The 71216-nt window shown below is 41.8% G+C and overlaps 3 protein-coding genes across 5 annotated transcripts; 1 reads left to right on the top strand and 2 right to left on the bottom strand.

Annotated features, from left to right (window-relative positions):
- Nucleotides 1-1933: 1933 nt before the first annotated feature.
- On the bottom strand, nt 1934-3410 carry SPMIP10 (sperm microtubule inner protein 10). The gene is made up of 3 exons (XM_061608412.1): nt 3331-3410; nt 2402-2510; nt 1934-2140 (listed from the first exon to the last, which is right to left on the bottom strand). Exons 1-3 carry the CDS (start codon nt 3408-3410, stop codon nt 1934-1936), a joined length of 396 nt encoding a protein of 131 aa, XP_061464396.1.
- A 6163-nt stretch (nt 3411-9573) lies between these two features.
- Nucleotides 9574-30088, bottom strand: PHAX (phosphorylated adaptor for RNA export). Of its 2 annotated transcripts, XM_061625197.1 has the most exons (6): nt 29839-30088; nt 17377-17990; nt 14496-14616; nt 14147-14230; nt 13298-13411; nt 12192-12278 (listed from the first exon to the last, which is right to left on the bottom strand). In XM_061625197.1, exons 1-5 carry the CDS (start codon nt 29941-29943, stop codon nt 13340-13342), a joined length of 996 nt encoding a protein of 331 aa, XP_061481181.1. In that variant the 5' UTR covers nt 29944-30088; the 3' UTR covers nt 12192-12278; nt 13298-13339. The 2 variants fall into 2 exon arrangements, with proteins under 2 accessions (XP_061481170.1, XP_061481181.1); XM_061625186.1 differs by lacking the exon at nt 13298-13411 and having other exon boundaries at nt 9574-12278; nt 29839-30084.
- A 10312-nt stretch (nt 30089-40400) lies between these two features.
- Nucleotides 40401-69651, top strand: ALDH7A1 (aldehyde dehydrogenase 7 family member A1). 2 transcript variants are annotated; one of them, XM_061625163.1, is made up of 18 exons: nt 40401-40682; nt 41022-41075; nt 42683-42748; nt 46155-46235; nt 47634-47757; nt 49125-49257; nt 50846-50890; nt 52005-52082; nt 53194-53291; nt 55136-55177; nt 56898-56992; nt 59938-60022; nt 61701-61807; nt 62975-63091; nt 64890-64987; nt 65111-65184; nt 66927-67002; nt 69197-69651. In XM_061625163.1, the coding sequence occupies exons 1-18, from the start codon at nt 40476-40478 to the stop codon at nt 69249-69251; spliced, it is 1635 nt and encodes a 544-aa protein (XP_061481147.1). In that variant the 5' UTR covers nt 40401-40475; the 3' UTR covers nt 69252-69651. The 2 variants fall into 2 exon arrangements, with proteins under 2 accessions (XP_061481147.1, XP_061481156.1); XM_061625172.1 differs by lacking the exon at nt 40401-40682 and adding an exon at nt 40792-40813.
- Nucleotides 69652-71216: the final 1565 nt, after the last annotated feature.

Genomic DNA, 71216 nt, shown 5'->3' with positions numbered 1-71216 from the left:
TGCTATCATATGGATGCACAGAGATGGGAACAGGCAGCGTGTCCTATGCTGAGGCCAGGAGCAGGGAGCTTGAGTTTATTTGTGTGCATCCTACTGGGCTCCAGGCACTAGTGTCTCTGTCCTATCTCGCCTACCCTTCACTTTGGCAAAGTATGCATATGTTGATGCAGTTAGCATTCATGTAGTTCTCAGCTAATATTACAAACTATTTCAAAGCAAATGAGAGCCCGTGTGATATAGTGGTTAAGGTTTTGGACTACAACCTGGGAGACCACGGTTCAAATCCCCACCTAGCCATGAAGCTCACTGGGTGACCTTGGGCCAGTCACTGCCTCTTAGCCTCATGAAAACCCTAATTCATAGGGTCGCCATAAGTCGGAATCTACTTGAAGGCAGTACATTTTTTTTATTTCAAAGCAAACATGGAGCAAGGATGTGCAGCAGGGGCTGTGTGAATTTAAAAAAACAGCAGAGTCAAGGTAGGCAGAGCTCACCATGAGCAGCTAATGGCCTCAATTCATCTCACATGAGCCCTCTTCCTTCCACTGTCTGCTGCCCCATCCCCTAAGGAGGAATGGACTCACCTAGTGTGTGAAACAGAAATGTATGAAAGTGTAGTAAAAGGCAAAAGGAGGGGAAATAACAAGGCAGGCAGCTGCCCCTGAGAAGTTCTGACTTGAGGGCAAAACTAGACATCATCCATCTTTGCATTTAACAAGTAGGCTTTTCAAAATGCAAATAGCATCAGCTTTATGGGGGCAGGGGCTAATAATTTTGGGACTGCAGCAGGTGTGGAGGGATAATGGCACTTGTTCGGTCCCTCTGCTGGTCCCGAGAAAAATCCCTCCTTGAAGCTGCTACTTGCATTGGGAAGAAATTCCCCCACTGGTGTCAAGCTTCAGCTTCAGAGAATGGATTTTCTTCAATATTGCAGTGAGGAGGAAAAGGGTTAAGCCTCCTTGCCCTGCCTATTGTATTTGGATAATTATCAGCTGATAGTATTTGCATTTTTTAAAAGGCAACAACTGCATGTTAAACACAAAGACACTTAACAGCTAATTTGACTCTGAGGTGCAATTTAAAGAGGATTGAGTGGCCTTGGCTCATAATAAATTGCGGAACATAGGAAGAGCCTGCTGGTTCAGGTCAATGGCTCATCTAGTCCAGCGTCCTGTTCCACAGTGGCCAACCAGTTGCCCGTGGGACACCTGCAAGCAGGACCTGAGTGCAAAGAGCACTCTCCCTTCCTGTAGTTTCCAGCAGCTGGTATTTGGAAGCATACTGTCTCTGCTTATGGAGACAGAGCATAGCTGTCATGGCTAGTAGCCACAGATAGCCTTTTCCTTTGTGAATTTCTCTAATCCTCTTTTAAATTTATTCAAGTTGATGGCCATCACTGCCTCTTGTGGGAGATAATTCCATAGTTTAACTATGCACTGTTCAAAGGAGTACTTTCTTTTGTCTGTCCTGAATCTTCCGACCTTCAGCTTAATTGGATATCCCCAAGTTCTAAAGTTATGAGAGAGGGACAAAAGCCTTTCTGTATCTGCTTTCTCCATGCCATGCATAATTATATACAATTCTATCTGACCTGGGGATAATTCGTTTCTAAATTTTCCCATTTCCAAAATTCCACTCCATCCCATCTCCACCCCAGGGCACTGACTCAAGAATGGAAAATTACATTTGACCGAGAGCCTTAGATACTCCACAGATACAATGCCAGCATAACAGCCCAAAACCTTGCCAGTGGCTGCTGATCAATTTTTTAATTAATCCAGACAGAACAAATCTCACATTATTAGTTTAACAGAACATCTTACAAACTTGAGGAACAGTTAGCCTAACTGGGAAAAGGGTAAATATCACATGGTGTTTTCATGCAGCATTGTTTAATTCATGGCTGATGCAACTCCAGCTAGAGAACAGTGCCTCAGAGTTTGATCCTGAAGCCGTAAGCCACCATGGACTTGTGATATCTAGACAGATGAGAATAAATGGGAATGTCCTCCACTGCCATTTGCTGTGGAACTTTCTGAAGAAGCTGCTTTCGGTCTTCTCCATGGCAGTGCCTCTCACATTTGTCCAAGAACAGAGTGTCTTCAGGGGCACCAGTATATAGCCCAACAAGGTCAGCATGCTAGGTAAAGGAATGCAAGCAATTACCAATAACATCATCACCATCAGTAATTATAAAAACATCCATGCTAAGAATTAGACAACTATGAACTAAGAAAAGTTACAGTGGAGGATACGATAGCATGATATATATATGTAAATGATAAATAGCTAACAGAGGAAACAAAATGCTCTCAAATTCCAATGAATTCAATGGGTACTTTCAAACCTAGGGTCCTTGCTACACTGCCCAAAGAAATAAATAAATACCCAGTTTCCCTACCTTTAAAGCCAATGCTCGATACTTCATATCTTGTTTCCAGGGCATCACATAGAGCTTTGGAATCATCCCATGTCTGTATGAAAATCTTGGCAAGTGGCAATGAATAAGCCTGGAATACAACAGAGGTGTTTTTGAAAACACCACCACCACAAGAATGTTGTTTGTCAACTTCTTTGTATTCAGAGAGAGAGATAAAAGAACAATAAAGACAAGAACAATTTCTGTTCTTCCCACTCCTGATTTGACAAACTGACTATCAATAAAGTACAATTTATATTATAAAAGAATTGGCATGTGGCTTAGGCTGCATTCACTCTGTACATTTATTTCACTATTATTCCACTTTAAACAGTCATGGCTTCCCTCAAAGAATCCTCGGAAGGGTCATTTGTGAAGGGTGCTGAGAGTTGTTAGGAGACCCCTATTCCCCTCACAGACCTGCAGTTCCCAGAGTTCCGTGAAAAGAGGGATTGATCATTTAACCACCCAAGGAACTGTAGCTATCTGAGGGGAATATAGGTCTCCTAACAATTCTCAGTACCCTTCACAAACTACACTTCCCGGGATTCTTTGGGGAAAGTCATGAGACTGTTTAAAGTGAAATAATAGTGGAATAAATGTATGGTGTGAATGTGGCCCTAGTCTTACAGCCAGTGCGGCGCAGTTATTAAGAGTGTCAAAGCAGGACAGAAAAGATGCAAGTTCATTGGATGACTTTTGGGCTGTCACATTCCCCTCAGCCTCTGAGAAAATGAGGAGGGGAGCTGTGTACACTTCCATAAGGTCTTTGGAAGAACAGTGGCATATAACTATGCTTGCTAACCCATTCGAAACAAAAATGAGCAATCAGGTTCCCCAAGGAACAGGAAGGCTGTCTGCTCCTGAATGGCCCTGCTGGAGAAGATAACATACTGAAGTCTCTCTCTTACCCTTTCAGGTCAGTACTGATCCCCTTTGAAACCAAATTGGGTTTTGAGCCCTGCCCGGGCACAGCATTTGGGTTGCTCATGCTGCTGCAGCTGCACAGGTCTGGGAGATCTGTCAAGAAACCTGGCACCTGTGCCTAGGTAGGGATTATGATGCATCAGCCATTGTCAGGCTGATGACACCAAAGCTACAACAGGAACATAAAAGAAATGTAGATCAAAAGGTACTAAAAAAGGATTACACCTGCTTGAAAGACATGGCTAAAAATGGCATAATTAAGATGGATTTAGTACTCAGTCGTGTGCTTAGAACTATGATTGCAGAAAGTTAGAATGAAAAGCATGGATTAGGCTGCAGTTTCCCTGGGAAGTCACAAACACTAAAATAAAAAGTAACTTGAATTAAACTGCTCCTGTGAATGTGAACCCTTGGCTACGCTTAATGACTAGACTAACTATGGAACCTATTGTTTGAGTAGCAATGGTGTGTGTAGAGGCAAAGTAGAGAACCTTTTTTTTCCTACCATAAGCGGACACCCCCCAAGTCATAATATACCTAAAGATATCTGAAAAATCATCTTACCCCTTATATACCCAGTCAATCACTGCGCTCTGCAGGTACCATCTTATTAGGAGGTGCATTCTGCACAACATAGGAAGTGGGCCTTTAGTGTTGTGGCATCTGCTCTTTCAAATTCCCTCCCCTTACACATTAGACAGGTGCCATCTCTGTTATCTTTTTGGCCTCTGCTGAAGACTTTCCTCTTTCAACAAGCCTTTTAAGGAGAGACCTTATCCCAGTCTGCATCTGTGTTGGAATAACTTTTAAAGTTGTTTTTATAACTGTTTTTTAAAAAAAGATGTTTTGTTTTAATATGTTTTTAATAAATAATAAAATAAATAAATAAATAATTATTTGAAATACAATTTACATAATGTTGTTATGTGCCTTCAAGTCAATTACGACTTATGGCAACCCTATGAATCAGCAACCTCCAAGAGCATCTGTCATGAACCACCCTGTTCAGATTTTGTATGTTCAGGTCTGTGGCTTTCTTTATGGAATCAATCGATCTCTTGTTTGGCCTTCCTCTTTTTCTACTCCCTGCCGTTTTCCCCAGCATTACTGTCTTTTCTAGTGACTCATGTCTTCTCATGATGTGTCCAAAGTATGACAACCTCAGTTTCATCATTTTGGCTTCTAGTGACAGTTCTGGTTTAATTTGTTCTAACACCCAATTATTTGTCTTTTTTGCAGTCCATGGTATGTGCAAAGCTCTCCTCCAGCACCACATTTCAAATGAGTTGATTTTTCTCTTATCCGCCTTTTTCACTGTCCAACTTTCACATCCATACATAGACATCAGGAATACCATGGTCTGAATGATCCTGACTTGGTGTTCAGTGATACATCTTTGCATTTGAGGACCTTTTCTAGTTCTCTCACAGCTGCACTACCCAGTCCTAGCCTTCTCCTGATTTCTTGACTATTGTCTCCATTTTGGTTAATGACTGTGCCGAGGTATTGATAATCCATGACAAGTTCAATGTCCTCATTGTCAACTGTAAAGTTACATAAATCTTCTGTTGTCATTACTTTAGTTTTCTTGACGTTCAGCTGTAGTCTTGCTTTTGTGGTTTCCTCTTTAACATTCATCACCATTCATTTCAAATTATTACTGGTTTCTGCTAAGAGTATGGTATTGTCTTCATATCTTAAATTATTGATGTTTCTCCCTCCAATTTTCACACCTCCTTCATCTTGGTCCAATCCCGCTTTCTGTATGATATGTTCTGCGTACAGATTAAACAAATAGGGTGATAAAATACAACCCTGTCTCACACTCTGTCCGATGGGAAACCAATCGGTTTCTCCATATTCTGTCCTTACAGTAGCCTCTTGTCCAGAGTATAGGTTGCGCATCAGGACAATCAGATGCTGTGGCACCCCCATGTCATAATACACACATATATAAATAAAGAAAAGTAAAGAGGTTGTGGTCAGATTCCAGGTACTGCAGAGACTAGAGATAGGTAGTGGTGTGTTGAAGTGCAAAGATAGTTCCAAGAAGTTTAATTAAAAAAATATGTATATATCTAAATCCTAACTCTGGTTGAATTCTAAGAACTGCTCACAGAAGGAAATTGGTAGAGGGAACTTTCCTGCCCTTCCTCATAGGAATAGCCTGCTGGATCAGGCCAGTGGCCCATCTAGTCCAACATCCCATTCTCACAATGGCCAAGCAGATACTTATGGGAAGCAGGCCCTAAGTACAATGACATTCTCCCCTCCTGCAATTCCCAGCAACTGGTGTTCAGAAGCATACTGCCTCCGACAGTGGAGGTGGAACATAGCTATCAAAGTTAGTTGCCACTGATAGTTTTATCTTCCATTAATGGCCTTATCCTTTTTCCCACCCCTGCACCCTCTAAAAAGCCCTTCCTGAGTCAGGGGAGTCATCCAAAACTGGGCAGAGGCACCTTCTGTGATTAGTGACACCCTCTTTCAAGTGCCAAATCCTCAAAAGGGGCTGGGGGGGTGGCGGTGGCAGAAAGAATAGCTAGCTCAGCCTTCACCAACCTGATGCCCTCCAGGTGCTTTGGTGTAGTACTTCCATCTGCCCCAAACAGCATATGCTGGCTGGGGCTGATGGGAGATGTAGTCCAAAAACAGCTGCAGGGCACCCACTTGGCAAAGGTTGAGCTAGGATATCCTTTTCCTGCAACTTTCTTCAGAGAGCAGTTCTTAGGATTTCAGTCTCTCCTTTTCATGTCATGTCAACCCAGTTACAGCACAAATATACTGTGGAACTCTGCCACAAGATGTGGTGATAGTCACTAGTTTAGATGGCTTTAAAAAGGGATTAGACAAAATTATGGAAATAAGGCCACCAATGGCAGCATACCTCCAAATAGCAGTTGATAGGGAACTGATAACGGTACATCCCCCCTCGATTTGGTTTGCCAGAATCAGCACCTTGGATCAGGCCCGATGTGACCCAGACCCAACACAAATCTGGGGCCTTACACAGCTTTTTAAATGCTAATTTATGGTTGGCGACAGGGAGTGGCGAGGATAGACAGTTTCTGTCTTCCCTTCTCTCTTCCTTTCCTCACTGCAGCCCACTGGTCTTCCCCTTTTGACAGCTGATTGCTCTGGATGGGATGAGCCAGGGTGATCTGGGGCTACATTGGCCCACTCCAGGCAAATCGTTCGGAAACTTCAGCTAGTGCAAAATGCGGCAGCCAGGTTGTTAACGAGGACCCGCTGGTCTGCGCATATAACACCTGTCCCGGCCCGCCTGCACTGGCTGCCTATTTGTTTCTGAGCCAGATTCAAGGTGCTGGTTTTGACCTATAAAGCCTTACACGGTGTGGGACCACAATACCTTGTGGAACGCCTCTCCCGCTATGAACCTACCCGTTCACTTCATTCAATATCCAAGGCCCTCCTCCGGGTACCAACTCATCAGGATGCCCGGAGGATTGTTATTAGATCTAGGGCCTTTTCTGTGGTGGCCCCTGAACTGTGGAACAGCCTACCTGTGGAGATACGCCTGGCGCCTTCGGTACTTTCTTTTAGGCGCCAGGTTAAGACCTGGCTATACTCCCAGGCATTTTAATGTTCAATGTGTTTCATTTAATTTTTTTTTTCCGTTTAACTTGTTACTGATTTTATTGTAATTTTATTGTAATATTGTATTTTAATCTTGTTTTGTTCACCGCCCAGAGAGCTATTCGCTATGGGCGGTTTAAAAATGAAATAAATGAAATGAAATGAAATGAAATCCTGGATCAGCCCAGGATCTGGGATTCATCCTAGTGCTCACATTTTGGTTCTAAGTTTCTCATAAGGATCTGAATGGCTGCTGTGGAAAACAGGATGCTGGATGGACTACAGTGGTGTAGAAACTCAACCTGACAGGATTAGGCCCATCAGGCTACATTTAGCCAAGCTGTCCATCACCTGATCTCAGGAACAGGACAGGTATAGCTGCAGCTGCAAACAGCAACAAATTCAAGTGGCAGCTGCAAATGACGGTTTCTTTTCAGCTATAGCTTTATTTATTATTTGATTTATACCCCACCCTTCCTCCCAGTAATGTTTGTTTATTTATTTATTTATTTTCATTTCTAGACCGCCCATAGCTAATAGCTCTCTGGGCGGTGTACAAAACGAGATTAAAATACAATATAGATTAAAATCAGTAACAGAAAGGAACACATTAAGCTAAAACATTAAACATAAAACATTGAACATTAAAATGCCTGGGAGTACAGCCAGGTCTTAACCTGGCGCCTAAAAGAAAGAACCGTAGGCGCCAGGCGTATTTCCTCCAGTAAGCTGTTCCATAATTCGGGGGCCACCACAGAAAAGGCCCTAGTTCTAGTAACAGTCCTCCGGGCATCCTGGTGAGTTGGTACCTGGAGGAGGCCCTTAGATACTGAACGAAGTGAGCGGGTAGGTTCATAGCGGGAGAGGCGTTCCACAAGGTATTGCGGTCCCACACCGTGTAAGGCTTTATAGGTCAACACCAGCACCTTGAATCTAGCTCGGAAACAAATGGGTAGCCAGTGCAAGCGAGCCAGGACAGGTGTTATATGTGCAGACCAATTGGTCCTTGTCAAAAGCCTGGCTGCCGCATTTTGCACTAGCTGAAGTTTCTGAACAGTCTTCAAGGGCAGCCCTACGTAGAACACATTACAGTAATCCAATCTAGAAGTTAGCAGAGCGTGGACAACAGAGGCGAGATCATGTTGGCTTTTATCTGTTTAAATCTGGTGCCTTATGCTGTCTCCCCACTTTCGGCAAGGACAGGGGACTCAAGATCTTCTGATCACACACACTGCCCTTAGTGTATTGGGTGTCTTCCAAAAGCAGTGTGACAGGGAAAGGAACCAAATGTGAACAGTGCCAAAGGCAAAGCTACAGCTACAAAGGAACAATTGGCAACTTTTATCTTTCCCACACTCAATGTCATGTCAAGCTGGCCACTTTCAGATCCAGCCTTCTGGCCAAGGTGGCTCCTCAGTCCTGCTGGACTAGATAAGCCTTTGGTTTTATCCAGCAGTGGCCTTCTTAAATATCAGTGTACCCCCTTTCCACAATTTATTTTAATGATCCTATACAAATCAAATGCATGGCCTGGTAGAGAAGTAGTAGAGGAATCTGGATAACAAAGTTATGAATATAAAAACTCATGCAATATCATTTTGTTCTCCCCTCCTGTCCCCATACTATCTCCTGCACAAATTTAACTCTGAGCCAAACTAGATCTGATGGTCATCACATGATCGGCCCTAGTATGCTTTTTTTCTTTACTAAGTAGCAACTGTATGTGCATGAGTGATCTGGATCAGGAGTGGGGGGGAGGTGGAGAGAGAGGAAGAGGCTTTAACACTTTGATGTACCAGGCCCCTCTATCCTGCTCACTGTATTAAATGTCTTACAGAACATTTCATGCTGAAGGGCTCACACTTCAGGAACTAAGTAGCAAGTACATGAAATGGGTGTGCTAAACTTGAGCACAGAAAGCAAATATCGATCAGTTCCGCAGACAAAGGCCTCTGTCACCTACTTTATCAACTTTTCTTCCCCCTTTTGACCACTAGAGCAATAGCTTAAAGAAAGATTAAAGGATTCCAAGGCAATATGATTCCCTTTGAAGTGCAATGGGAGTTTGTATTGTCAGCTTTTTGAGAACACCTGTCATAATGAAAGGAGTGCAAAGGCAATAAAGAGACTACAGGAGTTGGGGAAGATAACATTTTGCCAAAGGCAGTTAAGTGATCAAATGTTTTTTGGCACAACAGAGGATTGAAACATTTGTGCTCAGTGCATCTAGCCTTGCCTTGTAACAATTGTACAGGTCCAAGCTGAGTAGTCATTTGTACATACAAGCCATGACTTTAAATTTTTATATGGATTTATTCTGTGTTTATATATGTTGTAAACCACTTTGATTTTTTAAAAATGAACAGCAGTATAGAAATATTTTAATAAATGAATGTAAACTGCTTTGAGGTGTGCCTGGAAAGTGGTGTATAATGCCTTAAATAAATAAATATTGCCAAGTGAAGCATCCATATATTAACAATAAGCTAAGCATACAACACTGATCATTCTTAACTCAATAAGCTAAACTATGTCATTTTGCTTCCCAGTCTGTTTTTTTTTTTAAAAGGCACTTTGGAAATCCTTGGGATATTTTTCAAAAAAATAGTGTACAAGTTTTTGAAACTAACCATCTTTATTTTTTAACCTCTACAACTGAAAATTAAACCATGTGAGGAGCAACTCCATTTTGTCCTCTCAGTCAGCTTGTACAAATAGTTGCATGCCTATTATCATTTGGGCAAATGTGTTGCTAGTTTTTAACTGTTTAGTTCCTTTCTTTTAAAATAATTGGACTTAATAGGGATGGAAATATTGGGGAGGTTTTATAGGTAGCCCCCATGCTCAGTTTTATCAGTTAAAGTAAATTTTAGAATCTGAAGTAAAACAAAAACAAAATACTCTCAACAACTCAAGATGATAAAACAGTTTACGGTTATAGTGGTCTTAATTAAGAAACAAGCTTTATTTATCTTTTAAACTTGTTGCAGCCAGCTTAGGGTGTGGCATAGTAAGAGTTGTGTCACACAAATATCTGAAAACCATATCCTACCATCATTTTATTTATTTATTATTTGATTTAAATCCCGCTGTTCCTCCCAGTAGGAGCCCAGGGCGGCATTGCAATGTTTACACCAGTATCTCAGACAGATGTCTGGCTAATAGCCTGCTCCGATGCATATATACTCAAGAGGTCCCACCATATTCTCTAGGACTTCCTAGTAGAATAGCTGAGGAGTGTAAGTTGTTAGGATATTAAAGACTAGGCAGCAGTATTCAACTAAAAAATTGCATGAGCACGAGGATTTCTGCTTGTGCAATGGGACGTCCCCCCCTTGCCCCCACACCATAGGGGAACCCCCAGGACTGATGGCGGGTGTTCAGGAGGAGGAGAGGGTGGAACATTGAATTCATCCCTAGGGTTGCAGAATACCCAGTTAATAAATGGAAAACTATCTTACCAAAGTATTGCCAACTTTTACTATATGCTATAGCCATGTTTTCAATAAATTACAACTATCTTATATGTGAAGTTTTAATTATTTACAATATAGTTTTAGAGAGTGATCCTTTATTACCTGGAAAGAGCAGCCAGTTTCCACATTTGGAACAGCAGTTTTAATTTAACATTGTGGAAAGAAAACATTCTGTACACAGAATAACCCATATGTAGTAGCCTTTGAGGTCATCTTAGATATCACACTGTTCTAAGAGAAAAATTATATCCTAATAAGAGAATAGCAGCTACTATTGGTATCTTCAAATTTGTTGGTCTTTAATAATTTATTGATAGCTTAAGCTGGTATACTAATAAAACAATTAAGCCAGTATACTTAAGATTTAAGGCGATTTAGTGCCACTGACTTTCAGGATAAGTGATATGCATTAGATCCTCTGAAGTATACTGGGGGCCACAGCCTGAGCCTCAACAACATATTTGTGAAACCACTGGGTATTAACACCAAAATACAGAGGAGAATGAGCCTAAAGGGTCAGCCTTGAAATATGGGGCTTTTTTCACCTGATAAGTTATACTATGCCCATCCACAGCTCCTGCGTACAACTCAAAATTTGTATGTAGCTTCACTATGCAACTCACAACTCCCACCACCACCTGAGATAATGAAGCAACACATTGTACATTTAGAAAGAGCATTGGATAGTCATAAATGATAACCAGGAATCTTGAGTCTGGCTTAAGGGGTTGCAGGTCTGTACCCAGTTACAATGTATTCAACTCCAACTGATTTCAGTAATACTTAAGGACATGTAATTTGATGCAATATTGTAGCATTAGCACAAAACTCATTAACACAACTAAAGGTGTGGTACAAGGAATTTGTCTTACTTCCAATTTTTATGAAAAATGTTTTGGGTTTGTTGGTCCAGTATCAGAAAGTGGGTTCCCAGTTCTGTAAAGTTTTGCAACATGTAGTATTGCCACTTTAGATTTATATGAAAAACCCAGGTGCTTTGTTATCAAACAACAAAAGTCTTAAAACACTTTAGAAGGAGGACATCTCTACACTGTATTCCTTCCTATTCTTAACGGTCCATCTAAAGATAGCTATTCAGTAATTTGCAAGCATTTGGAATACCTTATCTGAATAAGTACCCAAAATTGTGTTCCCAAACTCAGCAACTAACACCATGTTCATGATAAATGCTTCCATGCCAGAGTATATTTCCAAGTGTGGTTTGTCACTTTGTTACATATTACCTTTAGTTAAATGAAGAAAACATTTCTATGCAGTTAACAGGCCTCGTATATGTCTAACTCTGGAATGAGATTATTCAGTTTCTCTTTTACCTGGAAATTAACTATGAGGTGAAAGAACATGACCTAACTAGGTACTGAGTATAGACAGAGACAGGGGATCTAAAAATTTTCATGATCTGAAGCAAACTGAAAACTCAAGTATTAACATTAAGTTAGAAATACAAAGGCCCTCTTCAGTATACGATTGACATTATACTACTGCCACTAATAAAAACCTGTAGTATTAACATAAAAACTTCAGTTTAATATCTCCCAAAGATTATGGTCTCTCAAATATCCAGTATGTTAAAAGAGGTCTAAATCATGAGAATGATCAATTTCAATAGCATCCTCTGGATCCAATTTCATTTCACTGTGTCCTTCCTGCAAGTCATCTAGAGAAGCCAGTGCCTCATTTGTGTCACTAGCAAAAGTCTCTCGAGAGGCATCATCGTATTCTTGAAGGTTGAGCCCTTTAATAGCTTTCTTCATCTTTTTCCCCAGGACTTGAATTCTTCTCTTCTTTGCAGCTTTCTTGTTCTCATACTCCTTTTGGTTTTCAGCATAGAAGATATCCTTCAAAGAGAATGTTAACACCCCATGAAGTGCCAAGGAATAATAGCTAAAATCACATTTCAGAAACCTTTAAAGTTGAAAGTTAACTGCTGACAAAAGAACAAAATCTCTTTTGAACAATGCCATATCCTTTCAAAAACTGCTACAGAATATAGCAATATACCTAAAGTGAAAGAGACTCTTTACTTTAAATAGCTGCAAGTCTGCCTAGAATACAGACACAGCTCATTTTTAAAGCCTATCTCAATTACAGTTATTAGGTATATATTTTGCAGTTATAAAAATCATCTCAATTTTATAATTTCACTGATTTACTGCTGAAATTAAAAAATGGAAATATGCTAACTTTTTCGAATATGAAAAATGTTAGGAGGGGTAGTTTTTACTGCAATTTGCTTTGAAGAGCTACAGAACAAGCATTCAGAGATACAGTTGTCCTTATATCCCAATTCAAATATAGTATCAGAAGTGAGAAGAACAAGAGGCTAGGTATTCTTGCTGCAGGCTTGTCAATAGCCGCTCACCTGATATGCAGGGATAAGAACTGTCTCCAGATGCGATTCCATTGTTCCTTCTAGCCTTAAAAATAAACTTGCTTTTTAAAGCTACAAAGCTGGCCTGGTTTCTGGTAGGACTATGTCCTGTTTCCAAAACACAGTTGTGTAAAGAGACTGTTTCTTCCTCCTTTTTTGCCTTAAAATGAACAGGAGCTAAGCTGAAGAAGATGAAACAGATCCATACATCTCCAGCATAGCTCTGCTCTAAGACAAAGCTTTCCAAATTTAAGAGAAATAAGCATTATGTTTTGCTGGATGAATGTGCTTATTTGATGCATTTATGTGCCACATTTCAATGTAAAATAGTCTCATAGGAACAAAGAAAAAATAACAATACATGTATTTAAAATCTACCAAAAATTAAAAACATGGGAAAATAAAGCCCTTTGTCTGATACCTAAAAAGCAAGATTTGGGACATCATTACTATGAACAGCCTGTTCTCATTTGTGAGCCTCCTCACCTCTGACTGAGGGAGCACCTCGAGCAGAGTTTCCAATGATAATCATAGCACACAGGCAAGTTGATGTGGAGGTGGGTGTTCCTTCAAGGTATCCCAGCCCCAAGCTCTGTAAGTCTTTAAAGATATGTCAGAAATGAGCTGGGAACCAGTGAATATGTTTAAGCACAAGTGACATAGTCCCTGCCCCTCCTCTTGCTCGTTTGGCTGCTATGGAGCCAAGATGTTCCTGATACTGAAGACCCCCCCCCCCCGAATCTTCCTGTCCTGTAGGAAAGGGTGGTGGGGAAGATTGCCCTTTTGGCCAGTGCAGGGTCAAGGTGCTCCATGTGCATCAGCAGTTCTGTGGCCAAACAAACCTCAGCCTTCCTCCCAATCTTGGAGCCTGGGAGGGGGCAGGAATCAATTGCTAGGATGATTCCCACCCCACCTCTGCAGCACAAAGTTTTGAGAGGAAGACCGTTGCTCATCATGCTTGCTAAAGTAAAGTGTTTAATTACTAGGACAATACTAATTTTGCTTCATTTCATTCTTCTATGTATAGACTCAAAAATTAAGTGATCACAAAAGGCTAAATCAAACGCCATAAACAGTTGCCTTTGCATGTGAAATTCACAAAGAGTTACATATTAGTCTGCAACAAGAAGAACATTAGAAATGGAATATTCAAAGAGTACCTAGCTCATCAGGTCATTAGTTTTCAATGGCAGCAGCTTACTTCAGAAGATGCATAAAGAGAAGTGAGAAGGCAGCAGGAAGAGATGCACTTGGAAAATTCTTATTTAAGTGCTTTTTAAAGTTATCTAAAAATATGCTGTTTAAAACAGAGCTTACACATATTATGTTATTTACCTTGATTTGTTCTCCAGTTATGCTAGGTGTGCTTTTCAGCAAATTTAAATAAACCCCTCCTGGTGTTCTTCTTCTAGTGCCACTCTGCATAATGGAAAAATAAAACCTTTTAACTATAAGTAGATTTAAGGCTGCAATCCTATATCCCACTGAACTCAAGTGGTACATACTGCTGGGTAGACACACATGAGGCTACACTGTACATATCCTGTTTGAAAACTCAAATATTTATGGGAAGGTACACAGAACTCTTGGGATGAAGATCTGCTATATGGAAAAAACTGATCTACATGGCCTTACGTTTGTTAAAAGATTAATCATGTAGTCTGAAAAACCAATTACTTCTTACCACTATGAAAAGGCCTCCATTTTGTTCCACTTCAGCAGTTTCCATCAGTAGTTCAATAGATTTTTTTTTCCCAATGATTTTTACTACCCGTGAGATCAGATCCTTCTTCGGTTCACAAAGCCTAAAAGGAAAATAAAAACTCAAGGACTACCAATTCTCACAGAATTTTGTAACTCATTTGTATAACAAAACACTTTCATTAACAAATGTATTTATTGTTACCAGTATTAGTACTATTTGACGGTCACCTATGTTGTGAAGGGTCACTGTGCTCATTTTACACACATTAAAGCTCTAACAGAATTGTCAGTTTATACTTTTTGCATTTAATTTCCATCTGACCTCACTGCTTACAATCATCCACTCCTCCAATAAGTATATAAGCACATGGAACTGATGATAACCCTTCATGGATGTGATGAAGTGGGCTCCAGTCCATGAAAGATTATGCCATAATATTTTCGGAGAATTGAATTACATATGGCAAAAAGAGAGTTAAATGCCTGGAAATGTGCCTCAAAATAAAAACAAAGAAGCAGACCTAGTGAAAATATATGTAACAGCACAATCCTATACAGGTCTATTTGAAAATAAGTTGCATCGTCTTCAGTTGGACTTATTCCCAGATAAGTAGGATTGCCGCCTAAGATTACTTATAGCCCTTTGTGGTTGAAGCACTTTTTAAATTTATGAGTTATTATATATATCTATTTTAACAGAGTATTACAAGCAGGGCTGTGGAGTCGGTACGTCAAACCTTTGACTCCGACTCCTCTATTTTTCTACTGTCCGACTCCTTCACAAATGGCAAATGTATACTATTTATTTTAATTATTTATTATTTGATTTATATCCCGCCCTTCCTCCCAACAGGAGCCCAGGGCAGCAAACAGAAATGCTAAAAACACTTTAAGACATCATAAAAAGACCTTAAAATACATTAAAACAAAAAATTTAAATTATTAATTTTATTTTGAAGTCGGAGTCTTTACATTTCTACTGACTCCGACTCCACCCAAAATTGTTTCCGACTCCAGCTCCCCGACTCTGACTCCACAGCCCTGATTACAAGACATCAAAATGGTAAGATGAAGTTCAGTCCAAAGATGGTTACATGGTCCAGCGGAACTTCTTGCTTTGAAACTTTGTTAATTTTATTAAGTCTCATCCTTTGGCACCTAAAAAGAGGTAGGGTGCACGACTGCTTGCTTGCCCTGAATTTCACATGGACAGCTGGGCCATATGCAGCAAATACTACCAGGCAAACAGAAAGACTGCATTGTCCACAGCACCCTTGTGCCTCATAAGTATCTCAACAAAGGAAAAGGAAAGGGGTTTTTGTGCTCCCTTCCTTACAAACTACATAAATGCAAGATTTAACAACGGTACCAGCCAAAGGCTACAGTGGAAACCAAGAGCACATAGCAGATAAAAATAGAATTAAACCAAATGTTGTTCAAATTACACACACACACATAAATGCACATATGTGACTGACAATCACAGTAGTCAAACTCTAATTCTGTTTGGTACCATTAGCTTTGACTCTTATTGATATAGTTTCGTATTTTTCTACAGTTAACCATTGCCCTGGTAATTTCAGGTTTGTCACAAAACCAACACACAACTGTTTAGGAGACAGATTTGAACTAAGCAGAATATAGTACTAAAGTGAGACTGACTAGCATTTGTAAGTATATATTAAGTATATTCCAAGACTATGAAGCACAGGGACCCACTCAATTAATGTGAATAGCACACAATTTCAGTGCAAGTCAAAACAGCTGAATTTTATCAGAGTTCTGAGGTTTCCGTTTTAGTGCACGGCAGTTGGACTGAGTAATCTTTGGACCTCTATTTAAGCCATTTCGACTGAATAACTAGATGACTAAGACATCATGTGAATAAAGTTAAAAATTATGAACTGGGGTTGTGCTTTGGGGAAGGGCTGAAGCTCAGTGGTAGAGTATCTGCTTTGCATGCTAAAGGTCCCAGGTTCAACTCCCATCACCTCCAGGTAAGGCTGGGAGGCTGTCTGAAATCCTAGACAGCCATCACCAGTCAGTGTAGACAACACTCTGGCAGGGAAGGCCCTGTTGAAAGTGCTGCCACTGGCTGCTGTCCAGTTAGGGTTGACCCCCTGACAAGGCCTCCTTGGTGGCAGTTCCCGTTTGTGGAATGCTTCTCTGGTGAGGTGCATCTATCTCAGTCATTACTGATTTTCATGAAATATTTAAAAACATTCCTGTTTACCTATGCATTTGATGGCTGAAAAATAATGGCCACAGCAACCTTGAAAGTAGCAACTGTGAAGTTATGTGATGGTTTATTTAGATGTTCAAAATGATTTGAAATATTTTTAGGTTTTTTTTAATTGCTTTTGAGTCTTCTTAATTGGTTTTAAAAATGTTTCTATTTTATTTTAAATTGTATTGTTTTAACTTTTTGATGTTTACCGTCGTGGGCTCCCTTGAGACGAAAGGTGGGATAGAAATTTAATAAGAAATAAATACAGACTGATGGACTAATGGTCTGACTCAGTACAAGGCAAAATCTTATGTTGTATATAAAGACGTAGTTCTCTCAGAAAATAAGTCAAAATAATTTAGTGTAAGTAGAGGTCCAAGGATTACGCAGGCCAGTCACACTGCATTGTAACAGAAACCTCAGAACCCCTGTAAAATTAAAACCTATAAATCCAAGGAAATGAACAGAGGTTTTAGCTGGTGAAGCAATTATTTCTGTCTGTCTACACAACTGATTTTAAAAAATCAAAACAATTAAATACCCAACATCTCTCAAGCTTTCTTGTTGCATAAGAAGCCATTTACTGAAAAATCTAGTCAAAAGATGATGGTGTATTGAAAAATAAGAATCTTACCGGTAGGCAATTTCATCTGCCACTTTTTCCTCAGAATCTTCTTCAGTAATTTCATACCTCCCTTTGTAATTCATTTCTTGTCTTTCACCCAATCTCTCTTTAACAGGCCGTTTCCTTTTCAAGATGCCTTGTCCATTTTCCTCCTCTGGCAATGTCTTTTTGTCATCTTGCATATATTCATCCAACTCTTTATCTAATGACTCAATCACTTCTGGCTCAGATTCTTTCATCAGCTTTTTCGCCAACATGTAGTTGTAAGCCTCTGATGCCCGGCTTCTATCAATGCTTCCCTCCATTCCTAGAATCCCAAGTTCTGAGGCCACAGCATCTTGGTTCTGCTCCTGAAGCACCGCAGCCCAGATGTTGTTGATTTTTTTACCCCCTACAGTAATCTGTTTCTGAGAGATTTGGCCAAACTGGAAAGGATCTGGTTTAGTGGGAGGAAGGTTAGAACATTTCTGTCGCTTTCGCTTCCATAGACAGCTGTCTTCATCTGAATCAGAGAAGCTTTCATCACTTGAATCCACACTTTTGGTTGTGCGATAAGGGACACTTGGTGCACAGGGAGAAATGCTGCTTGGGAAAGATCTGGCTGAGCTGTTATTGTGTTGTTTCTGAAATGTAAGAACAAGACAGTTTTTTTAAAAAAAGAAGTATGCTCTTGTGCACTAATATACCCTCCTGTAGAAAAAAATGCTGATTAGATGCAAAACTTCCCAAAGCAAACTAATTGTATGCTGCTCCATGACAAGTTTCTCTGGGTAGCTTACAATAAATCCTTCCCTTCTATCAAATTTGTCAATTGACGCATTATAAACTTTGAAGACAATTCTCAATCCATCACTATTAGGTCTAAGATGGGAGGGGGAGAACCTGAGGCTGGTGGGCTACATGTGGCCCTCCAGGCCTCTTAATTGAGCCCTCTGAAACTCTCCACATGGCACACCCCTTCCCCAGGCCACATTCTCATTGACCCTGCTCTGCACCCTCCTCAAGTGCTTTTGCCTGGCTGGAATGTGTTACTGTACTGCAATAGTGCTGCCTGCTTGCCTGGGTGGAGAGGTGCATGTGCATGGGTAGAAACCTCTGACTTTTATGTGGCTGAAATGTAATCTACTGTGCAAAGGTAAAAGTCACACCTAGTGCCGTGTCCATGTTTGCCTCTAGCTCACCCATCACTGACATGTGGCTCCCAGAAAGTTGCCATGAGGGAATGAGGTTTGGGCTGAAAAAGGTTCCTCACTTCTGACCAAAGAGTACTGGATGGCCCGATTGCACAACATACTCCCCTTCTTCCCCTCCCTCTGTAGCACCTTGTGCACCCACAAAATCTCCTTAAGAGGGCTCCCCAACCCTCTGGAGCAGATCTGGGAGGCACGCCATGAGGAAGCTATACTCACATGATGTTGGATGTCTCCTATCATTATCAGGAAGGAAGAAATGGATTTTGGGTTTAGAGCAGCCTTCCCCAAGTTTGGGTCCATAGGTGTTGCTGAATTACAACCCCTGTCATTCCTGGCCATTGCGCATGCTGATTAGGAACAACTGGAATTACCATCCAACAATATATAGGCACCCAAGCTTGGAGAAAGCTAGTTTAGAACTTTTTTTCCTGCAAGAAATGAGTTTCAACATTTCATATAGTGCCTTAACTACTAGGCTTGGTTGCAGATATCAAATCTTTACTCAGCTATGAAGCTCCTTAAGACTGCACTCCTATACACTTTTACTTGGGAGTAATCCCCATTTAAATCACTGGAGCTTTTTTCAAAAGAAAGATGTATATGACTGCACTGTAAGCGGCTTTCGGCAAGTCTCTCTCTCTTAATCTAACCAACTTCACAAGGTGGTTTTAAGGTTAAAATACCACTTTGATTTGTGGCCTTCTTCTCAAATAGCCCCCCCCCCCAAGCTTCCAAGTACTTAAGGAGCTTGAAAATCACAGTGGATTGGCTTAAAGCATCAAGGAAGAAAAATGGAAATGGACTGTCTTCAAGTCAATTCCGACTTATGGTGACCCTATGAATAGGGTTTTCATGGTAAGTGGTATTCAGACGTGGTTTACCATTGCCTTCCTCTGAGGCTGAGAGGCAGTGACTGGCCCAAGGTCACTCAGTGAGCTTCATGGCTGTGTGGGGATTTGAACCCTGGTCTTCCAGGTCGTAGTCCAACACCTTAACCACTACACCACACTGGCTCTCTATCAAGGAAGAAAGACCAATTCAAATAACTGACTTAAAATTTGAAATTAATATATTTCCTGAAAAAACATGTCAACTGGTTGCTGAAATGATTAGATCATATTGGCTGGAAATAAATTATACAGTTATACAAAACCCTGAAATATAATCCAAACCTTACACCCTAAGGTTTGCAGAATTTTATCTGCTTAGCAACAAGAAACAGATTTCCGTTTGGCTCTCTTACTACACATGCAAGGACACCAAGTACAATCACGTTCTTGAAGATTAAGGCTGCAATCCTATGAACTATTATTTGGAACTAGGTTTAAATTACTAAGACTTAACAAGTAAGGCTTGCATGTGCAGCAGAAGTAGATAATTCCCACCCTGTGTGCAGCCTTGGCCTCCCTCTGCGCATCCACCAGTGTGATGAGAAACAAAAGAGCCAGATGTAAGGCATGACCCAATCACAGAATGTGGCATTTAAAGCATCATTCCTATGCTGTGGGCAAATGTGTGACCCAATCATAGAGTAGCATAGGTTGGGTCATGTGTGTGCCTGGCTGCTTTCTTGCCAGCTCTTGTTTCTCATGTGGCAGTTGCATGAAAGTACAGAGTCAGCATAGACTTCTAGGAGGAACAAATACTGGGGACACTGAGACTCCCAACATCTGTAACTGGCTTTACGCCTGCCCACCGCTGATATATGCGGGGGACCCCAACCGAGGGAATGCTGCTCTCAACCCTGGAAAGAATGCCCTCTCCTGTTGTACAGGAATACCACACTATACGTACCTTCACTTTACGGACACTTGCGAGTACGGACATACTCCATTCTCCACCATTCCCCTGTTTACGTACGCTCACTTCGCACTTATGGACACTGACGGACACTTAAGTACCGCCCGAACTTGCGTTCCACGTGTCTCGTGCCTTGCGGCAGCAGCGTCGTCTTCCCATTGGCATCTGAGTGACTCCTGACCTGAAGGCTAAGGAATTTGTTGCCTGACCTGAAGGCTAAGAAATTTGACTCCTTCACAGTACTGTACATTAGTCCCTTGGTGCAAGCCGTAGCGATCCGAGCCTAGCAGCAGCCTAGGTTGGTGGCGGCTTAGTATGTGTGTGTGTGTGTGGGGGGTACCTCGTGCTTACAGTACTGTACTGTAGATTCTAATTCTTCCTTTCTTGCTTTATTTGAAAAAAATTAATTTTGTGATACAATTAAAAAAAATTCCAGTTTTATGACTTGAGGAAAAGGCTTCCCTCCCCCCAGTTAGCTGAGAGCAAAATTGCAAAGTCTGCGCTCTTGCTCTTGTTCTCTCTCTCTGTAGCACACTAAAGTAAAAAAGCAATTGTGTTCACTTCTTTCCAAAAGAATTGCTTTATTGGTCTACAGTATTGTACTTTTAAAATATCATCTGTATACTTATTGGAGAGTAACCCTATCAAACCCAGTGGGACCTACTTCTAAGTAGACTTGCATAGGATTGGGAATTTTACCCTAGTGAAAATTGAAGCAGGGCAGTCTTTATTCTGAATTAATTAATCCAGAATACTTTTCTCTCTGTCTCTGCCCATCATTAGTTCTGGCTTTTGCCACTGCTGGTTTTGCGTGTGTGGGTGCCTCTTGGTATTGTTTTCCCTTGTCTTTAATTGTTTGGCTTCACAATTTCGTACAGTACAGTACAGTAGTACAGTACATAATGGCAGATAAAAAGAAAAGTCGTAAATCTATTACCTTAGATATGAAGCTTAAAATGATTAAACTGTCTGATGAAGGTGTTTCTCAAGCTGAGATAGGCCGAAGGCTAGGCTTCACTCAAAGTACAGTTAACCCCATCATGAAGAGTAAAGAAAAAAATCTTGCGGAAGTAAAGAGTGCTACACCAGTTAACACAACAACAATTAGAAAAAGGGATAGCATTGTTGCAGACATGGAGAGACTCTTAATACACTGGATAGAAAATCAGACTGCACGCCAGGTTCCTGTAAGCCAGGCAATGATTCAAAATAAAGCCTTAAGCCTATTCAATGACCTGAAGGCTAAGAAAGGTGAGGTAGCGAAGGATGCCGAATTTGTTGCAAGCCGTGGATGGTTTGATAGGTTCAAGAAGAGGTCTAACCTACATAACATCAAAGTGCAAGGAGAGGCAGATGCTGCAGATACTGAGGCTGCACACGACCTTGCCAAAATTATTGAAGAGGGAGGCTACTCCAAAGATCAAATTTTTAATGTGGATGAGACTGAGCTGTTCTGGAAAAAGATGCCTGCAAGAACCTTCATCGCAAGAGAGGAGAAAACAATGCCAGGCTACAAGGCAGCTAAAGATAGAATAACCCTTCTGTTAGGTGGCAATGCTTCTGGTACCTTAATGCTAAAGCCTATGCTAATTTATCGTTGGCAAAACCCTAGAGCTTTGAAGAACTACGTTAAAACTAGACTTCCAGTGCATTGGAGGTCTAAACGAAAAGCATGGGTGACAGCAGCCGTTTCCGAAGAATGGTTTGACACCTGCTTTGTACCAGAGGTGAAAGCCTATTGCAAGGACAACAATATCCCTTTCAAAATTTTGCTCCTTGTAGACAATGCTCCTGGCCACTCTCGAACGTTAGATGAGCTGAACCCTAACATTTGAGTGGAATTCCTACCACCGAATACCACCTCACTACTGCAGCCCATGGATCAATGTGTCATAGCCACCTTCAAGTTGAACTACTTGAAAAGAACATTCAGTAAGTGTGTTGCAGCAATAGACAATGAAGAGGGGACAGGGCAAGAAGTCCTAAAGAAATTCTGGAAAAGCTACGACATCTTGGATTGCATCAAAACTATAAGAGATACTTGGAATGACATAAAGGAAACAACAATGAAAGGGGCCTGAAAAAAATTATGCCCACAGTTAGTTGATGATGTTGAAGGCTTTGAAGATCCTGTAGTTAATGTTACTGAAAATATTGTAGAGATGGCAAAGCAGTTAGAGCTGGAAGCGGAGCCGGAAGATGTTGCTGAACTTCTGGCGTCCCATACTGAACCCCTCAGCAATGAAGATCTTCTGGAACTTGAAGAGGAGAGAGAAGAAGAAAATGTGCAGGATGAGGATGAGACCATGGAACAGCCTGAAGGCCTAACTTCAAAAATTCTCTTGGAAGCTTTCCGTCATCTTAATAGTGCCATGGCTCTTTTTGAAAAGCATGATAGGGACTTTGAAAGAAGTTCCAAAGTCAATGCTATCATTTCGGGGGGTCATGCCTGTTACAAAGAAATCTACAGGGAAAAGAAAAGAGCTACAGTTCAAACCTCCTTAGACACCTACTTTCGTAAAAGGCCAGCAGCACCCAGTCAATCTCCCAGACCATCAACACCCACTGAAAGTCCATCTCTAGCATCGACATCAGCCCCGAGCCCTACTCCTACTTCAAGTAGTCCATCCAAATCGCCAGCAAGAAAGCGTCTAGCCCTTGATGACTCGACTTATGAAATAGAAGATATGCCCTCTCCTTCATCCTTCCTACAATACATGTAAATTTTCGTTCACCCATTTTGCATCTGCCAGCTGACATTAAAGATAAGCTTACCTTTTTCTTAAAGGGTTTACAGTACAGTATTTTATTTTACAGTATTTTATTTTATGTTTACATGTATTTTAGTTATAAATGCGTTATTACATCAATTATGCCCGTATATGACGATTGCAGTGCAGTGCAGTACATGCATCGATGTGAAAAAAAAGGTAGTGCTTCACTTTAAGTACATTTTCAATTTACATACTCGGTCCGGACCCATTGCGTATGTTAATGCGGGATATTCCTGTACAATTTTATTAAATAGGACTTACTGATATTAAATATATACAGAATTGGGCCACAATAACTGTTTGGAACTTTCAAAAGCAAGGAATGGTGGATTCTGGGGATTTTTTTTTTCATTTTGGCAAAATACTGTCTCTCTGTAAGATGAAAGAATGGAAAACACTATAGAACTCAGGTAGTTGAAGAACAGTATAAAATAGGGATACAAGATCAATACAAACAGTTGGTGATGCTAGTGAGATACAGGATAACATTTCTGGGTTCTAGTACCCATGATGAAGGGGCAGGATTGCAGCTTGAGATTGACAGACAAATGGCCAAAGAATACCTAATTACTTTAGTTCAAATCTTCAGGACCCGATGCACTGCATCCTAGAGTACTGAAGGAACTGGCTGAATAACTCTCGGAACCACTGTTTATTATATTTGTGAAAGTGGAGGATGGGTGAAATGCCGGATAACTGGAGGGGGGCTAATGTTGTCCCAGTCTTCAAAAAGAAGGAACCTGGTAACTACAGACCAGTTGGTAAGACATCAATCCCTGGGAAAATCCTGGAGCAGATTATAAAGTGGTCATTCTATAAGCACCTTGAAAACAATGCAGTGATTACTAGAAGCTGACTTAGATTTGTCAAGAACAAATCCTGCCAGACAAATCTTATCTTGTGTATTGATCAGGTAACCTCCCTGGTAGACTGTGGGAAAGCTATGGACATAATATATTTTGACTTCAGCAAAGCTTTTGACAAAAGTGCCCCATGACATTCTAATTAGCAAGCTATCTAAATGTGGGCTGAGTGGAACTGTGGATCCACAGTTGACTACAGAATTATACTCAGAGTGCTTATCAATTGTTCTCCAACTGGGGGAAGGTGACGAGCAGGGTACCGCAGGGCTCGGTCCTGTGTCCAGTGCTCTTCAACATTTTTATTAATGACTTGGATGAGGAGGTAAAGGGAATGCTTATCAAATTTGTAGATGATACAAAATTGGGAGGGATAGCTAATACCCTGGAAGACAGAAACAAAATTCAAAGGGATCTTGATAGGCGGGAGGATGGGCTGAAAGTAACAAACTTTGTAGGACAGTACAATATCTCAGAGAGGAGTTCAGGTCTCCTGCTCCCCTGGTGCATTCACTATAGCTGCCCAATTTCCCTGCTTTTTAAAGTTTGGTAGAAATATCTGTGGGCTACAGGTACATTCTTAAACTGCAAGGATTTTTGCGTATTAGTGAATTTCCTTGCTTTTTAATCCGGGAGGTAAGAAATGGGATCCTGCGCAAGTTTGCTGAGAATGGATTGATCATTTGCATGCTTATTGAGTTAAGTGGGATTTACACACACACACAGCAATCATGCTTAGGATAAGTGAAACTGACCACAGGGGATGGGGAAGGGAGGAGAGGGAGGAGTGGAAAGGCAGAGGGGAGGACTAGGATGGGAGCAGGCAGGAGTGGGAGGGGAGAAGAAGGACAGATGTGGTCATTTGCATGTTTATTGAGTTCAGTGGGATTCACTCCCGTGCGATCATGCTTAGGATAGGTAAAACTGACCATGGGAAGGGAAGCCTGAAGTGGACAGGGGAGGAGGCAGAAGGAAGAGGGCAGGGGAGGAGAAAAGGAGAGGAAAGGGGAAGGAGGGAAAAGGCAGGTCTGATCATTTGTATGATTATTGAGTTGAATCGGATATACTCCTATGCAATCATGATTAGGATAGGTAAAACTGACCAGGCTGGGCCTGGCAACCAAGATGTCTTCTGTATCTTTCAAAGTTGTGCTGGGGGAAGGGAGAATTCTACCTTGTGGTTTTTCCCATTACAGTGTTGCAAGAACACCTGCACATGGCTGACTTTCTCTTCTACTAAAGATACAGGATCAGTCTCAGGCCCTGAACCTGGCAACCCTACCTCCCACCCAAATTTAAAACAAAGCTGTCCCTGGCCACATCCACACCAGGCCTCTATTACACTTTGGACAATCATTATTTATTTATCTATTTATTTAGTGTATTTATATACCGCCCCATAGCCGAAGCTCTCTGGGCGGTTTACAATAAATAAAAACATTAAAAACAAATATACAAATTTAAAAACACATCTTTTAAAAACAATTTAAAAGAATTTATCATGGCTTCTCTCAAAGCCATGGCTCAAAGCCGATCATGGCTTCTCTCAAAGAATCCTGGGAAGTGTAGTTAGTGAAGGGTGCTGAGAGTTGCTAGGAGACGCCCTGTTCCTCTCACAGACCTTCAATCAGAGTGGCTGACTGTTAACCATTCTCTCAGGGGAATAGGAGTCTCCTCTCAGCACCCTTCACAAACTACACTTCCCAGGATTCTTTGAGGGAAGCCATGACTGACTCGAGTGAAATCAAGTCTGTTGTGGGTGTGGCCCTCTTATTAGCCAAGCCCAGCAGCTTTGAGGCTTTTAGAACACTGACAGTTGATCCTTAGTGAGCATGCACCGTGTTATAATAGGCTTCCAGCCAAAATTTCTTAAATTAATTAAAAATCAACCAGGCATTTTTTTAACTTTTAAACTGCAGTAGGTGAAGGTCAGAGTATGGGGCAAGGTCAGTATTAGGATTACAGGTACTCTGTGAACATGGCTGATTTTTAATGAATTTCAACAGATTATGAGAACTCTGGCAGAAAAAAATCCAAAAGGGCTCTGAGTTTTTTCTCTCTCTTTTTAGACTTTGAACTCTCGATTCTCTCTGACTGTTTTGTGTATTGCCATGAAAATTGACAGGGTTGTTAAGCAAGCGCTTCTGAGTTCAGGACTATAAGTTTTGTAAGGTTTTGTTTTGAAATGAGCTGATGGGAAGCATCAGAATGGCATGCGGGGGTATTTTCCATTTAACATTGCGGAATGTGAAAAATCCATGCTGGCTATAGTATACAGCCACTCTCGTGGCTGTATAATACATACATGCACACAGGCGGGCCCTGCTTATACAGACTGCTGCCATAAAGCGGAAATTGCCATAAAGCAGAACCCATTGAGGATAATGAGGCGCGTCGTACGAAAATGCTGCAAAAGTGGAAAACTGGCTTTAAAACGGGGAATTTCCCCTAATCGAAAGCCGCCGCATTAGCGGAACGCTGGAAAGCGAAGCACTGGTAAGCGGGGCCCTACTGTATATCTATATAAACACAGCATTTTTTTCACCTATTACATTACGAGAGTTTAGACATACATTACACATTAGTTGCTTCCTTGGTTATAGATCAGCAACAGAAGACTGCTTTTAGATTATCTTGGTCACATTATGAAATATTTAACTGTGCTACATTTAAAGGATATTTGATAGTACAAGATCTTATCAGCACATTTTAGCAGAACCCAAAATCTTGAGTTCTATTACTGTTGTAGCTCTCAGCATACAATTCAGATTCTATAAAAGACGTTGAGAGCTAAAACAAGACAAGTGCCCCATTTTTGTCATGCAGCACATTGTCCTCTGTTACTTTATAAAAACCTAGCATAAATACATGCATGGAGTCTAAAAAGGCAAATATAATATAAGGAACAACAAAGTGAATAGGTACAGTTTTAAAACAACAAAAATGTACTTTGTGTTAGGTCAGGGTGGGGAACATGTAATCTAACAGCACCTGGAGGGCCACAACTCCCATCAGCCCCAGCCATCATGGCCAAAAGTCAGGATAGGAGTTGCAATCCAACAACATCCCTATTAGGACTCTACAGTTTCCTAACAAGGAGGTGGGAAGAAGGGGAGGAGAGGCAAAAAACACCTCTAGTTTCAATTTAGCCCCCCCCCATTGCCAAGAATGACCATGCATGTGGATATTTGGAAGGCCACATTGACCTGACTTTCTAACTAAAGCAATTTTCAGTTTAGTATTATATTAGTATTATAATCAGTGTTTGCTTTGCATTAAGTATTCTTCGCAAGACTGCAGCCAAATTCCCCTTGAGTTGGTTCTGGGTCATTTTTTTAAGTGGGAGGGTTAGATGTACTGATGTTCACAAAAGGTTCCAATAGGTCTCTAGTGCAGCGTTACACTTTACTAGGCTTGAGCACAGCCTTGTAGGAGCAGGCACTAGTCAATTAAATAATGTTACCAAAAACGGGATCTTTGTGGTGCAGCCTGCTGTCCTCCCCACTTGCTTGTGTGTGAAGGTTTATTTAGTGAAGCACAAAAACATAGCTGGTAACCATAAATGGGATGGGGAAATGGATGTGGCCCAGAAATTTCACAAAGTCTGGTGCCTAATTTGGGTGCATGGATTTAGTCACATCATTATCCTCCTTCTGGCTCAGCCCATTTCCAATTCTTACGGCCACTTCACATGACTAGAAACGGACAAAAACTGTGCATAGGCTTGCATGCATCTTCTCCTACATGTATGGTATAAGGTTATGTCCCTATGTACTACACTCCTAATTTCTACAATCCTTCTATCCCCTTTTGAGGTTGAAAGCATGTAAAAATGGAGTATGTGTCTGATGTACATGGAATGTCAAATGTATGGCATTTACTTCCACTGAAAGTACAGTATTTCTATTTTTTTACCTCTGAAACAGCTTAGCTTCTCATAGAAATGGAACTATCATGCTAGTTTTGATAATTTTACAGAAAATAGATGAGAGTTCTATCACTTTTTTTTATTTGGCAACAGCAAAAGTGACTGTAATCCAACCAACTCACTCTAATGAATATCCTTTGCTCTTAAAGAAACTAGCTGACAAGTCCACAAGCTTGGGAAATGAATGCTGCAGATTTCTATTTATTTTAGTCTCAAACAAACATCAGCTGACAAATTTGGCATAACTTGAAAGCTTTGGCTGAATACCTTTCATGCAAGCCATGTCACCACTCTTTTCTCATTTTGTGAGAAGACAAAAGCAGCATAGACCTAAATAAGCAAGCCAAATTTTGACTTAGGACTTATGTTTTAGATACATAGTTTGAAATGTTTTTTAGCATCTGTATTCAATACCTCCCACCACCATTCTGCTGAAGGCAGAACCAACATAAGGGGTATTTGGAGCAGTCTTGCTAAGAATATTTAACACAAAGCAAACTCTAGTTTCAATAGCTAAACCAAAAATTGTAGAAGTTAGAAAGTCAGGTCAATGTGGCCTTCAAAACATACACGTGCATGGTTGCTCCTGGCAAGTATAAATTGTTGTAAGTTGATCAAGGGTTTGTGGTTTTTTTGCAAGTTGAAAAGACCTTGCTTGCTTCCATATATTATCAGAAAGTTATCATAGTCTACTGCAGGGATCATCAAAACAGAAGCCTGCACAGACCTTCCCTCACAGGATACCCTCCTGCTGCTGAAGTTCAACTTGAAAGAAGCATTCTGTGGTAGCCAACAGAATAGGCTGCAGCGTGTTCTTGGCTGCAGAGTAGTTGTGCCTGTGACAGTTTCCCTGGTTTGCAGAATGTACCCACAGGGCCCAAAAAGTTGGGGATTCCTGATCTAGTGGACAGACAACCAGATATGAATCAATGAGCCCTGAGTTCAAGTCCCACCTCTGCTCTGTGGCAAGTTAATTCTGTCAGGGCAACAAATCTCATTCCCAAAGAGTATTTCTAAAAACAAGCAAGCATTGGTTAGGAAAGTTGTTCAGTTTGCTACTAAACAAGAGAACTGTTAATGTATTCTAACGGTTCTCAAACCATGGTCCATGGACTACCAGTGGTCCACAACCTTCATTCAGGAGGTCCATGACATGCGTGTATTACATATTCATACTTATTTTTAATTTTACTTGTATTGTATTTTGTAAATATCTTATGGGATGTAAATTGTAATATAATAAAAAGCAATACAAGAAATAAAAGAAGGAATACAAATGTAATTAAGAATTATACAGCATCTAGCAAAGGGCATTACAATTGCTACAACAGACAGAAAAATAATTAAGTGGCCCAGCAACACTATCAGCAATTTTCAAGTGATCCATGGGGGGGGGAGTTTGGGAACAACTGATCTATTATCCAAACAAATACACCTGAAAGCTTATATTTCAGTATTAAGCAGAACATCAACATGTACCAGCAAGGGGAAACTGCAGCGAAATTTCCCCCCACCTAAGCTTACCAAGTCTAGAGTCCAACGGGGCTCCTGGGGGCCTTTCCGAGTTGCACAGAAGGCAGCGTTTGCCCAGGAGCAGCTTTTCTCATTTAGGGCTGCAATGAAAACAGAACCCTTCCCCGAGCCAAATTCTGCCTCGCGTGCAGCCCGATCCCATTCACGTGTACTCGTCAAGAAACTTCACTCATTTTAGTAGGGTTTACACCTAAGAGCATACAGGATAGGACTGCAGCTCTAGAGACGCCCTCACAGGATCTAAACCTCACAATTCACAGCCGCAACCGCCGGTCTTTTTTCTCCTATGAGGACAGGACTCTTTGCCGCCAGCAACACCGCTGAGGCCGCCAGCCCAGCCAAAACACAACCCGGCGGAAAATATACTCGCAGAAAGGTCTCACCTGCTGGGGGCTCCTGGCAGCGGCGGAGACCGGCATTTCGCAGTCCGAGTCCAAAACCTCTCCGTCTTCCACGTCCTGCTCCATCCTTCGAGACTCCAACGCCATCTTCCCGACCCTCAATCACACACCGAGCGGCGCCACCCGGGCAGGCCGACCGCAGAAGCGCAGGCGCTTTCCTTCCGCAAACAACGCTCGCCAAACTGCAAAGTCCCAGTCGCAGCCTACTGAAACTACAAGGACCACAATGCTTTGCTCTGGGAGAACAGGCGGGAGTGTTTTGCGCGGGGCATTTTGGGACTGCAGTCTTTGTCTTAAAATTTCCTACTGGGGTGTGAGAACCTCTCAGCCCTCCGATGGCGCGATTTTAAAACTTGAAAATATAGTCAGGTTCGCCCCCAAGGTTGTGATATATACTATCAGATCTTAAGTTTTTGAAGATCGTTGTGAGAAGGCTCTTGTTCATCATGCAATTTTTTTTTAAAAAAAGTCCCAGTAAACTTGAGGTGTAAAGTCTAGAAGTTGAAAATCAGGATACTGGCAATATTTTAAAGTCACAACAACAAAGAATAACCTATAGCACACTCTCAATGAAAAATAATATCTGGTCAACATTTTAGATGTCTGGTTGGTGCAGTGATGGTTTGTGTGTTGGCTTGCTGGCAGACTTGCAGCTTCTGCCACTGGGGAATCCACTGCAGTGGCTGCTGCGTGATTAGTAGCACATGGTGCAAATAATAACATAAGTGACATGTGCTGCTATCCACACTCAGCAGCCTGCACAATGCTAAAGCAGCAGCCTCCACTGTGTACCACTTTCCAGTGATGGCATTGAACCCCCCTCACCTACTTACCAGTACTCAGTAGTGGAAGATACCATCGTGATCTACTTTAGCTGCCTGGAGCAGTTACAGCTGCCACTATACGAGAGTAATTCTCAGAATGGAAATGTCCCTGAGAAATTCCACCAAGATGTCAACAGTTCCCATCAATCAACAGAGCCTGGGCCAATCCATACATTAGGCTCACTTTCTGGACACAACTATGTGATGGGCATATTAAGAGATTCTTCTACTGATTGACAAGGCCAAACTGGTCCCCAGAAGTAGAAATATAGAATAGGAAACTGTCATATACTGAACCAGTTCATCTTACTGAGTATTGGCTGCACTGACTGGCAGTGGTGGCTCTCTGGAATTTCAGTTAGTAGTTGTTCCCAGTTTTACCTAAAGATGCTGGAGATTGATCTGGGACCTTCTGCATGCAAAGCATGTGCTCTATCACTCTACCCTACAAGACAGGCCTAGAAAAGAGAGAGTGAGAACACAGCTTATATATAGCTAAAATCTGTTCCAATCTATCACTGATGATGATGATCTTGGGTGATTGGTCTTTCCTTGCTTACCAGCAGCTCCTAATCTATGGCTTATGACCAGTAACAAAGGACCACCTAATATCTGAGATAAATCCAGGGATTAGGTTAGCCTTCCCCAAACTGGTGCCATCCAGATGTTTTGCACAACTTCCATCAACCCCAGTCTGCAATAAGCCCATATGTCAACAAAGGTAGCTCTGAGATCGCTGCATAGGGAACATAGTAAGCTGCCTTATATCATGCCAGACATTTGGTCTATCTAGGTCAGTATTGTCTACATTGACTGGCAACAGCTTTCCTGGGTTTTAGGCAGGTGTCTTTGTCAATCGTAACGGGAGATGCCAGGGACTGGACCTGGGACTTTCTGCATGCAAAGCAGTCAGATGAGAAGAGCCTGGAAAAGGAAGGGCAAAGCTGTGCAGGCCTATTCTTGAACTGCAACCACAGAGGCCTGGGCAGTTGCATTTTGAATCCAGTTTTTGTTGTGCCTCCAGTCACCAGTTATTTGTTCATGTGATTGGGAGAACCCACTAAGGTTAGTTCAGAGGTTGTTGCTAACTCTGCAGTGCCTTCAGCACTTACCTCTGATCATGGTTATACAGACATGCTATTGATTTATAAGCTCAGTACATTATATAGAAATATATATAGTCCATAAACATGTATGGTACAAATGAATCTATTTTTTTGTGTTATCACACAACTCTGTGATGTTTTTGCTTCAACAAATTAATATGACTGCCCCTCTGGAATTAGTGAAATCTGTTTCTCTGCAGTCTTAAACCATTAGCGTTGATATACTTGCATTAAGCCTATGATTCCTAAGTTATATTTATTTCATGAACTAGCTTTAAAATGCAGGTGAGGAAGATTAAAGTTTTCCAGACAACACTATTGCAAACACACTGTTGCATCATTTAAAGCCTATTGTGCTTTCAATACCTGCAGTTCAAGAGTATTAAACCCCTCACTCACCTAGATTTAAGTGATGGTAAAATGGAGAGTATCCATGTAAAATGTAAAAACAGTGGATCTGGTGACAGTGGGCTTGTCTAATATCACAGTTTTGCTGGCGTATTGAGGCTTCTGCTCTCATTAGTGAGTGCTTTTTATCAGCATCTTGGGAATAACTGTCATTTACTAGGATTTTTGAGAACACTCCCTCTCACCCCAGAGTTTACTTGTTACACATTGTGGGAAAACTACTGATGAGTTATATGTGTTGAATAATTTGTCTATGCATCTCACTTTCCCCAGTTTATTAGCAGCCCTTAAAACATATACATAAGAGTTTAATTCTGAGAATACAGGTAGACAAAAAGTATGAAATGGATGAGCAACTACTTCTATGATTTTTTCACTATGCCAGATTCATTACACACCAGGATCTGGACCTAGGTATGTAGTGCTGAGCAAAGGGAAATGCTGACTTTCTAGCAGAAAAGTTAGATACCACAGGACACCTCTTAGACTTTCTTGTCCCTTTGCAAGATGTCAGACTCAGAACTTGCAACAAAGTCTCTCTGAAGTAGAGTCACCTGAGTTCATAATCTCTGTGACATAACTTGTCAATTTTAAAAGCTTGTGCTTGGGCTGCTCCCCTTCTAGGGACTCCAGCAGCGTCACTAGCGGGAGTGCGGGGGGGTGCGGACCTCCGGTGCGCGCCCTCCCAGGGCATGGATGGGGGTGGCTGGTCTTGCACGCGCGCGCCCGCGCACACACACGCACTCACCACACGGTCCAGGCTGGTGGTGGAAGGCCCGTCCCGGCTTCACCGCCAGCGAGCGGGCGCCTGCTGTCGGTCTCGCCCGCCCGCCTCTGAGGAAGAGTTGGCTGCACCGACCAGGAGCGCTTCTCTGCTCCTTTGCCGGCCAACGGCATGGGGCGGGGCGGCTCTGGGTGTCACCTCCCTCAGGGTGTCACCGGGGTGCGGTCTGCACCCTCCGCACCCCGGTAGTGACGCCCCTGAGGGACTCATTGTGTCAGTGAATGGTAGACCATGGCAGTTATGGTCATAAAAGCTGCATAATTAAGTGATTAATTATTAATTATCCCTGCAGGAGAAAGAAAGCATCGCCCCAAGGGAAGGAGAGGCTGCTGCTGCTGCTGCTGCGGGACCACCACCTCCACCACCCTTCCCAGAGGGACTTCTGCCTGGCAGGACCAGGCCCCAGGTACCCAGCCAGCCAGGACTGATTCTTACCATCTGTCCCTCTTTGGAGGGATACATAAGCCGGCTGGCTGAGGTGGCCTGGGAGACCCAGGCCCTGCAGGAGAAAGAAAGCATCGCCCCAAGGGAAGGAGAGGCTGCTGCTGCTGCTGCTGCGGGACCACCACCTCCACCACCCTTCCCAGAGGGACTTCTGCCTGGCAGGACCAGGCCCCAGGTACCCAGCCAGCCAGGACTGATTCTTACCACCTGTCCCTCTTTGGAGGGATACATAAGCCGGCTGGCTGAGGTGGCCTGGGAGACCCAGGCCCTGCAGGAGAAAGAAAGCATCGCCCCAAGGGAAGGAGAGGCTGCTGCTGCTGTGCTGCTCCTTTCTTTTTCTTTTTTTTACTTTTGTTGGTGTGTTGATGCAAGTTGAGATGAATGGGTGCCTGATTATATGAATGTATGTCTGTTTATATGCTGTATATATGGCTGTATATATAGCTGTTTTTATACGTTTAATTGTTGTATATTTTAGTTGTATTATGTGCTTCAGAGAGAGTTTTATCCATCAGGCGGGGAGACTTGAGGGGGCCCCAATTGCCGTAGTGACGGGCAAAGGAAGGTATGGTGCTGTGAGAAGGACGTGCCAGGTAAGGGGAACGCGGTCCAGACATGTTGTGGCTGTGCCTTGTTCCGGTCCTTCCCACACCCGCAAGGTCGTTGGTAGTCCTATCAGCCAACTCTCAGATCTCCAGTTGCTGTTATTAAATGCCAGATCGGTATATAATAAAACCTCCCTCGTCCACGATTTGATTGTGGATGAGGCAGCCGATCTGGCATGTATAACCGAGACCTGGGTGGGTGAGCAGGGAGGAGTTGGTCTCTCTCAGCTCTGCCCACCGGGGTACCTGGTCCAGCATCATGGTAGATCTGAGGGTCGGGGAGGTGGGGTTGCTGTCGTCTATAAGAGTTCCATCTCACTCACCAAGCACCATGTTCATTCAGTTACTGGCCTGGAGTGTTTGCACCTTGTGTTGGGCCAGAGGGACAGGCTGGGAATCCTTTTGGTGTACCGCCCACCTTGCTGCCCAATGGCTTCCCTAACTGAGCTGGCGGAATGGTCTCGGATATATTGTTGAGGTCCCCCAGACTAATAGTACTGGGGGATTTCAACATTCATGCCGAGACCACTTTGTCTGGCGCGGCTCAGGACTTCATGGCTTCCATGACAGCCATGGGGCTGTCTCAATATGTTAGTGGTCCAACACATGTATCGGGGCACACTCTAGACCTTGTTTTTGCTACTGAGCATGGGGAAAGTGATCTGGATATGGGGAGTTTTACAACACTCCCTTTGTCATGGACAGACCACTGCTTGCTGAAGTTTAGACTTTCAGTAACCTCTTCCCTCTGCAAGGGTGGGGGACTTATTAAAATGGTCCGCCCCCGGAGACTAATGGATCCTGAAGGTTTTCAAAGGGCTCTGGGGGATTTTCCGGCTGATAGGACTGGCGCTCCTGCTGAAGCCCTGGTCGCTCTGTGGAATACGGAGATGACCCGGGCTGTAAACACGATCGCTCCTGCACGCCCTCTCCTGTGTAGAGCTCATACAGCTCCATGGTATACTCCGGAGCTGAGAGCGATGAAGCAAGATAGGAGGAGGCTTGAGCGGAAATGGAGACGAACTCCCGACGGATACAATTATGCGCTGGTTAGTGCTTCGACTAAGCTCTATGTAGGAGCAGTGAAGGCAGCTAAAAAACATCATTTTGCTACCACTATTAAATCATCTCTTTGCCGCCCAGCGGAGCTCTTTCGAGTTGTCCGGGGGCTTCTCCATTCAAACCCTCCGGACACGGTGGAATCATCGGAGGCCCGCTGTAATCAGTTTGCCGATCACTTCCAGAATAAGATCTCATGTATCCGCCGGGACCTAGACTCTCAAGTTATAGCAGTAGATCCTAGTGAGGTGTCCGGAGCACAGTCTTGTCCTGTTTTGTTGGATGAGCTTCAGTTGGTTCAACTCGAGGACGTGGACAAGGTGCTTGGACAGGTACGTGCAACCACTTCGGTACTGGATCCTTGCCCCTCCTGGCTGATAAAAACTAGCAGGAATGGAACAGGTAGCTGGGCCAAGGAAGTGATAAATGCCTCTTTACGAGAGGGAGTGGTCCCGGGCTGTCTGAAAGAGGCAGTGGTGAGACCACTCCTGAAAAAGCCTTCCTTGGACCCAGACAATTTTAACAGCTACAGGCCAGTGGCGAATGTTCCATTCCTGGGCAAGGTCTTGGAACGGGTGGTTGCTGGCCAGCTCCAGGCGCTATTGGATGAAACTGATTATCTAGATCCATTTCAATCGGGTTTTAGGCCCGGTTTTGGCACTGAGACAGCCTTGGTCGCCCTGTACGATGACCTATGTCGGGAAAGAGACAGAGGGAGTGTAACTCTGTTGATTCTCCTTGATCTCTCAGCGGCTTTTGATACCATCGACCATGGTATCCTTCTGGAGAGGCTCGCGGAGTTGGGAGTTGGAGGTACTGCTTGGCAGTGGTTCCGCTCCTACTTGGCGGGTCGTCTCCAGAAGGTAGTGCTTGGGGAACATTGCTCGACACCGCGGGCTCTCCAATATGGGGTCCCGCAGGGGTCAGTTTTGTCCCCCCTGCTTTTTAATATCTACATGAAGCCGTTGGGAGAGGTCATCAGGAGTTTTGGAGTGCGTTGTCATCAGTATGCTGATGACACGCAGCTCTACTTCTCCTTTTCATCTTCTTCAGGTGAGGCTGTCGATTTGCTGAACCGTTGCCTGGCCTCGACAATGGACTGGATGAGAGTTAACAAACTGAAGCTCAATCCAGACAAGACTGAGATGCTGTTGGTGGACGGGTTCTCTGATCGGATGGTGGATATATACCCTGTCCTGGACGGGGTTACACTCCCCCTAAAGGACCAGGTTCGTAGTCTGGGAGTCTTTTTAGACTCTTCCCTCTCACTTGAGGCTCAAGTAGCCTCGGTGGTTAGGAATGCGTTTTACCAACTTCGGTTGGTAGCCCAGCTACGTCCCTATTTGAGTAAAGAGGACCTTACATCAGTGGTACATGCTCTGGTAACCTCACGTTTGGATTACTGTAATGCGCTTTACGTAGGGCTACCTTTGAAGACAGTTCGGAAGCTACAACTAGTGCAAAATGCGGCGGCCAGATTGCTGACAAGGACCAAGCGGTCCGAGCATATAACACCTGTTCTGGCCAGCTTGCACTGGTTGCCAATATGTTTCCGGGCTAGATTCAAAGTGTTGGTGTTAACCTATAAAGCCTTATACGGTGCGGGACCACGATACCTTGCGGAACGCCTCTTCCGATATGAACCGGCCCGTGCACTACGTTCTGCTACGAAGGCCCTCCTCCGGGTTCCAACTCACAGGGAGGCCCGGAGGGTGATGACAAGATCTAGGGCCTTCTCAGTGGTGGCCCCCGAACTATGGAACAGTCTCCCTGAGGAAGTACGCCTGGCGCCGACTCTGCTTTCCTTCCGGCGCCAGGTCAAAACCTTCCTATTCTCTGAAGCATTTTAAGTTACATTGATCTAATTTTAAAAATGTTTATTGTATTGTTGATTGTATTTTAATATTATTTTGTTATTCATTGTATTTTTATACTATTTTATGTTCACCGCCCAGAGAGCTATCGCTAGTCGGGCGGTATATAAATTTAATAAATAATAATAATAATAATGAAAATCAGAAGTCTTTACTTGATAATAATAATAATAATAATAATAATAATAATAATTTAATTTTTGTGTCGCCTATCTGGCCAAGGCCACTCTAGGCGACGTACACAATTAAATTCCAGTAAAATACAATTTAAAATATGATTTAAAATACATAGCAATACAATACAGTCGACAATAAAGGATTAAATTACAGCATAAAACAGTATGTAAACAACGGGCATTCAGTAATAGTGATAAAAGCTTAGCCCACCCGGAGGTCCCGAAGGCCTGTCCAAAGAGCCAGGTTTTTAATGCTCGGCGGAATGCATCCAGGGAAGAGGCATGTCGAAGATCGAACGGGAGGGAGTTCCAGAGAGTGGGGGCCGCCACTGAAAATGTCCTCTCCCTAGTTCCCACCAACCTAGCTGTTTTCGTTGGTGGTACTGAGAGAAGGCCCTGCGTGGCTGATCTAGTCAGGCGGCTAAGTTGGTGGTACTGGAGGTGCTCCTTCCGGTAAACTGGGCCGAGACCATATAGGGCTTTAAAGGTTAATACCAACACCTTGAATTGCGCCCGGAAAGCAACTGGAAGCGTAATGTGATCACGGCGGCGGCTATTTGTAAGTAAATGGGCCGCTGCATTTTGTACCAGCTGTAGTTTCCGGGTCGTTTTCAAGGGTAGCCCCACGTAGAGCGCGTTGCAGTAGTCCAGTCGAGAGGTGACCAGTGCATGCACTACCAGTGGGAGCTGATGAGCAGGGAGGTAGGGTTGCAGCCTCCGTATCAGGTGTAACTGATACCAAGCTGCCCGGCTCACTGCCGAAATCTGAGCCTCCATGGACAGCTTGGAGTCAAGAATAACCCCGAGGCTGTGGACCTGATCCTTCAGGGGCAATCTTACCCCATTGAGTTCCAGGTTAACAATACCCAACTTTCCCCTGTCACCCACAAGCAGTACCTCGGTTTTATCAGGATTGAGCTTCAGCCTGTTTCTTCCCATCCATCCACTCACGGATTCCAGGCACTTGGACAAGGTCTCTACAGCCAACTCCGATGAAGACTTAAACGAGAGATAGAGCTGCGTGTCATCAGCATATTGGTGACACCGCAGCCCAAATCTCCTGATGATACCACCCAGCGGTTTTAAATAGATGTTAAATAGCATGGGAGAGAGAATAGAACCCTGTGGCACTCCACAAGTGAGAGGCCAAGGGTCTGAAATCTCATCCCCCAATGCTACCTGTTGATGCCTGTCAGAGAGAAAGGAACGGAACCACTGTAAAACAGTGTCTCCTATTCCCAACCCTCCCAGGCGATCTAACAGGATACCGTGGTCAACGGTATCAAAAGCCGCTGAGAGATCCAGGAGGACAAGGAAGGTGAATTCTCCCCTATCCATAGCCCTCCTCATATCATCAACCAAAGTGACCAAGGCTGTTTCAGTACCATGTCCAGTCCTGAAACCCGATTGGTATGGATCCAAATAATCCATTTCCTCCAAGTGTGCTGACAGCTGATTTGCCACCACTCGCTCAATGATCTTGCCCAAGAATGGTAAATTCGAAATAGGGCGAAAGTTGTTCAAAACTTGGGGATCCAAGGAGGACTTTTTCAAGATAGGTCTTACAATTGCCTCCTTGAGGGCCGGATCTGTCTCTGGAGCAGCTGAAGTTCCAACTGCATCAGAAATGGCATAATTTACCACCAGCTGGAACCTATGCGATGTTATGAACTATATTAACCTTTTAGGAATAAGCCTTTGTCAAAGAGTCACTGGAGCTAAGCAAGAGATGGTTCAAGAGATATGGAATATGACGCAAAACATTTTTCTCAATGTGATGGATTTAAAATCTAGGATAACAGAGATTGTACTGTAGATTTTAAGAAAATACTGTATAATATCTATCCATTTTCAATGCATAGTTATTGCAGAGTAAGCAATGGCTTAGAGCTATACAAAACAGACTGTATGTGGTTTCTGTAATGTGAAGAAGCCTAACTGCTTTTTTGTTAGCTGTATTTATTTGGAAACAAATAGTGAGGTTTTCAGATATCCCAAAATGACATAAATTCATAAAAGCCACCGCTGAATTTTGCTGAGTATCATCTCAATCTAAAAACCCCACTATATTGAGAACAGATTCTCTAAATTAGAGGTTTGGCATGAACTATAGTTCCATCTTGAATGTGTTCTGAATAGTGATTTCAGCCATGAAAACAAATATTAAAACAGTCAATAAACACTCACTGCTGATAAACTGCTCACACCTACAGTGAGGAGTAAGGCTTTCCATGGGACCATTTTGGACGTCTAGGCTTGAGTCCCAGCGCCTGTCATTTGAAAACTCACCTCCAAAGATAAGTCCCAGTTCATACATCCAGTTGCATTAAGTGATTCATCTTTGTCTGGACTTTAGGTGGAAAGGTGCATGTTTAGCTGTTCCCCCATCAAAAAGAAAATAACACTACACATTACAAAAAAACCAAAACTCTTAGCATGTCAAGCAAAACTTTTCATTGAGTCTTCTCCCTGCCATGTTGCTTTTCTACATGCAATGGTTCCTCCCACTACAGAATTGCATTGAGGACACTTGATTTTGGTGACTATATAAACTGGGCTTAAGAAAATCAAGTTCATTTACAAAAGAATAGCAGCGTCATACCTGGCATTGCTCAGGAATTCTAAGAAACAAACAAACAAAATCAGTATTTTGAGACCAGTGGTTAAAATCAGTAGAGTTTGGAAAGATTCAGTCTGCCACCTTGATTCAAAATAGCATCTAACTGTATCCAAAAAACATAGACAACAATCTGCTCCTTGATCTCAGGAACCATCAAGCAAAATGGGTATCTTAAGAAGTATCCACATACATAGAGATCTAATGACTTTCCAGAATATATAGTAAATAGGGGCTGAATCATACCAAGAAATCAAAATCTAAGGCAAGTAGTACACTTTGATTTATTGCCTCTTATTCAACTCTTCCAAGGTACTGAAAACAAATTCTTGATTGGGTTGCCACTTCTCTCCATCCGCCTTTTTTTTGTCTACGATAGCCCTTGACCTTTACGAGCTCTATAATAGGCTGAAATTCAACGCGTACAGAAGTAGTTAAATTTCCAGCATGGCTTGGCTCAGGTTGCAATAACCACAAAAGACGAGAGCTTTGATTTTGGCAGGCGCTAGATGGCAGTGACTTTCCCAACGCCTTTGCCTTTAACTTGCTGGAGAGGTAGAAGCTTTATGCGCTCTTGTCTAGGACGACAATCTCGCAGCTGACGCTAGCTGGAGGCGGAGTGTTTTGTATTGGCCAATCTCGGCTCTCAGAGTTTGGGGCGGAGCTGTTTGCGGCCACCGCCTCTTTCTCGATTGGCTTTTGAGAGTATTGCTCTTTCCATTATGATGCTCCAAGTCAGCCTCACGGCTCTGTCTCGACGCACTTTGTTGAGGAAAAGCGTCTTCTTGGCTTCTGTTGCCCGCTGTAGACCCGCCGCCTTCATGTCGACGTTGCTGATTAATCAAGCCCAGTATGCGTGGCTTAAAGAACTGGGGCTTCAAGAGGAAAACGAGGGTGTTTATAATGGCTCCTGGGGAGGAAGAGGAGAGGTAGGCATGCATGTACTGTATGCATGCGTGGGCAAGTGAGTGGTGAGGAAGCTTGATTGGCGGCCAAAAAGCAGCTGAAAGCCAAACTTGGAACTAGACATCTGCTTTCATGGACCATAGTCTGCTTCCAGGTGAATGGAGTGTTAATCGTGCATTTGTACGCGGGGTAGGGGCGTGCATAGAAAAGTGAGTGTAGAGAAAATCAGAAAGAACCGTGACGATTAGCTGGGGAAAAAAGTAGTTGCAGTGACCAATTAACATGACCATGCAGACTATAGCCTTTCTCGATCTTACTCCTTAAAAACAAATCGGTGTGTGACGGAAATGTTTTCTCTTTAGGTTGTGACAACATACTGCCCTGCAAACAATCAGCCGATAGCCAAAGTTCGTCAGGTAAGTCTTCTTTCCTTAATGGAGTCTACAGTTAAATACTGCACTAGAAAATTTCACCGTATTAGAATAGCGAAAGGCTAGGTTTAGAATGTTAAGAAAGCAAATGGGAAAAAAATGTGGAAAACTGGCTAAGGGCAGTGAAAGATGGAAAGTTTATGGTTGTATACTCCCTTTCTCTGCTGGATGGAGCTCTCATGCGTTGAAATTGTAGTTGTGTCACAGAAATGTGTTCACAGAATGGTCCTCCTTTTATTTTGCTATTCCAGGTAAACTATTTCAGAAAGTTCCAGAAGCTTTTTGCTGACTGAAAAAATAGAAGATTTTCTGTATCATTTTTAAGCTTGGGCTTTCAGGCATTAAAATCTAATGGACCATTTCTGGACCAGGATAGCCTGCCCACTGTTGTCCATGCATTACTGTAATGCGCTCTATGTGGGGCTGCTCCTTGAAGTTGGTCCGGAAGCTGCAGCTGGTGCAAAATGCAGCAGCGAGACTGCTCACTGGGGCAGGGTATTGCCAACATGTCACCCTGCTGATGAAAAAATTGCACTGGCTGTGCATTTGCTACCGGGCCAAGTTCAAGGTTCTAGTTTTGGTGTACAAAGCCCTATACAGCTCGGGACCAGGATACCTGAAAGACCATCTTACCCCTTATATACCCAGTCAATCACTGCACCCTGCAGGTGAGGGCCTCCTGCAGATACCATCTTATCGGGAGGTTTGTTCTGCACCATATAAGAAACAGACCTTTAGTGTGGCAGCACCTACCCTGTGGAATTCCCTCCCTTTGAATATTAGGCAGGCACAATCTCTGCTATCTTTTCGGCACCTTTTGAAGACTTTCCTCTTTCAACAAGCCTTTTAGGTTAAGACCTATCCCAGTCTGTGTCTGTGTTACAATCCTTAATATGTTTTTTAATAATGTTTTTAACCCTTTTAAAAAGTTTTTTTTAAATGTTTTTAATGCTGTTTTGTTTTAATGTATTTTAAGATCTGTTTTTATGATATTTTAAAGGGTTTTTAGCTCATTGTTTGCCGCCCTGGGCTCCTGCTGGGAGGAAGGGCGGGATACAAATTAATTAAATAAATAAATAATAATAATAATAATGGGCAGTCTGATCCTATGTTTTGTCTGCTATAGCATAAGTGTAGACTTGTTTTGCATCAGCTAAAGTGTTATCCTCTGATAGGCAGCCAGGTCAACATTGCTCATCGTCACTGGAATATGCTTTTTAAAAGTCCTCTACAATTTGATACTATGCCTAACTAGTTGTGACTCACTCTGCCTAGGATGGGGTTGCTACTCTCTTGCAATTAGGATTAGCTGGTTCAGTTTTCTTTCTGCTCTAGAGGGACTGATACTTTTTCCACCCCAAAAAAATTCCACTTGTGTGTTGTAGCTGAAGCAATGGTGCCCATTGGGCTACTGTTATGCAGGGGGTAAGGCTAGCTCAGGAATATGTATGTCCAAATAATGTCATCTTTTTCCATAAAATTTGAATCTGCTAGATTAATACATATGGTTGTTTCTTTTTGTCTTGCTAGTTTTTATAGCTGCTAGTATCAAATAATTATGAACAAAAATTATTTTTAAAAAATCCTTACAGGCCAGTTTGGAGGACTATGAAGAAACAGTAAAGAAAGCTAAAGAGGCTTGGAAAATATGGGCAGACGTGAGTTGAAACAGCTTCATATTTTTCTGAAATGTGTCTAGGTGGACATTCTTCAATGAGCCACAAACCCATTAAGCTTTTATTAAGTGATGCAGTTAGATTCTGATCCTTTTACCTTAATTTGTATTAGTTCTCTTTCTGATTATTTATGTCTGATACTACCACTGCAAACAGTCTTGATTGCTGTTGTGGTTGCACTTTCCTGATGTTAAATACCTAACTTGATTAGTATTAGAAGACTGACCAGTGACACTGAGAATATTAGGGGAACCAACTTCAAAGATGCATTCTTGAAATGGAAATGCTAATGTGGCCAGGAGAACTCCCACTTTCTCCACAGCATCCTCATTCATTTCCCCGGAGAAGCCTAATGCATGTTACTTGTGCACTGAAATTGGGCTGCTCCATTGAAACCGAATGTGAAATTCCTGTGGACTGGAGAGATTTGTTGGCCTATCTGACTATATATGGAACTCTGGACTGGAGTTATGCATGCTTCTTGACTTCAGATAGCTTTTTTTGGTACTTGCACACATAGTTGAGTGTAGTGTTTTTGACAACTTCATATTTCCATATTGCAATGCATTGCAGAATAACTGCTATTTTTCTTGATGTGAAGGATGTGACAAGCTTGGGGAAAATTGGAATATTTAACTTGAAGAAATCTCTTGTCTATGGTGAATTTAGGATTGAAGTCATTAATCTGGAATTATCGCCTGTGTTCAGTCACGAGTAGATGTGGGAATTTAAAATATAACTCCAGTGGAACACTGGCTTGCTGCTTGAATGAGCCATAACTTTAAATCCACAGGTGGCTCTAGCTAAGAGCCATACAGTCTTTCAGTGTCACCATATTTATTGACTGTAAACTTCAACACGTTCACACTGCATGAGGTCCACCACCCAGCACAGACGTTCAGAGAAAAACCAAAACAGATTTAATGTGGCTTCTGTATGTGGTTTAGTGTCTTTTCCATGTGCTTTCTTAAAGTGAAGTAGTCTGATTCTCTATGGCTTTACGTTTCCTTGAAAATAAGCCAAATAAGTATTTGGTGAAGCTTGCTCTCTCACCTAAACATTCTTGGCTTCAGTTGTGCTGGCTCAGCAAACTTGATGGCTGAAGTTTTAAATCATTTAGAGATAAAATACATTAAGTTTAAAGGTGAACATCTTCCCATTACTGGCTAAGTTTTTGTAAGACTGCTATTAATTTTTTAACTTAAAATTCACATTTGATTGTATCCATCTCTGCTGTTTTGCTAGTGCAGCAGACTTCTGCAATGAAACTTTCTCCACCAGCCCTCTCTGCACTCTCAAAATCTACTCCACTCATGCTCTGGGAGAGTTGCATGAGTGAAACTCAATGGAGCAGCTTTGGATGCAACCCAGAGTAAAAACCTTTCCCTTGAGGAACAGTATATGTGATATTTTGAGAACTGCTACTGGCATAGAATGCTAAAGTTCACAGATCTTGTCACAACCATGCTGATCCTTTTTAATTTCTTATCAGTATCCACTGGTGGCATCTATATGGTTGTTTTTGCAGCTTATGATATTTACTTTTACTCTTTGTCATGCAGAGATTCTTTGAGTACTATCATATCTTTTGATGACAAGCAGTCTAATGCTATACTTGAATTGCCCCTATGCTATTTTAAAATAATCTAGGAAGATAAAACCTTTGTTTTAAGAGGAGAGCTGAGGCTGTTTAAAAGCCATGTTTGTTTTTCACATGCACACCATGTATCAAAGATGTGCATTGTGCTTGCTTAATACTTTGGGCTCCCTGCACCTACACTTTCTTTTGGTCTTTCTGCCACAGTCCTTTTCCTCAACAGGTTGGGGGTAACACTGAACCTGCTGTCAGTGGTACATAGACATGTGCAATAATAATTTGGTTGCTTATTGACGTTAATGCCATGGAATACCCATTTGGAAGGAATGGCTGCAACAGCAATGCCAATTTTTGAAAGCAAATCCTATTGTCATTAGCAGATCTGTTAAGTGGCTGTGGGAGAATAGAGTGTCTTTGGAATTGGAAGGAGCAAGACATTGTGGAATAACGAGAAGATGCCTGGGAGAGCAAGTGGGATGGGCAGCATGACAGGGAAGAAGGTACAGGGATTTGGCGGCAGCAGCAAGGAACTGGGAGAGATAATGGGACTGGTCCTCAGAAAAACAGGTGGAATGACTCCTCCTGGCTGAGAGGACAGACAGGATACCATGGGAGCACTCCTATCATCTAGTTGCCTCTCTTGAATGCGCTTCTGTAACCCCCACAACGTTAGAAAACGAGGTGTTGGGAAGCCAGTCTCTAGCTCAGCAGTCTCCATGGCACGATTGTTTTTCATGTGGAGGGAAAACATTCAGTTATTTGATTTCCAGCCTGAAGTGGTTCAGCCAAGACACAGGTTTACCATCTAAGGCAGCCTTTCCCAACCAGTGTGCCTCCAGATGTTGTTGAACCACAACTCCCATCAGCCTCAGCCAGCATTGCCAATGGTCAGGAAGATGGGTGTTGTGGTCCAACAACATCTGGAGGCACACTGGTTGGGAAAGGCTGATCTAAGGGAAAACTGGGCCCTAGGTGCCATGTCAGGATGTGGTCTGCTCTGTTGGAGTATGCCTGCCACCACAGGGCGCGCCCCTTTGATATCTAAAGAATTGTTTTAAACCTCCTATCCAAGCCTTTCTCCCTGAAAGCCCATTTCTCCCTTGGCATTCCTGTACATATTCATTCATCTGATCTTGGCTTTCTCACCAATATTCAGCTTTGATACCAGATTAAGACTGGCTTGAACCCATTATCCTGTGTTCAGCCCATCTCTCTCCTGGGTTTTTTGAAGTTGGTGGCTGTGATGGAAAAAGTTTGCCCCACCTAGGGTGATGAAGTATCTTGAGGTGGCCTGCTTAGTAGATTCTTTTCTGGCTCGCTACAAACTTACTTAGTTATACCTGCTGTGTTCCATAGTAAAAATAAATTATACCCCATCTCGCTCTCAGAAAACACACATAGAGCAGTATTATTAGTATTTTATCCATCTCCATGTATGTGGTGGTGTACATGGAGATGGATTGCCTCCTTTAATCCTCGCAACCCTGTCAAATACATTAGGCTGAGATTTGGCCCAGTGTCACCAGTGAACGTTACAGCTTGGTTGAGATGTGAACTCTGACTCTCCCACACCTATCCTGGCAAGTCAACCACTGCACACAGTGTATAATAGGTATTCTGATAGTCAGGAGGCCACAAATTTAATGGTGTGGTAGTTTTTCCGAGTGCTCTTGGATTATTTTTCTAATGAAGGTTCATATTAGTAAAGTGTCGTGCAGGCTTGACTAGAAAAATATCATGCATGATTAGTTTCATAAGATTGGACTTTAACAATGTTCTCTCTTTGTATAGGTTCCTGCACCCAAACGAGGAGAAATAGTGAGACAGATTGGTGATGCCTTGAGACAGAAAATCAAAGTTCTGGGAAATCTGGTAAGTTTTGCTACAGTAATGATAACTCAAGCTAAAGATTATAGTTCTGTGTGTTTTAGATCAATGTCAAAAATATGGCCATGTTTGTGAAATGAGGAACATGAAATAAGAAATTAATACTAGGGATGTGATATTTAGTTAGTCAATTAGATTTCAGAAATGTTTTGATCAGATGTTCCGGTAAAATTGGTCAGCAGACTTGAAAACTGTTTTAAATACTTGAAGAAAACTTTTATGGCAGGTGCCATCTTAAGAGATAGTCTCTTCTATGTGGCAGTTGTCGGAAGTGGAATAAACAAAGTATGCTCGCGCACACGCACACATACACACATCAAACTAAATGGACTCAGTCAACTAGTATGATTGATCAACTAACACATCTTTAGTCAAGTGAGAGCTAATTAATGTCTTGGGCTGCAATCCACTACATGTCTACTCAGAAGTAAGCTCCACTGGGTTCTATGGGACTTACTCCCAGGTAAGTGTGTATTGGATTGCAGCCTTAGTTTGTGCAAAGCCTGAGAAGGAAACACAGTTATGTTGTTGCAGATTAAGTTTTTAGAGATTCATTTATTTTGAAAAGGCTACTTTTGAGAAATTATTTAAAGTGTCAATGCAGGGAGTCCAAAAGGCTATGTAACCAGAGCAAAAGCATGTGACTGCAATATGTCAAAAGAATGGGAAGACTGCAAAAATTCATGCACAGATTTATTCTTAATTCAACTATCCTCTCTTCTCCACACCCAACTTCGGCCCAGAAGACTGGACTCCTTTATTGAGATTGATTCTTCTCTTCTATAAAAGCATTTTGCCTGAGCCAAATTTTTACTTGTGGAGCCTGTGCATATTGCTTTTTTAATTGCAACTGTTGCTGCAATTTGTGTTATTTATATTTGTATTTGTATTGCTGTGACATTATTGCAGTGAATTACTCTTTGATACTATGTTTTCTTCACAATATTAATATTAGTTGAACTGAAGTGTTGATGTAGTAATTCTGTTATGTATTATATTCTTATATGTTCTTATTCTGATGTGTTGTGAACTCCTTTTGGGCCTGAATTTATGGAAAATCACCAATTATCAACTGATTGTTGGGGCTTGCAAAGCCCCATACACAGTGCTTTGCATGCCCTGATGACCAGCTGGTTGTCAGTGCTTGCCAAGCACAGGCTGGGCCTTTGTCTTCAAGGTTTGACTTCAAACTGTGTAGGCAAAAATATGTCACTTGTCAGGGATTAATCTATCAACCACCTGTCAAACTTGGCTGACGCGGAGTGGAGGAGATAAGGAACTGGCCCGACAGCCAGAGTTCCCTTCCCTGCTTTATATAATGCTTAATAAAAATTTATTTTTTGATAAGGACAAATATTAGTATTGTGTAATTAATATCTTCAGGTTTCTTTAGAGATGGGGAAGATCTTTGTTGAGGGTGTTGGTGAAGTCCAGGAATATGTGGATGTCTGTGACTATGCTGTTGGCTTATCCCGAATGATTGGTGGACCAGTTTTGCCTTCAGAAAGTAAGCTTGTACCTTTTATATGAATATATACTGGTGGTTGATAAAGTCACCCAGTACAGAAAAATCTCAGCACTTAATTGACTTTGTGGCTGCATTTTACAGCCATTGTCTTTAATCTAAATTCTATGCCCCAGACTAGAGAAAATTTTAGCCTTATATTCTCCTTCAGGAGTAGGCTGAGAGATACCCTTAATCTGTTCCAACTGAAGAAATTATTCCTGCAGATCACCTTGTATATAACCATGACCCCACAAAATACGAAGTCCTAAGAAATAAGCCCTGCTTTCAGGGGTGCATAGGATGATTATTATTATTATTGTTGTTTATTTCTACCCCGCCTTTTGGCCAAAAGGCTCTCAAGGATTGCAGCCTTGAGGCCATAACAGATTTTATGTTCATTGTGGTTGTTCTTTTTATTACCTAGCTCAGGGCAGCTCCAGTTTTCATTGGGACTGCATCATAGGAGAAGAGAAGGGGGGAGACTTAACCCTTCCCTAATCCACTTCCCCATGTACGGTGGTCCAGTAAAAATCCCCACACCCACACCCCCTGGATTTAAATAAAAATGTAAAACACTCAGATATGACTGCTAGCTATGCAATTAAAGTTACTTACAGAGCAATCCTATCCATATCTCCTCAGAAGTAAATCCCACTGAGTTCAGGAAGGCTTTCTCCCATGTAATTGTATATAGGATTTCTTAACAAAAAAATCTTATTTCAGGTTATATAAACACTGCTTATGAAAACTTTTAATCTCAAAAATAAAAAACAGTATATTTAAATGCTTGTGACCTATTGATCATAGCTGAATTGGAAGCAACCACTGAATTAGTTGTCATTGAGCTGGTTCACACATAATGCGGAAACATGATTTAGTGCTACGTGGATGATGTGAAACCATGGGTTATGAGGCTAGCTTGTTAAACTAACCAGAGTTTGTTGTAAACCAGGGTCTGTGTATCAGACATAACACTAACCTGAGATTATTTAAAAATGAAACTTTGCCAAAGTCCTTCTCCCAGTGGTGCAAGAGCAGAGAGGGAGTATATGAGTCTCACTCTGTACTCAAGGTTGTTCAGGATCCTCCTCGCAGTGCTAACACTGTGGTTCAGCGTGCTCTGCAAATACATCCATTTTGTGCTTTGATGTTAAGGACTCTGCTCCTTGATTATTAGCTAAAAGGTACACTGTGACCAAAGGCCAGTCATAATAATTCAGCCTAAGTTACTGCAGTGTGGTTCTGGGGATGAAATTGGCTCATTCTTGTGTGCCACAGTCCTTTGAATAATGGGATGGATGAATAAAAGAAATGAAATGCTATGTTTGCCAAACAAAAAAGGCTTCTCCTTGGCTTTCTATTTTCAGGACCTGGGCATGCCTTAATAGAACAATGGAATCCTTTGGGATTAGTAGGAATCATCACAGCCTTTAACTTTCCTGTAGCAGTTTATGGCTGGAACAATGCAGTTGCAATGGTTTGTGGCAATGTGTGTCTCTGGTAAGGTGATCTTACTTACTTTGATGAATATTTCAAATTGTGAGCTTTCACTTATGAGAATATTGTCTGTTTGACATCATCTTAGTTATGCAAAGCCTACCAGTGTTTACATTTTCAAGAATTATCAGCTTAGTGTTATGCTGCACTCCTTTTTGCTTCTTACATGAGTAATTTATGATTTGGTTCTAAATCCTTTTGACAAGAGTATTGCCCTTAATGTAAACTCTTATTGTTAAAAATGACTTTGGTTATTACTCCTCTTTTTCTCTCTCTCTTGCACTCTCTCTTTCTGTGGGTGGGCTACATCCATATAACTGGATATATGTCGACTGACCAGTGTGGCTTCTAGTCAGATTGCATGCTCTCACATTCGCATACCATTTAATATTTCAACTTCACTTGAGCATCTAAACATTAAATACTCATAGGTATTGATGTTGTTCACAGAGAGTGCCAAAAAATGGTTGTCTGTGCCAAATGTTCACCATTGGGCCACAGGGCAGGCTATGGTGGTTTTGTACTTACAAATCCATTCAAATGCCTGTCACTCACATTATGGAGATGGCTTGTCAACTATTAACCATGACCTAAGTTGCAGTACGCTATAGATAGCAGGAATGTGAAAACTTATCTTAAACTTGAGCAATAGATAACTTTGGGGAGCTGCCTGGCAATTACTGTAGGTAACAGTGGTGATCCTCTAGTTACTATGTAACAAGGGAACACATTTTTATGCAGTACTCATTGACTGCAATCCTAAACATGCCTACTCAGACATCAGCCCTACTGAGTTCAGTTTAACTTGCTCCCAGGTAAGTGTAGGATAACAGCTGGTGGTGAACTCTGTCTTTCTTAGGCTTTGTTCCCTTTTAGAGCAATGCTGTTTAGTATATCACCCAAGATGCATTTGAAGCTGCTACTGTTGAAACGGAAAGGGCACCTACTTGCTTCTTGAGGACGACTGGTAACGTGCAGTTGTTCCTTATGACAAGTACTTCAAAATTCTGCAACACCTGATCCTCAATATTTCCATCATCTGAGTATGTTACATGCTTATTGGCAAGCTTTAAGCCAGGGATAGGGAACCTGATGTAGATGGACCCCATCTCCCATCAGCCCCAGTCAGAGATTATGGGAGTTGTAGTCCAGCAGCATCTGGAGGGCCGCAGGTTCCTCATCTCTGCTGTACTACTAAGCATTAATATGTTTATGCAGCAGTTTTCTAAACTGTGCATTGATGCAGTGACTATCTCTGTTTATATACTGAATCTCTGTTCAGTAGTTAGTATGGCTGAATAGTCACATTGTTAGAGTAGAAATAGTCTGTTGCTTATTTCTTTGGCTACTAAAGGCTTGGGTACCTAAACAGCAGTGGCCTGATACTTCAAAGTTGTAGGTCCTACAGAGTTCTTTTATGATTTCAGCCTGTTTTTTTAAAAGATGAAAAGCTCTCTATGGTAATCCATTGCTACAAGTAATTTTTGATGTTGTAATAAATGTAGCTGTTTCTTACAATATCATGCAATGTTCATTTTAAAACAAATAGCTGGACAAAGAAATAATTGTTCTTTTTTTTTCCTCCCTAAAGGAAAGGTGCTCCCACAACATCCCTTGTTAGTGTAGCTGTTACAAAGTGAGTTTCCACTTACTTACCTCTAACACTAGAACGTGTGTGCATATTCTCTGTACCTTGTTCGTTCTTCTGCAGTTTTTTAAGAAGCTGGTTGAGTGTTGCTTCCCTGGAACCTGCATCCTGAGCTGATCTGTTGACATCTGAAATGGAAGGTCCATGTCACTGCCTTTCCCTCAGCTGGAGTGGGGAAGGAATGCTGGCATGGAAGCTATATGTGCCATCTCCTTTTCTCCATAGCTCTTCATTTCAGACATTTTTCTTACCCCATGCTGTATCGATGCTGTTAGTGATGTATGAAACCAGATGCATGGAAGGCACAGGTCATGTGACAACTCCCCATATCTCACTCTAATTGGAAGCCTTAACTTAACTTCCCATGTGATCTCTGTTCCTGCGTGATGTTGCTAGAGCGGTTTGGGATAGGGTCACATGAGTGACATGGAACTGGGCAAAAATGATAGCAGTATTATATTACTTATAATGTTACCCAGCAAAAGCAAGGAGTCCAAAATATTTTTTTTCCTTCCTGGGAGCAGGGCTGTTTATAGCAGAAGGCAGATATTGTCAGAATAATGTTCAAAAGAACTATTTTGAATTGAAGAATATATACTGGATATTGCATGGCTTGCTCAGTTTAATTCTGGAAAAGTCATTTCTAAAAAATCAGTAGTAAAATATTGCCTTTAATACTAATGTAATTCTAAAACTTAAATAAGCTGCACTTGAATATTGAGTGAAACATGGGAGAGAATAGGGACACACACACACACACACACACACACACACACACACACACACACACACACACACACACACACACACACACACACACACACACACACACACACACACACACACACACACACACACACACACACACACACACACACACACACACACACACACACACACACACACACACACACACACACACACACACACACACACACACACACACACACACACACACACACCCCCCCCCCCCCCAAAAAAAAACAACAACAAAGCTTGCTGGCTTGGACTTTGTTTAGCAGGTTGATCAAAAGAAAAAATCTCATTTAACTGTATGTTAAAGGAATAATAAGTGTGTCTAATCTTTTTCTTTGTTCCCTAGAATACTTGCCCAGGTTTTGGAAGATAACAAACTGCCTGGTGCTGTCTGCTCTCTGACTTGTGGCGGAGCTGATATTGGGTAGGCACAACATTTGCTGTATTACACAGAATTTAGGAAAGTGGTCTGCTGAAGTTTGACCCATTCTAGTCTCTGTAATTTTTTTAGTAGTACGTTCAATCTACAGCTGCCAGTGTTTCCAGCATTATTGATTTATTTTATCAACTTGGTAATGTTACTTGATGCTTCACTTAAATTTTGTTTAAAAATCCATCCTCTCAATGGACATAGACATAGATTAACAGTGCTGTTTCATGAAATTTTCTTGTTTCGTTTCTTACACAGCAGTGACTTTACAATGCATAAAAGCAGTGAACTTGCAAAAAAATTGTGGTGTACACAACCACCTGCTCATCCTGATTTGCTGTTCATATAAAACTTTGTTGTGCTGATTGAATGTAGGCCTCACAAATATAGTCTGAGAAGCTACCAGAATCTAGTCTGAATCTGGGAAATTCCTTTTTACCTTGCTTTTGGCCTTCAATTTGAGGGGCTTTAGGTGTCAATGGCTTCTTGTAATGGCAGGTCTTGCAAGACCTGTCTTAATTTGTACTGATCTGTTTTTAGGTTGTGTTGTGTTTGTTGTTTTAATGAGTTTGTTGTAATTGGTTTTAATCTTATTGATGTAGGTTGCTTTGCAAGGAAAGCAACTAATAAATATTACTACTACTACAAGGCAGTAACAAGCCATTCTATCATCAAAACATTATTATAACACTCTTTCAGAACATTCCAGGACAGGGCTCTATTTTGCATACTTAAAATGAGTGTTTGTCCTCCAGTGGCTTGGATGTGACTCTATGGTACCCTCCCTCAAAACAAGAATGCTTTCGTTCGTGTGTGTGCACGTGCGTGCACTCGTGCGCACTGTTGAATCTTTGAATGGTAGAATGGAACACTAAAGCATTTGACATTCTTTTGGTTCTGTTCAAAACAAGTCTTCCAAGATTCTCATTTAGACAAGCAAGTAATAAAAGGATAAGTTGATAACTGAAGAGCATAACATGAATTGAACATTATATATTTCATTGGCATAAAGGTAAAGAACAGTACTCCTTCTTCTGCCCACCTCCATGTGCTTTTCTGCTTGTTCTGCCACTGACTAAGCATATTCCTGTTTTCTCCTATGTAGCACAGCAATGGCAAGGGATGAAAGAGTAGATCTGCTGTCCTTCACCGGCAGCACAAATGTGGGCAAGCAGGTAGCACTGACAGTTCAAGAGAGGTTTGGTAAGTGAAGTATGATAATCCAATATATCTTCTCTGTGCCTTCTTTAAAAACAACGGAGAAGGGGGAGGAGCACACCAAGGGAAGTTAATTTGCACATGTATGATGATCAACAAATTTACCCTTGACTTGCTAGCTAGACCTATAGGGCCATATTCAACGCTGCAGCTTTGCTGTTGCAATGGACTTCCGTATGTACAATGGCTCTTCTACCTCTCCTGTCCCCTCAGCCCCCTGAACAGCCTCAAAGTCAGCCCTGGGGAATTGAGGTGACCTTCCAGAGCAGATTTTAGGAGGGTGTTGGGAAGGGGAGGAAATGGAAGGTCTGCTGGCACAGCATTGGAAAGATCCCATAACTTGTGTTGTCACTGGCCTCTCCCATCTCTGAGTCTCATGGTATGTACAGAGAACTTGAGGGAGGGAAATGGGATTGCCCTTGAGCTGGTCACCTGCTGCTGCCCTCCTGCACAAGCTGAAGGGAAAGAAGCTGCCCTCATCCCTCCTTTTCACTGGGTGGGCTGGAGAAAGGCGTGGGAGCTTCCATCCCACATGTTGTGCTATTGCAGAAAACACCAGTAGGCCACATTCACACCATACATTTATTCCACTTTAAACAGTCATGGCTTCCCCCAAAGTATCCTGGGAAGGGTAGTTTGTGAAGGGTGCTGAGAGTTGTTAGAAGACCCCTGCTCCCCTCACAGAGCTACAATATCTAGAGTGGTTTAACAGGCAGTCTCTCCTCCCAGAGAACTCTGGGAAATGCACGTCTGAGAGAAATTGGGGCCTCGCAAACTATTTTTTATTTTTTTATTTTATTAGATGTTTATACCGCCCGACTAGCATTAGCTCTCTGGGCGGTGTACAACAAAATATAAAAATACAAAAACTACCCTTCCCAAGATTCTTTGGGGGAAGCCATGACTGTTTAAAGTGGAATAATAGTGGAATAAATGTATGGTGTGATTGTGGTCATATCTGCTGCTGCTATGATCTCCAAAAGCCCAGCATTATCATCTCCCTCTGCATCTGTGTCTGGAAAACTTTAAAGAGCATAAATGATCACTTGCTGTAGGCTGTAGTGTTTTAATGTTTTCAGTGCTTAGGCTCAAATTTAAAATTTAATGGCACAATTCTGCAAATGTTCCAGTGTAACTCAAAGTGCACAGTTGTCTTACCCTTCCCATACTAAGCAAGCCTGAGACTGCATGAGAGGAGGGGCCTAAGTTGCTTTTCCTTACTGCACCAGCATTATCACCCAGTTATTCTGCAGGATAGGGCAGTGGCGCTGCTATGGCTCCCACTTCTCTGGGCCAACGGGAATTATGAGGAGAGGCCACAGAGTAGAGCGTTTCCCCCTCTATTCCCCCAGCATCATAGCTAGCTGCTTTGTGTGGTTCACTGTGTATGATTGTCGTTCAGGACACTAGCCATGATGGCTTTGTTGTCGGGTAGTTTGCCTCTAAATATCATTTGCTGGGATTCTTGAATGGGGAGAGTGCTGTTGTACTCAGGTCCTGCTTGGCTTCCCATATGCCTCCGGTTGGCTGCTGTGAGAAAAGATGCTAGACTAGGTCAGCCGCTGACCTGATCCAGCAGGACTCTTCTTACGTTCTTACAAAAAATGCTGCTGCAAATGTGTAAGCAGTTGCATGCGCATAGAGCAATTCTGGATCCTGGTCTACTTTTCTTTTCTTTGGGCTGCTTTTATTTATTTTGATTCCCTTGTTATTTTATTTTCCTAGCGAAGTCATTATGACAAGGGGGGGTGAGGGAGGGCATGTTATTAACTCATTAATGGACATTGTGGGTGATACTCACATGACATACTGCTTCTTTATTTTGATAGGGCAGAGTCTGTTGGAGCTTGGTGGAAACAATGCAATTATTGGTAATTAATATTTCCATTAAAAGTAAAACCTGTTAGTATTTGTGAATCTCTTTGGCTGAGTGAGTGTGTGTGGGCACTTATTCCATTGTGTATGTATAGGATTTTGCCTGAAATGGTATCCACTTGAACAGTTGACGAAAATTCGTAAACTGCTTTCATGATGGGCTGTTGGTGTTTGTGTTTAATCAGGTGCTCAAAATCTATTTTGAACCTAATATTTTATGGCTTTTCCTTGCAACTTCACCAACAGGGTCTAGTCCTACTCAGAGGAGACCCATTGAAGTTAAGGCATGACTAACTTAGATTCATTAATTTCAGTGGGTTTATTCTGACTAGAACATAGTTGGCTACAACTCATGCTCTTTGTGTCATTTGTTGCTTGTCCTATTCCTGCTAAAGTTCTTTAGAATAAGATGCCAGAGGAAAATTGGGAATCCTTCCTTATTTGTGATCTGAAAAGCTCATAATTTGGTTTCCATGATATATCTTACTGCTTATATTGGCTTCAAGGCCAGAAGTTACGCCCAGTTTCTCCACAGTGTTTGTGATAGTATTAGATCAATGATGGGAAATGAACAATTGCAAGGTTGCTGTACGTGAAGGTGAAATGCATTACTTTGAAAAACTTAGTGTGCTGCTCGCTACAGTAACTGCTTAGGAAATTTGTTGGCATTCCATTATGCTGGTGATGTGACTTGAGCCTAACTTCAAATTGTAGGTCAGGTATGGGGAATCTTTGGACCTCCAGATGTTGCTGAACTACAACTCCCATCAGCCCCAGTAAGCATGGCCAGTGGTCAGGGTAATGGGAATTGTAGTTCAGCAATATCTCGAAGGCCTAAATTCAAGGTTCTGGTTTTGGTGTACAAAGCTTGGGACCAGGATACCTGAAAGATCGTCTTACGCCTTATATACCCGGTCGATCACTATGCTCTGCAGGTGCGGGCCTCCTACAGATACCATCTTATTAGGAGAAGCAGTCTGCACAACATAGGAAGTGGACCTTTAGTGTAGTGGCACCTACCCTTTGTAATTCCCTCCTCTTAAACATTAGACAGACGCCACCTTTGTTATCTTTTCAGTGCCTACTGAAGACCTTCTTCTTTCAGTAAGCCTTTTAAGTAAAAACCTTATCCCTGTCTGCATCTGTGCTGGAATTGCTTTTTAAGATGTTTGTAAAGCTTTCTAAAAATGTTTTTAAAGGTTTTTGTTTTAATATGTTTTTAAGGATGTTTTGTTGTAATATATTTTAAAGTCTGTTTTTATAATATTTGAGAGTGTTTTTAGTGGTTTTGTTTGCTGCCCTGGGCTCCTACTGGGAGGAAGCGTGGAATATAAATTAAATTAATAAATAAAGCCAAATGTTCCCCACACCTACTATCTTTCTGCTTTATCAACTTTTCAGTATTCTGTGTGAATGTTTGCTGTTACCAAGTATGCTGTACTAGACCTTACCTTGCCAGCTTTGCAGGGAGCTTGGTGACTTTCAAAACCAAGGTATTTGTTGTTGTTGCTTGGCAAGTTCTGCGTTCAGTGAACTTGGTAGATGTCTCATTCTTGGCTCTAAATGCCATTGGATGTATGTAGAATCAGGACTGCTATCAATTTCTCTCTACTGTAATGCTTCTTGACTGACTTCTCAAACCACCAGTTAGCTTTTTTTTTGTCTCCAACTTGCATCTAATTTGCTGCTTTCGTGCATCTTCCCAATTCATTGTAGTATTTGAAGATTCAGACCTTAACCTGGTCATCCCATCTGCCCTCTTTGCGACTGTGGGGACAGCAGGCCAGAGATGCACAACTGCCAGGAGGCTGGTAAGAAAATGTCAAGATTTCCATGTATCCTAATATTTGTTAGATAATCAGTCCTCCGCAGTGACATTAGGAGCAGTGGTGGTTGCTGCCCTTTGGGACTGGTTGGTGGAGCCAGAGCCAAAGATAGATGGAACCAAATGATTCTAGCTTTGTTCCCATGTTTCTTCTCCCTGCTGAATTGTACACAGAGAACACTGAGACTGAGGAGGAGGAAGCTGACAGTCCCTAGATTGGTTGTAAGGAAGGAGGTAGGCAAGTGGGGTCTGGCTGAGAATAGATTGAGCTTGGTGAAGCAGTACCCTAATGGACCTCTAGGGAGGAGTGTTGCCTGAATAGATCCACCCATTTTAATTACCTGCTTGCTGTAACAATTTGACTATTGGAGCTTTTCAGTGTACTATTACATTATGTATTGTATGGAAAAATGCCTTTGGTGAAAATATTTCACATCATAATGATGAAATGCTCTGTTTGCTCTAGTTCATCTCTACATTCTGTTTAGCAGTGAAGCTAGTACTTTCTAAACTCTTGTTTACTCAGAAGAGAATTTTTTAAAAAATTAAAGCAAATTTAAGTAGGTTTGGTGTTAAGTGTGTTTGCTTTTAAATTGGTTGATATATTTTCTTAATCTTTCAAACAGTCGGTAATTTTTTTTTTTTGCCAAATGCTGCATTAAAACATCACAGGCTTCAATAAGCAACGTAATGAAAACTCCAAATACCCCCAATAATCTTTTAAGGGGATGCAAGTTGTATTCTAAATTATTCAATAATAAGCAAAAAAACCTTGTGGTTTAAGAATGTACCTATAGCCAACAGATATTTCTATCAAGCTTTAAAAAGCAGGGAAATTGGGCAGCTATAGTGAATGTACCAGGGGAGCAGGAGACCTGACCTCCTCTCTGAGATACTGTACTGCAGGTAGGGGTAGGGAGGATGGTGAAGGGGAGAGGGGGTGGGGTAGTGAGGGGGGGAGGGGAGGACATTGGCTGGGTGGGCACTAGGCAGAGGAAAAACCCCTTTCCTTTCCAAAAGTAAAGCATTGTTAACAGTACCATTATTTTTCAGGGTTACCCCCACCTTTTTATTCTACGGCAGACACATGTAGTCTCCCACCCAAATTTAAACCAAAGCTGTCCCTGGCCATATCCACACCAGACATTTATTCCACTTTAAACAGTCATAGCTTCCCCCAAAGAATCTTGGGAAGTGTAGTGTGTGTAGGGTGCTGAGAGTTGCTAGGAGACTCCCTGTTCTCCCAAAATTCTCTGGGAAGAGAGGCTGACTGTTAAACCATTCTGGCCACTTGAGCTCTGTCAGGGGAGTAGGAGTCTCTTACCAACTCTCAGCACCTTTCACAAACTATACTTTTCATATTATTTTGGAGGAAGCCATAACTGTTTAAAGTGGAATAAACGTCTGGCATGGGTATTGTCCCCTTGTTAGCCAAGTCAGACACTGAGAGTTGGTTCTTACTGAGCATGCCTGCACTGTCACAGACTCCAGTGTTAATTTTTAAAAATTAATTAAAAATCAGCCATGCATTTGTTTTAAACTTTTAAACTTCAGAAGATGCTCAGAGTATGGGGCAAGGTCAGTGATAGGATTATAGGTACTCTGTGAACATGGCTGATTTTTAATTAAGTTTAACCAATTATGAGACCTCTGACAGAAAAAAGTCCAACAGGGGTCTGGATTATTTTACTCATGTTTCAGACTTTAAAGTCTGGATTCTCTCTGACTGTTTTGTGTATCACCATGAATACTTAGAGGCAACTGTTTCTGAGTTCAGGACTATAAATTTTGTAAGATTTTGTTTGAAACGAGCTTATGGGAAGCAGCATAATGGCATGGGGGGTATTTTCAATTTAACATTGTGGAATGCGAAAAATCCATGCTGGCTATAGTATATAGCTACTATTGTGGCTATATAATTAGTTCTAATAAAGTCATAAGGTGGCATCCAGTGATGCCTGCTTGATTGCATAACAGGATTTTCCCTTCTCTTCCCCACACATGCCTCCCAAATCTTCTATGGAGTGTCCCCAAGAGTTCCAGAGCAGATTTTATGGGTATGGGTGGGCGGCAGTAGAGGAAAGGGACACCCAACATTGTATGAATGGAATTATGCTTGTGTGATGTTGGATATTGCCCATTATTACTGCCAGTTTTTAAAATGAGGTTATTTCAGATCTGATACAATGTCCCTAGTTCACCTGAACAGTTATAAATAGCAGATTTATGCAAATGAATAAAAACAAATAGGTAAAATGCAAAGTAATATTGGCACATCTCATTAATGTCTGCAATACGTAAAAACTTGTTATACCCCATGGGTTTCAGAGCGATTTAAGAGCACTTAATTTTCTCTTGATTAGGCATGGTATCATTATTCCCCCTTTCTGCCTTTTAAATTGTGTGCTGCACTCCAAGCATTTGATTAAATTATTGGGCTAAAGTGGCAGGATTTGGCTTTGAGGCAGACTGATGGTTTTCAATCTCCATTTTATGACTCGCTTGCCAGACTTTGATGTAAAGAGAGCACTTGTACACAAAGGTAACTGGGTTCTAGAGCCTTTTGCTGCTGCTGTTGGAATAGCTGAGCTGTATTCAAAACGTTCTGCCTATTGATTTAAAAGTCTTGGCAATTCCACCCCAAGATGGCAAAAGCACTTGCCAACTCTCAAAAATTGATTATAAACTGTGCCATCTGGTTGGGAATAGATTGTGCACTTCTCAGTGCATATATGGGGAGGATGGGTACTTGCCATAACGCCTTGGTTTAATGATGCCAAGGATGGGCGAAAGATGGAAGTACTCTAGCAGCATGTTCAACATTTGGAATAAACTTTTAACAATGCCAGTATTCTCTAGGGGACTTTGAAGTTTGCATTGTGACTGCCAGTCATCCCTACAATGATGTTGCATTCATGATGTTCTGTTCAGTTTTTGCATGAAAGCATCCATGATGAAGTGGTGGAAAAACTTGTGAAGGCGTATGCACAAGTCCGCATTGGAGACCCATGGGATGGTAAGAGCTCTTCCTTGTTTGTGGGAGCATAACATGGTAGTTTTTGATTGATCAATACTAGATGGTATCAGAGCTCAGGAGAACTGAACGGTTGCCCAAGCATCTGCCACTTCCCAAGTGGTCATTGGGAACTCCCACTCATCCTTTTGAGATGGGCAGTGAAGCTGTGTGTGTGTGCACATGCATATTGGTTATAACTGCACAAAGCCAGTTGTGCAGCTAGGGATCACCCCACAGCCCAGGGATTGTCCAAATGATCACTCAGAGAGAGTGGCAGATGATGGAGGCAGTGGCAAATGGGCCTGGTGCTAGCTTCGGGGCATGCTGGGGCTCATCAGGGCTGACATTGCTCTCTACAGCATCTCTTTCTTTTTTTTAACTATAGTAAGGGTGGCCAGGCAAGCATGTACGACATTACAGATGCTTGTTTTTCTTTTACAAATTATTCTTTTCTACTACAAAAGGGCTGTTACTCTCAAGTAAATGTGTTGCACATCAGGGCAGCAGAAGCAACTGCCTATTTTTTTTTTTTGCTGTGGCCATGATGGATTTAGCGAGTTTAAAATGTGAAACTGCACGTTTAAGAGCATTTGCTTTTTTTAAAAATTGGGGTTGGCAAATGGTGTTTAGTGGTTTTGCTCTAATGCATTGGGAATGTAGGAGCAGTTGTCAAGTTTGGAGTGGTGGTGGGTGGAAAGAAATATTAACACTGTACTTCACAACTAAATATTCCTGGCTGCATTTCAGAGCCCTCCTTAAGACCTTTCAGAGTCTAAAATTGCCTAGCTGTGCTTCTACTCAAAGGGATGTATTTATCAGAAATTGTTAAGCAGCTAGGGCAGGTGTGGGGAAGGCTTCGCTGTCCAGATGTTACTGAACTACAACTCCTATCAGCCCTGGCCATTGGCCATGCTTGTTAGGGCTGCTGGGAGTTGTAGTTCAGCAACATCTGAAGGGCCAAAGGTTCCCCACACTTGTCCCAGGGAGAACTCATTTCAAAAGAAGAATAGACAGGCTCATGGAGTAGCCTCTACAAAGGTGCAGCTAGCAATAAGATATATTAAGATTTAGAAGGTATTTCCTTATCAAAAGCTTATAGTAATATGGCAAGGTGAATATTTGTCAGTGAGTCCCAGTGGATTAGTAGAATGCAGAGAGGTGCCATAACTCAGTGATGAAGCCAGATGCTATGAATGTAGACAGTCCTAGCCCTGGCACTCTCCATCAACTGAGCCTAGGTAGTATGGCTGGAAAAGATGTCTTGCCTGAGTGCTTGACTGGCTGGCACATAGGCCTGATTGAGAGGGTTTGCCCCCTGTTTCCTTGGATCCTGAGGCACAGTAGATGAATAGTGTCAGTTCCTTGTCTTGCTTTAGTTCATGTGCATTTGCTCAAGCATAAACCTATTGTGCCTTTCTGAAGAGTGAAAAAAACCTTGCACATTCACTGTAAACAACTGCTTCACTAAAACAACTGCTTCTCTGCTTATGAAGGAGCAGCCACATTTTGACATGAGAAAATTGTTTCAAGCATTTCCAACTTTGGCCTAGAGTAGCTAACCTGAAAATAAATATATGTATATATAATGCTCCAAGATATAAACTAACCATATTCACAGTGCACTTCTCAAGGCAACGCACAGGTAGGCCTTACTCAGATATGTACCTTGTCTTTGCAGCTAACACCCTGTATGGTCCTCTTCACACAAAGCACGCAGTGAAGATGTTTGTTGATGCGGTGGGACTGGCCAAACAACAAGGTGGCTTTGTAGTCTGTGGTGGGAAGGTGATTAATCTCATACATACATTTAGATATCTATATCTTTTTGTGTTGTTAAAAAAATAATAAAGCTGTAATCTTGAAGAAGAACATGTTGATTCCAACAAGGGTGTTTATTTTTTCTGGTAGGATAAAAGCTATTTTTGAATGGGTCATTTATGTAATTGTCTCCTCATGATTTTGGGTTCTCTGGGTATCATATAATTTTAAAATTGAAATAAAGGTAAAACCACGTGTGATATTCCACGTTAGTCATACTCAGGGTTAGGCCCATTGATATAAGTGGACTTAGGCTGGTGGAAAGGTGCTCTCTTCAGAAGATTTAAAGGATGTACTGAAAGTAAGACATTTTAGGGAAATGATAATTTTATGAATATGAAGTTCCCATCTGACCAGTTCTGTAAGCAGTTAATAGGTTTGACTACATTACAGCTGTTCCAGGATGTCTGTGATGGATCTTAGCTAGAGGAAGGATTAACGTGCAGTTTATGTAAGGCTGGTGGTTAGCTGGCCTTCGTTGTCTTCCACACAAATGGTTTGTGCCAGCCAGCGATGAAAGACTTTACTGCAAAGAAGACAAAGAATTATTGGAGCCCTTAAATATTCTTGGGGTAGAAGTACAATATGTTAAAATAGACATGACTAGTATTGTGCCCTCCAGATGTTGTTGGGCTCCAACTCCTATCAGTCCCAGCCAGCATGGCCAGTATTCGGGGATGATGGGAGTTGTACTCAAGCAACACCTGGAGGGTCACAGGTTAGCCACCCATGTGTTAAGACTAAAACTCTAAGCAGCTTAAGGTGGTTTAACTTCGAGCTGGGCATCTGCTGGTCTGCCTGAATGTGTCTTCTGCCAAAGAAGGCCAAGCCTTATGCTTGAGACCAAGAGGAAATGAAGGCAGCCCTTCTGGCAGCCCATCTCATGCAAGCATGTTTATGGTATGACTGCTGACCTCTATCAAACCTGGAGCTGCAGTTTCTCAGCTATCTCCCCCCCTGTGAAAGGAGCAACTGGAGGAAATTTTATAAAGGGCAGAGTTTATTTGTCTGGAAGCTAACTCCTTGCGAATAAAAAAGCAATCAAATTTGAGCACTGGACGTCTTGTTTCCAAGTATAACTTGAGTTGGGCTGAAACAAATCGGTCCATTTTTTCTTTATCTTTTTCACTCAAGGTTATAGATCGTCCTGGAAACTATGTTGAACCAACCATTGTGACTGGCCTTCCGCATAACGCACCTATTGTGCAGACAGAGACGTTTGTCCCTATTTTGTATGTGCTGAAATTTAAGGTAAGCAAACCATTTCTTAGATGAAAGGCTGTTATGCCTTTTAACACAACTCTTTTTACGTTTCCAAAAGCTAAGGCATAGTAAAAAGGAAGACAGACATGGTGTGATGATGAATTGGCCTGTAACGTTGGTGCTGAGTTGCAGATGGTGAGCCAGTTGCACCAGTCAGTCTCCAGTTAGGAACAATACTTAATGCTCTGGCTTGGAAAGCTTTCAAGCAGATGGTGACAGAACTCTGGGATTGTGGCTTTTTAAAATGGCATTCACGCAGGGACTGTCGCTGTCACCAAATGATGCTGAATGTGCTATATTACAAATCCAGGCTGAGGTTTCTCAGACTTCTAACACATAAGCTACAGTGTATTTTTTCTGGATTAAAATCAGGACTAGTGCCACATTTGAAGGGCAACATGCCCTCTCCCCTGCCTTCTTGGCCCCTTCTTCCACTTATCTAGTGGAGATGGGCATCTCTTTTTTTAAAAAAAAATATTGTTCCTAGGGTGGCTCTCAGCATTGTCCCCATGTTCTGGGGAAATGGGTGGCTGCATCTTCACCCATTATTCTGCTTCTCAGCGCTGGGCTAAGCACTGCTGTCATAGTAATGCAGGTACCGGGTTCTCCCCTGGTGGGCCCTCCAGGGTCCATGAGGCCCAGCATTTGCCCCATCATGCCAGATGCTGATGCTAGACTTGGTTAAATGTATTGGTACACTTCACCCAGCTCCACAGAGAGACATAGACCACGATCACACTATACATTTATTCCATTTTAAACAGTCATGGCTTCCCCCAAAGAATTGTGGGAGCTGTAATTTGTTAAATGTGCTGAGAGTTGTTAGGAATCCCCTATTCCTGTCACAGAGCCACATTACCCAGAGTTCTATGGGAAGGGGGACTGACTGTTAAACCACTCAGGGAATTGTAGCTCTGTGAGGGGAAGAGGGGTCTCTAACAGCTCTCGGCACCCTTCACAAACTATACTTCCCAGGATTCTTTGTGGGAAGTCATGGCTGCTTAAAGTGGAATTATAATGGAATAAATGTGTGGTGTGAGTGTGACCATATGTTGCTCAATTAGGTCCCAGAATGATAGGTAAAAAACCTCCCTGCTAGTGACAATAGTCCAATTAGCATTAGTTTCTGGCATCCTTGGCCTCCTTTGTCCGGTCAGTCAAGGCTGCGCTTTCTGGGCAAGGGTGATGCTTCTGGGATTTCCCCATGGCTGTCTGCTGTAGCACAGGTTTCTTTAGGTAATTCTGGAGCATCCTTAATTTTTTTCTCTCAGGAAAACCAGAGCTGCAGTAAACTGCCTGAGCTCAAAAACTAATTAAACCCTCATACTTAAACAATGCAATAACAAGAGGACTGTAATTCTGGGGGGAAATATTGAGTGGGGAACTGGAATGGTACTACTCAGTAAAAAAATGCATAACAGAAACATTCAAAAGGAGTAAAAACTGTGAGGATTTGGAAGGGAAAGATGAGTTGGAAGAACTGGAAGCCCCTAACCAAAGAAAATTAGGAAAAGTCTGTGGTTCAGCAGAACTCTTTAACTTTTCTTTCCCCGTACTGAGACAGAATTTGCAAAACAGCAAAGAACCACATAAGACAAGGTGATACTATTCCTCCCCCAAAGCACAGGGATTGGAGAGTCTGGGAAATAATTCCCTCTTTCTGCCCACATGTGCATTCTCCTTATATGGAGACATTTGTTTTATTTGAACAGACATAGTACAGTGTTAATTTCTAAAGTCACAGTTCATTTAGTTTTGTCTTAGCTATGTGTGCTTTTATTTCCAGACAGAAGAAGAAGTCTTTGCATGGAACAATGAAGTAAAACAAGGACTCTCCAGCAGCATCTTTACCAAGGATTTGGGCAGAATATTCCGGTGGCTTGGGTATAGCTGTTACCTTTTTCTTAATGGGAGGTGGGGCTGGGGGAAGCAGCTTATGTAAATGAATGTTTCATTCCAAATTCATATAGACTTCCGCCTTGATAATGCTTTTTCCTTTCTTTCTAGGCCAAAGGGATCAGACTGTGGAATCGTAAATGTCAATATTCCAACTAGTGGGGCTGAAATTGGAGGTGCCTTTGGTATGTTGATTTTTTCCACTGTTGATTGCTGTTGGTGCTATAGATAATACCTAGATTTCCATGCTGGTCCATAGATGGAGTGGTCATAGGTCAAGGATGACTTGCTTGTGCACGCTTTGGGACCACTCTAATTTCCCAGCATTAGTTCAGGGAACTAGAGAGTATTTTGATGCATAGACTGAACCCCGCTCCCCAAATCGTCAGGCTCCAACAAACCAGGCACTATCTAGAAGGCCTTCATAGTTGAGACACTTGCTCACATTTAATGCCAACATTTATGCTTATTAAATGCAAATCAAACAGATGTCCTGATACCTTGTTGATCATCCTTGAGCTAAGTTGCAGCCAATCAATCAATAACAGGCTTAGATGTGGGTAACAGCACATTTGAAAATGGATGTAATATTTAAAACATGGTGAATTAAAGGAAAACCTAATTTGGATAGTTATATGCTATTAACACTTTTCAAGTTAGGTGGTTACATTGAATTTTGTTCGCAGTTCAGCAGATGACATGATACAGCCATCTTGCTTAGGCTGAGCAAGTCTGGATCTGGTCAGTGTCTGGATGGGAGACTGCCTGGGAACTTTATATATGCTACCTTGAGTTCCATCATAGGTGAAAGGGGGGATATAACAGTAATAACCTTGAGTTTTCAATCGATGCATATTCTGAAAGCACTGTGGAATAGTAGAATATGCATTATTGCATCCTGAGAAAAGGAAATGTTGCCCATTTCTAAGTAAGGGTATATACTCCTGGTGCATGGGCTGGAACCCTCATGCAGACTTGTGGGGTACTTTTGGACCCCAGGTGCACTTTCATTGTGTAGACCTACAGGGATGTTCTTCTAGGACATTGTCACAAACTGTCACCAGTACAATGTCCCCAAATTTCAGCCAGTTACCACTTACTGTTTGCCTTCTGGAAATAAAAAAAAACCACTGGGGTCCAAATATACCCCAGCAAAAAGTACGGAGGGCAAATTGTGGTGTTTACTCAATATGCAGACAGAAGGCACCAACAAAGAAAAATTCTGCCACCTCTGAATGAGAGTTTTTTTGGCTCAGTGTCCTTTGGTATTGTCTCTGGAGGACAAAGTTGCCTCATCCTTCCATTGGAAATCTCATTGGGGTAGAAATATACTCCAAAATCAGCCAGTATTTTTTTTTTTTGCCCAGTTGCATAAGGGTTAAAAGTAAACTCACAAGAAAATCCATACTGGGCAATGCCAGTAACTTAGTAAATGATTATACATTTTTGCACTTCCTTTGTAAAAGCCCTAGGGACCAGCAAGAGGCAAAGCAGAGCTCTAAGGCCCCATGCCCTGGAAATCCTTGCCTGGTGTCTTGAGATCACCTGGCATCGCTTACATCTTTCCAAGCCCTTGGACAGCCATAAGGAAGAAGCAAGCAAGCAGTGGTTGTAAAGATTCCTGACTCTTATGTCACTCTAACTCTGAAATTATACAGGGTAGCAGATAAAATACGCAGCCTACCTACTCCTGATCTTCACTTCTGTATAATTTTTCGTTCTCTAATTGGAAGAATGTACTAAGAATATTGCTGGTTTTATATGACTTGGGTGTTTTCAGGAGAAGAGGATGTTGGGATTGCTTACTCTTCAGAGGAGAGGAAAGAGGCCTAATTTTTCTGTTCTGTCTTGACAAAAACTTCTTTGAGAAGTACAAAGCAGCATTCCTTGATTTTAGATCCATACCATCTTTCTTTTTCCTCCCTAGGTGGTAATAAGCACACTGGTGGCGGAAGGGAGTCTGGCAGCGATTCGTGGAAGCAATATATGAGACGATCCACTTGGTAAGAACTGAGGGGTTCTGTCCATATGAACGTTCTCTTAGTTGCCCTTCAGGGAAAAGCCAAACGAGCAAAACAAACAAACACAAATCAGTCTAGCCTTAATTATTAACCAAAGAGGTTAAGTGAACACACATGCAAAACCACATAATTTAATACCCACCAGTGTTCAATAAATAACATCAATGAACCTAATAAGATAACAATTCAAATATTGATGTTTTGGTTCTGTATTTATATTTTGTTTATTAAATTACAGTTATTTGGATGCTTTCCCCCTTAACCTCTTTGCTTATTCACCCTTCAGGGAACCCCATCATATGTTCTCTTAATTTCTCTCGGGGGTTGAGCTAAGGGATAAAAATTTCTCAGTATAAGATTGAGGAACTTTTGTCAGAAATGGGAAACAACTTTATTTAGTTGAATTTCTTTCAGTTTTTGAAGGTGGGACAGGAATAAAGTAGCTAAGCATTTAGTTGTTATCAACCTGAAATAGAACATAGTCTATCATTCTAAAACAAAACAGTTCCAAAATAATCATTTTAGTGCTCATAGTTTACCTTTTAATTCTGAATAAAATACAAAAAAAGACTTAAATAATTGTAAATGTTGGAGGTAAAACTGCAGTACATAGGATTTTATGTGTATCTCTTGATAATGTCAGAAAATTTTGGAATGTCAGAAAGGATTTTTTATTGGGGGGCAGAATTAAATGCATATCTCCTCCACTAATGTTGCTCTACTGCTTCCACTTTAAAGGGATGATGAAAAAGGCTTTTTGAGGTAATATAACAGTTGCTGCAACAATGAATATTGCATGTTTCTGGAAAAACCACAATTATGAACCTACTTGTTTCATAAGTATGAACACCTATATTTAAGATATAGGATGTGGTAAAGGGTAAACTTGATATCTGCCATTGTTAAGATAAGCAAGCATGAACTCTGATGGCCAAATTAGGCAATGCCTCAAAAATAACAGGTGCAGAGGAAATTGATGGGGTTGGGACTATGGTATTTTTTTTGGGGGGGGAGGGGATTTAATCCTTTTCCCATGCACAGTAGTCCCAATAAAAATTCCCCTCTAGCTGATATTTACCCTGGGATAAAGCTGTCATCTGCAACAATGCTGTCCTTCCCACAACTTTATTTTAAAAGTAAAATTAGGTGTGTTGACTATATTAAATGCAAGCATGCATCCTCTAGTTCGGCCCTAATTTAGTAAGAATCTGACTTTAGTCACTTTTTGGATTACAATTTTGTGTAGTTTTGTTTAGATCTGTGAAGTTCTGGTCAGCTGCCAGAATGTGTTGTGTTGTGTCACTTGTTCCTGCAGTGTTATACCAAAGCACCAGAGGGAATTGTTCATGGACACCTTAGCTTCTTCCTATGCATTACTGAATTAATTTCTCTGTATTAGATGCAGATCAGAAGGAAGTTCCACCTATTTCTTTCCACATTCTATGTTTCCATGTCCTTTTTATCCTGGCAGCCTCAGAACAGAGGCGTGCATTGGCATGAAAACAGGAACCAACTCCCTTGAGAGAAACTATGTGTCAGTGGCTTTCCCCAGAGCTGCAGCACTAGCCTGAGGTAGCTTCAGTTTAATCCACATTCTCCTTATATCTGTGAGAGCATTTTTAGATCTGTTTGGTTCTTATGGGAAACAGGATTCTGGACTAGATAGGCAATAATAATAATATGAAATAATAACTTGTATCTCACTCAGGGATACTAAATCAGGGATGGGGAATCTGTGGCCCTCCAAAAGTTGTTAGGACTCCAAACTCTCATCAGCCCCAGCCAGTATGGCCAGTGGTCAGGGATGATGGGAGTTGTGGTCCTACAACATCAGAAGGGCCACAACTTCCCCATCCCTGTACCAAATGGACCCAGAGTGGTGTACGGCATAATCATAAAGCTATATAATATCACCAGTAAAAATGCAAGTGCAATAAACAATTTCTGAAAGCAATAACAAAATAAAATCAACACTTAAAGCAAAGCAAAACAGAAACTCAGTGGCAGCAAAAGTAAAATATTTTCTACAGTAAAACTGGGTGATACACATTAAAAGACCAGTGTCTTCAATTTCTGTTGAATGGTTTGATCCAGTAGGATTCTTCCTTTGCTCTTGTGACCTGCATATTTAACTTAGAATAGATTTGACCAGTGAAATTATCTGTTAATCTTTCAGCACAATCAATTACAGCAAGGATTTGCCTCTGGCTCAAGGAATCAAGTTTCAATAACAGCCTTGGGAATGTGCTAGCTTGGCTGAACTTCACATTTAAGAATTAAGCACCCGTTGATTTGAACTTGTAGACTCAGCTACCTGAAACCAACTAGCGTTGAGGATACTTTACTGCTGCAGTGTTCCTTTCCAGAAAACCCAATTATGTTGAATACTGCAAACCTCTGAATAATGTATCCAGATTCTGATACTGTACTCGAGCTCAAGTGAGGCACCTGATGGGAAAGAGTTCTTTTTCTGTATCTATCTGGAGCTTAGATTATGACTTGCAAAATCCTACAACGCCTTCTGTGCCTGCTGCATTGGTAACAAGCAACAAAACTGTGCCAAAATGTATTGGAAAGAATTAATGTGTAGTCAGCTGCAATGCAGAAATAAAACTTTTACATCTCTTGTGATGGACCTAGTATTTTTTTTAAAACCTCCAGTTAACTGAAAAGTAAAATTTTCTCTGGAATGAGGCAGAATGATGTGTGGTTACAGTATTTTGTTTGTGGTGAGATGAAGTTTCTGTCTTTAAATAGAATATTTGCTGTTTTTAAAGAATGGGGATTTCAGATGAGCAGCTGATTGTTCTTGGACACTGAAATGTTTTCCCAGTGGTTTCTTGAGGTTGTCACTTGTTATGACAAGTGCTGTTGGGAACCTGAGTGTGTGAATTTGCCACCCTCATGTCCTATGAAACACACCTCCTTGAGAGGAGGGGATCTTTTGCTAGGGATAAAACAAGCGCTTTGCCCTGAAATGTGCCTAAATGGTGTATCTATATTTTTCCCAAGAAATGCAGGTCCAAACCAAAATAAAGCAAAGCTTTCTTTTATTGAGAGAAAGAATAGTAAAGCATTACAGAATTACTTGGGTGCATGGCAGCATTAATCATTAATATCCTAACCCATTCATAACTTTAAAGTTAAGAAATCAAAGGACCCTATTACTATAAGAGGTGAAAGGTAGGAGAGATTACCTATCCTATGCCTGGAGTGGGCTGTTGAATACAGCTGAAGCTATGTGGAAGAGCTCTGATCCAAAACCAGGAAGGAATCTCTTGGTCTCAAGGTTTTGCACCGAGACCCAGAGTCTTCCCGGTTCTGTCCCTGCAGTGCTTGATGCTTTCCTTGAGAGCGTAGTACACGTGTAGGAGCTCTGATGTTCCTCGGCCCCCTCTTTTTCCTTCTTTAATAGATTCAAGCCTCGGTTTTAAAAGACTTTTTCCTCTCTCCCCCTCCTGCCAAGGAGGGGTCTAAAAGTCTGGTGATTTTGTGTGTGTGTGTGTATCTGCATGTATATTTCCAACTGACCCTGAAAAACTAAGGCTCCTAACGGAACAATGGAATTCACTGTGGGTGAGGCAAGTCTGCTAAAGGAAGAGATAACATGCAGAACATTTATGCAGTAGCTTTAATTTTGTATCTTAATTCTGCCCTAGTTACCCTTCGCACAAAGCCTCTGGAACGCATCACCAGCCATACCATTAGGTGGGGGTGTGTGAGAGTGGGGGTGGGAGTATAGTTCCTGGCCTTGCACCTCCTGGGTTCCACTTGAACCAAAATGGGGTTAGCCAAGCAATTGTAACACACTTTGAAGTCCAATTTGTACCCGTTCATTATTTTTGGTCTGCTGGCCTAAAGCCATCGATAACAGATGATGGCATGTATCATGTTGGAGGATGACTAGGACATCTGGTAGTATGGCTGATGCAAACTGAGTCCTGTAAAGATGTCTGAATGAATATGGGGGCGTAAAGGTTCATTGCAAGGCCCCTAGTTCCTTGGTTTAATGTGCCTTTTCTAATTGTCTGTTGCTAGTGGATCACACCTGTACTATGGCACCCAAATATTTATTAAATGTATATCCTGTCTTTACACACCATAGTGCTCAATGTTAGTTTAATAAAGCATTATGTAAATAATGGAGAATGTTCTTACATGAAAGTTGCAGTGATTTCTATCCAAGTGATTGACCA

Source organism: Rhineura floridana, chromosome 1 (genome assembly GCF_030035675.1).
Source record: "Rhineura floridana isolate rRhiFlo1 chromosome 1, rRhiFlo1.hap2, whole genome shotgun sequence".
Taxonomy (NCBI): domain Eukaryota; kingdom Metazoa; phylum Chordata; class Lepidosauria; order Squamata; family Rhineuridae; genus Rhineura; species Rhineura floridana.
The sequence above is the reverse complement of the archived record's forward strand: the minus strand, read 5'-3'. Positions and strand labels throughout refer to the sequence as shown.

Excerpts from the sequence above, each read along its gene's own strand:
- SPMIP10 (XM_061608412.1), bottom strand. The coding sequence starts at position 3,410 with ATGAGCAACCCAAATGCTGTGCCCGGGCAGGGCTCAAAACCCAATTTG. Across the intron at positions 2,511-3,330 it reads ATCAGTACTGACCTGAAAGG|GCTTATTCATTGCCACTTGC; the intron begins GTAAGAGAGAGA and ends GTTGTATTCCAG. Across the intron at positions 2,141-2,401 it reads ATCGAGCATTGGCTTTAAAG|CATGCTGACCTTGTTGGGCT; the intron begins GTAGGGAAACTG and ends TCCTTTACCTAG.
- PHAX (XM_061625186.1), bottom strand. The coding sequence starts at position 29,943 with ATGGCGTTGGAGTCTCGAAGGATGGAGCAGGACGTGGAAGACGGAGAG. Across the intron at positions 14,617-17,376 it reads GCAGATGAAATTGCCTACCG|GCTTTGTGAACCGAAGAAGG; the intron begins GTAAGATTCTTA and ends TTTTCCTTTTAG. Across the intron at positions 12,279-14,146 it reads TAACTGGAGAACAAATCAAG|GATATCTTCTATGCTGAAAA; the intron begins GTAAATAACATA and ends TTCTCTTTGAAG.
- ALDH7A1 (XM_061625163.1), top strand. The coding sequence starts at position 40,476 with ATGATGCTCCAAGTCAGCCTCACGGCTCTGTCTCGACGCACTTTGTTG. Across the intron at positions 42,749-46,154 it reads CTTGGAAAATATGGGCAGAC|GTTCCTGCACCCAAACGAGG; the intron begins GTGAGTTGAAAC and ends CTCTTTGTATAG. Across the intron at positions 46,236-47,633 it reads TCAAAGTTCTGGGAAATCTG|GTTTCTTTAGAGATGGGGAA; the intron begins GTAAGTTTTGCT and ends TAATATCTTCAG.